The 72,089-nt window shown below is 35.4% G+C and overlaps 1 protein-coding gene across 1 annotated transcript; it reads right to left on the bottom strand.

Annotated features, from left to right (window-relative positions):
- Window positions 1–23,932: 23,932 nt before the first annotated feature.
- Window positions 23,933–49,396, bottom strand: LOC129756199 (O-acyltransferase like protein-like). The gene is made up of 13 exons (XM_055753003.1): window positions 49,160–49,396; window positions 48,223–48,398; window positions 47,843–47,986; window positions 37,378–37,543; window positions 37,190–37,321; window positions 36,904–37,100; window positions 36,511–36,849; window positions 25,795–25,874; window positions 25,390–25,503; window positions 25,089–25,239; window positions 24,669–25,016; window positions 24,467–24,602; window positions 23,933–24,268 (listed from the first exon to the last, which is right to left on the bottom strand). Exons 1-13 carry the CDS (start codon window positions 49,260–49,262, stop codon window positions 24,090–24,092), a joined length of 2,265 nt encoding a protein of 754 aa, XP_055608978.1. The 5' UTR covers window positions 49,263–49,396; the 3' UTR covers window positions 23,933–24,089.
- Between the last annotated feature and the right edge of the window lie 22,693 nt (window positions 49,397–72,089).

Genomic DNA, 72,089 nt, shown 5'->3' with positions numbered 1-72,089 from the left:
AGTATACATTGAACTACTCACATCCAAATGCAACCTGAAAAATGTTTAAAATAAATAGTTTTTCATAATCATAACATTTTCGTTGTTACTTTTCATGATAAGAATTGTTATTCAACAGAACTAATTTTAAATTCCATGATCGCAGGCGTAAAGCGCAATCACAGTGCTCAAAAGTGATGCTCTTTCTTTAATCATCAATACCGACGTGCTAGTAGTCAATTCAATAGATAGTTTAGAAAAGAGAGAAAGGGATGAAGGAACGATGAAAATGTGATTTTTCGATAAAAGGCTCTCCTTATAAGGGTCAGTAGAATGTGTTATTTTGGATTTTATTCTCGAGTAGATAACGCCTATTATAGATTGATATTCGAACTTCACAACGCTGCCTTTGTTCAATTTTTTGTTTTAACCAATATGAGATATGATAGTTTAGCCCTATAACTTACGCAGAGTATTTTAATTATAGGGTACCGTAATCATGCGTGAACGTACCCCCACGCCGGGCTTGATGACGTAGTTGTTTTGAGATTCTTCATACATTCCATAGGAAAAAAAATGAAATCTACGTTTTTCGTCATTTGCATTAAAAAGTTCAGTAATTCGTGTTAAGGAACTAAAGTTAGTGTTGAAACAATTGATTTCAGTATGAAATATATTGAATAAAGAGCTTGGAATCATTCCAAAACTCGAATAAGAAAATAGAAAAGATGATTTATCAATTAAGTATTTTACTGTTAATGAACTCGAAACTTGCCTGTTAAATGATTTATTAGGACTATTAGATGTGTCTTCTTGCAATATTTTCCATTTTTAAGCTTTCAATATGCTTGGAAATAGTTTCCAGTAATTACAATTTCCACCAAAATTCAGATATTTCCGAGGTTAATTCGCATTTTATGCAGAACCACAAACCAAATCGTATTTTTTTAAGAAGCTCATAAATCTGGGAAGTCGAATTTATGCTTTTGAGGACAGTGGCGTACAAATTACTGGCATCAAAAATATTTTTTATGGAAAAACTGTAGAATTCAATACAATGCTCGCTATTTTTCATAACAACTACGTCATCATTCTGGAAATCTGCCAACCAATATGGCGGATGAGGTAACCTGTTATTACAAAGAACTTTGTAACTAACGAATGCTTCAAGATAGACATTTGTCGTCTGAGGCTAAATGGTGAAAAAATCAAAGCGCGCTTTCTTATCGTCATATGAATTTGATATCTTGAACAAAGTTGCTTTAAAAGTTATTGGCTGCAACTTTATAAGAGAAAATTTTACTCCATCACAAAATGACAGGTATTAATATCTGACACTGTATTATTAACCCTCCAAAGCTCATCGCACATTTAGAACATCCTTATTATCATTTCAATATACTGAAAAACTGGAATTTTTGAGAGACCATGTACAGTTGCGTTAAAAAAAATGAAATCGCGTGAAGCTGCGCACCCACTTCCAACTGTGACAAGCTGCCATTTCTCTCTCGGTTGGTATTTTTTCATGAAAATTTCACACTATCTAGTTCAACTATTCAACTAACACTCTACGAAATTTGAAGTCTTTAGAATGACGGGAAACAAAGATAGAGCTAATTCCGCAAAAGGGAGAAATTTGGAGTGGCTTCACTAAACTTGCTGTATCTTCGACAATTTTCAATGAAAAACCTTGAAATTTGATTCAAAGATGTAAAAATGTTTGATCTAATACCAGGCCGAGTTTCGTCTAAATCGATGAACGTGATCAAAAATTGTGCCGGGTAGAAAATCAGGTTCATTATCGCCCAGCAGACGATAAATTTTGATTTTGTTGAAGAAAATACCAAGAATACATGGACTACAATGTTTTCCATACAAACATCCGTCCAAAAAAGAATGAAATCGTCTGTTGGGCGATAATGAACCTGGTTTTCTACCCGGCACAATTTTTGATCACGTTCATCGATTTTGACGAAACTTGACTTGGTATTAGATCAAACATTTTTACATCTTTGGACCAAACTACAAGGTTTGTCAATGAAAGTTGTCGAAGATACAGCAAGTTTAGTGAAGCAACTCCAAATTTCTCTTTTTCACGGAAATAGCTCTATCTTTGTTTCCCGTCATAGTAAAGACTTCAAATTTCGTAGAGTATAAGTTGAATAGTTGAACTAGATTGTGTGAAATTTTCATGAAAAAATATCAACCGAGAGAGAAATGGCACCTTGTCAAAGTTGGAAGTGGGTGCGCAGCTTCACGCGATTTCATTCTTTTTTTAACGCAACTGTATGTTCTATGGAAATTATAATCAAATTGACTACAAAAACAAAAAATTGGAGTTAAGAAAATCGGTTTAATGATAAATAGAATACAGCTAAGCAAAGCCAAATTAGGATGTCTTTTTTAAAGTAAGATTTTTTCCACCGGAAGATCAGAGATAGTGGTCAAAACTTTCATTGGAACCCAACTTATCTATACATCGTCAGATAGATGATCAAGAATACCTTGACGATTCCAAAAATCAATGAAATACTTAAAGACAGCAAAGCTGTCAGAAGTTATGAGTGTTTTAACAATAAAATTGTTTTTTTCCGGATGTGTTCCTTTCTGAACCAGTTCCTGATAACCTGGGGGTTATACTCTATATTTTGACAGGGGTAGTTTTCGGCAGATTTTTATTCAAGGCTTATCTGATTGCTCAAGCTATTAATGTTCATATTTTTCTATTTTTGCTTCTATTTTAAATCTAAAAAAATACTCTTACTTAGTTTTTTAATAGTAATAAATCATTAATTTAAAGTAACATTCTAAATCACCTGTTAAATTCAATGCCATCGACCAAATAAAAATGGTTTTGATTCATGAAAAAAGCTTACCTTTTATTCGAATAAAGGCAACATAAAAGGAATCAATGCACGGATAAGGTTCTGAATGAAGTGTATCCGGTAATTTAATTCATATTTTTGCTAACATTTCAATGAATTTCATCTGGTTTTTTAGCTGTTGAAAACTAGCTCCGGAAATTCACCTTAAAATTCTTCGACACCCAACTCCTTTGTGTATGTTTAAACCGTTTCCATGGTGTAAAAAAGGCGTGAAGTAGAAAAGCAATTCCAATATGCAAATATTGATACTCCTTTTCAAACAAATGATATGGAAATGTTCTTGTCAAAAACTTAAACTTTTGGTGTCGAAAACTAAAATTGAATCTAGAAAACTAAACCCTCGAGAGGTTTTAGTAAATAACAAAATAAAAATATAAAAAATTTGTTTTGAGACTTTTGACCAATAGAAAAGGTAGAGAAAACAGCAAAAAATTCAGAGTTATGAAATAAAACAGATTAGAGATAAAAACAACTTTAGTCAATTAATTGATTTATATGGATTTTGTGACAAAACAAGCAAAAACTTTTGAAAACTTGGTATTTTACCCTAATACACATCGACTTTATTTTGAAAGGTGGAGTAACTAACCTACCTTTTAGTTGTAGGTAATAAATAACCTACACAACGAATTATCAAAATCGGCTAAAATACACGGCCAGGAGACTGCCATCAAACATGTCTCCGAAACGGATATTTTGGCTTTGGAAGTGTTGTGTTTAATTTTGTAGAATAAAATTCCATTATTAGATTCATAACATTCAAGGACCTACGAAAGGGAGGGGGGTTAGAAGTTTAACCAAGGCCGGATTAAAGAGGGGGGGTGGAAAAAAAAGGGGCCATTGCCCGGGCCCCCCTGCTCAGAGGGGGGGGGGGGGCGGGGGAAAAAAGTTTAAACATTACTTTAATCATATTACTACAAATCCATGAAAAGAAATCAAAACTAGAAAATCGAAATGAAAATTTGAAATATAAAAACTAAAGGGTCCTCGTGAAATAATATCTAGATTAGTTTTTTTCTTTAAAAAGTTAAAGAGCCCCCTAGAGTAAGCAGTGAAGGAGTTTTCCCACAATTTGCGGGCTGAAAATATCAAAATTTTCTTAACAAAACCGAATTCTAAAAAAAATAAGAAGAATATGAGGCAAAACACCTCAAATTTTCATTTTTATCGAGTACGATATTCTGTACAGAACAGGTAAAATAAAGAAATAACATCTCCTCATTTTCATTACATTCAAACGTCTTGCACAACAATAATGTATGTTGTTACGTTAAGTTTCCAAGTTATGGTTTACTGCACTAAAATAGCAGCTAATTTCGCTTTATGATAAACATTTAAATTATAATAACTTTTCACCTTTCAATCATTATTATTGAAATTTTCATTGGGTTATAAATTCTAAACCCTATTTTTGAAAAAAAATCTTTAAAAAAACTGTAGTTGCTTAAATTGGACCAATCGACAGTACAGGGTTTTTTTATTAAATTTCCATACCAATTTCTGTCTTAGACTTGAAATTTGTACTGATTTAACCAAAATTTTATCATCTACTGAAGTGAATATCCTGAATTCAGCAAATCATTTTCCAAATTATCATAAAAACGATCTGATAGTTGAATTGCTAGTATCATTGAGCGATTTTCTTAACATGAATATTTTTATGATCTTTTCCAGATTCAATTCATTGGGATTTCCAAGTCTTGTGTTGTTTTTCAGTTTTTGAAGTTCAGTTTCATCATTTTTCTGAATTTTGAATATTCAGGATCTTTGTTTAGAGCACTAAACTCATTTGGATTCCTTATCTGATTTTTTCAATGATAACTGATTCTGTGTTTTAACATTTTATCTTAATTATTAATTTTTTTTTTCAACCGATCATTTTTGCACTAATAACCCTTTGGCTTTGAGGGCATCGAATGAAACTTTCGTCACATTTAAAACAACAACAACAAAAAAATTTATCCGATAAGAATGAACAATTTTTTTGTTGTGTTTCAAAGATATATAATTGAAATTCACATTTGGTGCAATTTCTGATTTTGCTCTGATTGTAATTTTTTTTAAATTTAATTCATATTTTGTTTCTCAAAACTTGATTTGGAATTATGATTTAGATTTGGGACACTGAATTTTGGTTCTGAATATAACGTGATTTATAGTTTTGAATTCTTAAACTCTAATATCTGTATGGAATATGGTTTTAATTATTTTGTTTATTTTGTTTTCTATGTTTCAAATCTTCATGATATTTCCTAATTGTCACTAGGTAAATATTTCTCGATTAAGCACAAACCAAAGATTAATGATGATATGAAAATCATTCAAAATATCTATCCGGTCATATTCAGATTTAGTCTTTAAAAAAAATATAAATTTTAGAAAATTAGAATAATGAACCGAGGAATTACTTTTATTTTTTTTTTAATCTCCTTTGTCGATTCGATCATGATTTGGGAATTCATTTATGAAAAGTAAAAAAAATAATTCGGAGCATAGCAACTTTTGAGCTTCATTTTGATCAGTAATGTTTTCTAAATTCGTTTTTCCAATGTTTGAAAACAAATTTAGAATTATTTATTTCTCACCAGTTTTTTTTTTGCTTATTAAATTAAAGTATTGGTTAAAATCATCATTTAATTTTAACGAATAAGATTTGTTTCGATATTAAATGTAATCATCATAAATTTTATTTTCACGACATGAATGCCACGAAGATGGTAAAGTGTCACTAATAAAACTTAATAATAAATAAATTTTATTTTCTCTTTATTTTAATGTCAGGAAGTCTTCGATGATTGAACACTGTAAGAACAAAATAATCTTTTTTCTCTTCAATCTGAAATTGATTTCACAAGGTAACAAAATTCACATTTTTCCTATGTGCAAAGAGTTTAAGAGCAAATTTTGAATAGCTTCACGGTGCTGATCTATATATATAAAAATGAATTTCTGTCTGTCTGTCTGTCTGTCTGTCTGTCTGTCTGTCTGTCTTTCTGTCTGTTCCCTATAGACTCAGAAACTACTGAACCGATTTACCTGAAACTTGGCAGGTGGGGGTATTGGAGGCCGGGGAAGGTTCCTATTATAGTTTGAGACCCCTCCCCCTAACATGAAGGGGGGGAGGGGCCTCCCAAACAAAAGACAATTTTTTGCATAACTCGAGAACCAATCAAGCAAATGGTATCAAATTTGGCATGGGGTGGTATTTGGGTACGAGGAATATTTCAATGAGTATAAGGTACCCCTCCCTCCTCTCAGTGGGGTGATAGAAAGGGGGGAGGGGGGCTACTTTACAATTTTTCATGTAACTCGAAAACTATTCAAGATATTGGATCCAAATTTAGCATGGGTAGGTATTTTGATACGAAAAATATTTCAATGATTATTTGAGACCCCTCCCTTTTTGAAGTTGAAAGGGGGAGGGGCCTCTTTAATATTTTTTTTACATAACTCAAAAACTTATAAAGCAAATGGAATCAAATTTGTCATGGGAAGGTATTTGGATACGAAAAATATTTCTATGATTATATGAAACTCCTCCCTCTTTTCAGTAGGAAGATATAAAGGGGGGAGGGGCCCTCTTTTTAATTTTTAAATAACTCAAATACTAATCAAGCAAATGGAACCAAATTTGGCATGGGCGGATTTATGGGAACGTGACATGTTCTAATGATTGTTTGAGACCCCTTCCTTCTTCCAGCGGGGAGAAAGAAAAGAGGGAGGGAAGTTCCATACAATTTTTATTGCATAACTCAAGAACTACAACAGCAAATGGAACCAAATTTGGCATGGAACGATATTTGGGTACGAGAAATGCTCCTTTGAATATTTGTTATCCCTTAATCCTTCAAAAAGGTGGATGAAAAGGGGGAGGAGAGGTCTCCCTTACAATTTTCAGTATACCTGGAGATCTGATCGAGTAAATTTGAACCATGTTTGGTATGTGAGGGTAGTTGGATACGAGAAATGTTTCTATTATAAATTGAAGCCCCATCTTTTTTCAGCGGACAGTTATAAAGGGGGAAGGGGGGCTACCATACATTTTTGAGTACAAAACATCCTATATATAAACATGGAAGCGTTTTCTTTGTAATAACATCACGTATAAACGGTTAGTCAGAATGAAGTAAAATTTGGTATCCGCGGGTTTTTGGGTCAGAGATGGTTTGTATAATAGTTTCAAGAATCTCACTTTTTATGGAAGGGGGTCCCCATACTAAATCAACTTTAAATGGGAAAGCCGTACAATTTAGTACGATTTTCAAAAAATTCGATTCACGAGCACGATGAAGTTAAGGACGTGTGGATGAAACAAAACATTTATTACGATTTATTTATTTAAAGGTAAAACGAAGTTTACCGGGTCAGCTAGTCTATATATATAAAAATGAATTTCTGTCTGTCTGTCTGTCTGTCTGTCTGTCTGTCTGTCTGTCTGTTCCCTATAGACTCGGAAACTACTGAACCGATTTGCATGAAACTTGGCAGGTGGGGGTATTGGAGGCAGAGGAAGGTTCCTATTGTGGTTTGAGACCCCTCCCTCTCTCATGAAGGGGGGGAGGGGCCTCCCAAACAAAAGACAATTTTTTGCATAACTCGAGAACCCATCAAGCAAATGGTATCATATTTGGCATGGGGTGGTATTTGGGAACGAGGAATATTTCTATGAATATTTGGTACCCCTCCCTCCTTTAAGTGGCGTGATAGGAAGGGGGGAGGGGGCTACCTTACAATTTTTCATAACTCGAGAACTAATCAAGATATTGGATCCAAATTTGGCATGGGAAGGTATTGGGATACGAAAAATATTTCTATGATTATTTGAGACCCCTCCCTCTTACCAGTTGAAAGGGGGAGGGGCCTCTTTCATATTTTTTATGTAGTTCAAAAACTAATAAAGCAAATGGAACCAAATTTGGCATGGGAGGGTATTTGGATACGAAAAATATTTCTATGATTATTTGAGACCCCTCCCTCTTTCCAGTAGGGAGATATAAAGGGGGAGGGGGCCTCTTTTATAGTTTTCAACATAACTAAGAAAGTAATTAAGCAAATGGAACCAACGTTGGCATGGGCGAGATTTGGGAACGTGACATGTTCTAATGTTTGAGACCCCTTCCTTCTTACAGCGGGGAGGAAGGATAGAGGGAGGGGAGTTTCATACAACTTTTACTGCATAACTCAAGAACTACAACAGCAAATGGAACCAAATTTGGCATGGAACGATATTTGGGTACGAGAAATGCTTCTATGAATATTTGGTATCCCTCACTCTTTCGAAGAGGTGGATGAAAAGGGGGAGGCGAGGTCTCCCTTACAATTTTCAGTATAACTGGAGAGCTGATCAAGCAAATTGAACCATATTTGACATGTGAGTGTATTTGGATACGAGAAATGTTTCTATTATAAATTGAAGCCGTACCTTTTAAGCGGTAAGATATAAAGGAAGAAGGGAGGGTTTCCATTTTTTTTTTTGCATAACTCGAGAATTAATCCAGCAAATGAAACCAAATTTCATCATAATAATCAAAAAAGTATTTGAGTACGAAAAATACTTTTATGAATATTAAGTTATCACCCCTCTATTGAAAGGGGAGAACGGAAAGGGGGATGGTACTCTCTTTCAAGTTTATACATAACTCAAAAATTTACTACTTAAATAAAACCAAATTTGGCATGAAATGGAATATAGGAAGGGAGGAGGGAAGCTTACATTTAACTTTTATTTTACAAAATCCGAGAAATGGACATTACTTAACATGGAAAATCATGTTGGTATGGCTCTATGATTATTTGACACATCATCCTCCTTTCCGTGAGAAGGTACATGGGAGGAGGGAGGTGAGCCCAATACAATTTTGTTAGCATATGTTCTCAATTTATGCTTACGAAGCCAACAAATGGAAACAATTATGGCATGGAAAGGTACTTGGTTACGAGATATGTTTCTACGATTGTTATGTACTCTTATACTTTACAGTGTAGAGAGGGAAAGAAAGAAAGGGGCTCCATACAATTTTTGTTGTAAAGCTTAAATACTTATCAACCAATGGAACTATATTTGATATAAGAGGATTTTTGGGAACGAAAAAAATTTTTATTAAAGATTACAATCTCCATTCAGCAGGGGGTGAAGGGAAGGACAGAGGGGGGGGGGGGGGGCTCTCTAATCAGTTTTTTAGCATAAATCCAGAACATATCAAGCAAAAACAACCATACTTTATAAGTTAGATTATTTGCGAACGATTAATTTGGGACCTTTTTTTTAGGGCGAAACTTAAGGAAACAGATGAAAATTATCAGATCTTTAAAACAAATTTATAAATCAAGATTCAGATTATAAGTTATGGTTTGTGTTGCAATTTGAAACTCCAGCTGAAGCTCTCATTTTAAAGTGGTTGCTTATTAATTTCGTCATAATTTGATTTAAAATAATACCAAAAACAATAAAAATTTGAATGATTTCTGAAAATATCATTTGACTCTGAAAGGTGTAGCAAAGCACACCGGGTCAGCTAGTCCCAAATAAATATGCATTTTTTTCCTATTAGCTCATGTTTCGAGAAAAAAATTTAAAATAGGTAAAATAGTTATTAGAAAAATTGTTGTAAGAAAAATCTTAATCCTTGATAAACTGAAGAAAAGTAAACATTGGACCGCTGCAAGCTTTGCATGGAAATTTCAATTTCTTAAATTTTTACACCTGCCATAACATTTTTGATTGTTTTTGCTGTCAGAAATAGCAATAATTTTGTTTGGAAATTTGTATGGGAAAACAAAATTTTTCATTCAAAAATCGCCTGAGATGTACTGAAAGTTAAAAAAAATTCAAATTGGGATGAAAAATATTTCTTGATTCTTGCAGTACGATTCATATGAACAAAGCACAACCTTTCTTGTACCCGAGAAAAGTTATTCGATGTTATAAAAAAAAAATCATCAATTTTTGCGCTTTTGTCTGCTTATTTGAAAGCTGTGTAACCGTAGGATGGAAATAAAAAATCTCAAAAAACTACATTGCATTACCAGAAAACTTATTGATTTATATAATCTTTGCAAAAACATTTCATGAAATTATTAAAAGCTCTAGCAAGCAAAGTCTATCATTTTTGATCACTTTTCAATGGATTCAGATTTATTATTTTGCAATTGTTATAACTTTTTTCATGAAAATCTTAGCTGCTTATCGTGCAAGCAAAAAACGAAGCTTAAGGAAAGTTAAAACCAAAAATCAAAGACCAATTTCATTTCAAGCTTATTTGAATTTTCTGGATGATTTAATGTGCAAAAATTTCTTCTTCCATACAAATGTCCATACAAAATTGAAGCGCGTTGCACTATCTCAGGAATCTACCAAATCATCTCAAATTTTACACTGGTGCTTGGTGACCCAAAAGGCATCGAAAAAACATGGACGAGCTCTTCGCACGGGCCTGACAAGCTTGAATGATAAAAATTGAAACATTGTAAAGTCTGCTTCATTTAATATTGGAACAAATTCTTTTGCTCATTGTGGCGCTCCTAGTGGACGGATTTGGAAATTTTTTTCACCCACGTATCAGGAAATTCATTACCTTTCACCATGTATTTATGTCATAACACCAAACGATAGCATTTTGTAAACAACCGCCATGGAAGCCGAACGGAGAGATCAAATTGTGCACAGTTTTCTTGAAAATCCATTGTTGTCGGCATCGAAGCTAGCTAAACAGCTTAAAATGCCCAGAAATACCGTATGGCGTGTTATCAAGCAGTACAAGGAAACATTGACGACGGCTCGGAAGCCGCATTCGAAGCGTCGGAGTGGAACTGTCGACCGGAAACTGCGTGGGAAAGTCATCAAGGCCGTCAAGAGGAATCCCAATCTTTCAGACCGCGATTTGGCCAATAAGTTCCAGGCCGCTCACAGTACGGTGCGACGAATTCGTCTCCGGGAAGGAATAAGGTCATTCCGAGCCAGCAAACAGCCAAATCGGACGCTGAAGCAGAACAATGTGGCCAGAATCCGTGCTCGAAAGCTGTACGACCAAGTGATGACCAAGTTCGACGGATGTATTCTGATGGACGATGAGACCTACGTGAAGGCGGACTTTGGGCAAATCCCAGGTCAAAAATTTTATTTGGCGACGGCTCGGGGAGATGTACCTGCAAAATTTAAGTTCGTGTTTGCGGATAAATTCGCCCGCAAGTACATGATTTGGCAGGGGATATGCAGTTGTGGACAGAAAACCAAAGTCTTTCTCACTGACAAGGCAATGACATCAGAAGTCTACAAAAAAGAGTGCCTACAGAAACGGATTCTGCCGTTTATTCGTGCCCACGACCGTCCAGTAATGTTTTGGCCGGACCTCGCAAGCTGCCATTACAGCAAAACGGTTATGGAATGGTACGCAACGAACGGGGTCAGCGTAATACCGAAGGACCTCAACCCCCCAAACTGCCCCCAGTTCCGGCCGATAGAGAAATACTGGGCAATCACGAAGCGGAGGCTTAAGGCAAAGGGAAAACTTGTTAGGAACATGACTCAAATGAAGAACTGGTGGAATCAAATCGCCAAAACGGTGGACGAAAAGGGTGTGCGCCGCCTAATGTGCCGTATTACGGGAAAAGTACGAGAATTTCTTCGAAACAGCAATGAATAATTTTTTTAATTTTTTTTTATGAAAGAGTAAAGAAAATGCTACATTTGTATGAAAAACAAATTATGAATTCGTTAATAAATGACTGAACTACATGCAATTGTTTGTGTTCCAATATTAAATGAAGCAGACTTTATGTCAACAGATATATGGAGGATGATAGGATATGTCGTTATAAAAAATAACAATCGGACAAGCCACGGAAGGCATAGGGATTACCATCCGTAGGACAAAAATCTCAAAATAAAAAAATAAGCAGGGCGTCAGCCTAACAACGAATAACTCTCCAAACAACAAAATTGTACACAATTATCCATTTTCTAGAGTAACTGTTAAGTGGAAAACTTGAAAAAAGAATATCTCGTATTTGGTTTACAATATTTTTACACTTTATTGGAGTCTTCAAGAAAAAAGTTTCTAGAATGTAAATATTGTATTCAAGATTGTCGAACCCGATAGCATAATTTTAATATCAGAATTTGAATTTTAAACAAGAAACTCACCTTGACGTTGATGTCAAACTTCCGCTGATAGTACTGCTCACGCTGTTCAACGGTCATTGAGCCCACCAACTTTTCGCACTCCTCCAAACAAACGCCTCTCGTTAGCACAGAATGATCGTACTGATACGAATATTGTGAATATTTCTAGAAAACACAACACAATTTTAACCTTAGACTTAATTACTATGATTTTTTCGCCATTATTTACTTGAATAATTTTCCACAGATCCGATTGATTATTCGCTTTGATTACACTCTTAACGACACAATAAGTAGCCAGAGGCTGTGCTCGCAGGCATTCTTCCCGATTTTCATATTGATATAAGGCTGGCATCCGCCAGTATTCGGTCACTGAAAAAAAACTCCTAAATTTTTAATTCCATCCCAAATCCAAAAAGGACTTCAATTACTGTTATAGTTGAAAGTCATATTGCCACCGTTAGCTGGTTCAATGTGGAACATCACCACAGCGATTAGCAAGAGGCCAATCAGCCACCATCGTCCAACGGAGGACATCTTCGAGAAGATCTCGCACAACTTGACACGGTAAAATGTGAAGAAAAACTAAAACGTCTTGTGATAAAAATTTGCGGTCACACGTCTGCGGCCCAACGTTGAATCGAACTCTGAATTTCAATGAACCTGATTGCTCAAGGAAGTTCGATGAGCTTGTTTTAATTTAGTGGATGTTCTGTTTCAGTTATTAGTAAAATTTTGATGTCTACGAGCTTCCAGTTCGAAGAAGTCAAAGAACCGGAACCAAATAACGAGAATTGCGGGTGGTAAGAAGAGCATATAATTTTGAAAAATTGACACATCTATGAAGAGCAGAATTGAATGCTTCTCGGACCATGACTGCTAGTGTCATCTTGGATTGTTTTGAAAGACAATAAAAGTTACTGTAAAATAAACAATCGGAAGTTAAACATTAATTTAACGAAATTTTGAAGAACCAATAACAATTTTTTGTGCACATTTCTTAAAAATATCGAAATCTTGCATGGCATTTCATTTGAGATTCATATATCACGTTTTCGAAGATCAGTGAAGCTAGATCTGACGAAAGCAGGATGCTTGAGAAATTGGAGAAAGATTTCCATGGGCCCAGTGAATTGGAGGTATTTTGTTCATCAAGTTATTTATGTCGTGAGGCGGAAAATTATATTTAAACATTTTCATCCTATGAGGGGGAAGGGCAGTGATCGGGGTGATCATCCCCCCCCCCCTCAAGCGGAAAAAATGGTTACAAAACACACGAAAACACAAACTTCTATCAAAATTAAGAGTTTTTCCTAGTCGGTTTACATTTGATTTTTCAAAATTTTCCACTCCATGGGAATCTTAAGCAAACAAAAGAAATTATTGAAATAAAATTTTCTATTATGGAAGTTTATTTTCACCTATCTTTTAACATTGCTACCATTATTTTTTCCGCTGATAATAAACAGAGTTTTACTATAACATAACAATTTAGTTCTTCGAAAAAAGTGTCGTTAAGGAAACATGTTTTACATTTTTTTAAAATGGCATAATTTCATGACATGACTTTTTCAGTTGCAAATATTAAACATATTTGACGATTTATTAGTGTTTTTCTTAATCCCGCATTAGACGGGGTCTATAATTTTTTTTTACTTCCTAACAAAGGATCTTTTTTTTTTCTTTAAAAATCACCAGAATGGTGGTAAATTTTAGACCTAACTGTCAATACAACAGTTTTGTGAATTTATCACTGTTCGATTTTATCAATATTCGCCAAATTCACGCTCGATTTTATCACGGTTATTGTTTCGATTTTATTACGCATTTTTTAATCATTTAAAAACCCTTTCCAGGACCTTAGTTTTCTTTCAAAAGCGTAGAGCATCTTTGTTCATGACATTTTTATGGTTAATGTTATGGTATATAAGTATTCAATGATATGAAAATGCCATTGAACTGCTTACTTTGCTGTATAGTGTTTAAATTCGTCATTAATATTTTAAAACATTTGTAAAATTTACGAGCTTATTGAACTAGCTCATAAATTGTTTGCACCAGGCCCGTGCGAAGGACCCGTCCATGGGGGGGGGGTTTCGAAATTCAAACTTTTCTAGGAATAAGAACAATACCAAAAATACATAATAAATAAAAAATTGACTTATAAAACTATTTTCTTACGCATGACCATTAAACAAACTCGAAACAAAATTTTACTAATCCCGATCAGGAGGGAAAAACTAAATTATATCAAGATGAGATATTTTGATACTAATTTTTTCCTATCTAAATGAGTTATTATTCAGTACTCGTAGGATGTTAAAATATCTCAAATTATATCAAAAAAAACTATACGGGCATAGCTAAATTATATCAATTTTAGATATGCTCCTTTCAAGATTATATCTCGTTCAGATAGCATAGTTTGATATTGGGCAGAACAAAACCTATCAAAATTATAACTTATCAAGATATGAGTGCTTCGAGAAAAATTACTAGTGGAATGTCAATAAACCATCCCGATCAGGAGAGTATATCAAAATAATAACTCAAACGTATCTTACCAAGATATTTACATCTGATTCAGTTATAATTAAGTACTGAAAAATTCAGATTTTAAGTTTCTCCAATCTGAATTATATCTTATTCTGATTGACAGACTTGAATGGGGTTGAGATAATTTTCAATGATAAAGAATTTTTTCGGGTTGTCCCAAAATAAAATGATTGGGGGGGCAGTGGGGCCCCCGGCAGTGATCCTTTGTCGCATATTAATAGTGTACAAAATACAATATTTTTACGTCCAGCTAGTGTCAACGAGGTTCGACTAGTAATTCTATCTCTTAAAAATAAAAAGAGTCGTGGACCTGATGGATTTCCTGTAGATGCGTTAAAAAATAACAACGAAATTTTCTCTGGTATACTCATGCAATATTTTAATCACATGTTAGAGACAGGAGTTTATCCGGATTGTCTTAAAGTTGCAAAAGTTATTCCCATTTTTAAGGCAGGTGATCCACATGACGTAAATAATTACCGTCCAATTTCAACCTTAAGTGTTTTTAGCAAAGTTTTTGAAAAACTTCTAATGAATAGAATTGAAAATTTCTTAAATCAGGAAAATATACTGTACAAATTGCAGTACGGTTTCAGACCTGGATCGAGTACGCTAATTGCTATCACAGAGTTAGTTGATTCTATTATTTCAAAAATTGATTCAAAGAATATCGTTGGTGCTTTGTTCTTGGATCTTAAAAAAGCCTTTGACACACTAAACCACGACATATTATTGTCCAAATTGAATGAATACGGAATAAGAGGTGCTGCTAACAACATCCTTCGCAGTTATTTATCGGAAAGGAAACAATTCGTAGCGATCGAAAATACTAGAAGCGATTTGAGAAACATTGATATTGGTGTACCCCAAGGAAGCAACATTGGTCCGTTACTTTTTCTTTTGTATGTAAACGATCTTTGTAATTTACCACTGAAAGGCACAGCTCGATTATTTGCTGATGATACAGCTATTTTTTATTCAGCTGCATCAACGAATGTTATAACTCAACAAATTGAAAATGATTTGAAGTTACTATCAAAATATTTTAAATGCAACTTGCTTTCTCTAAACTATTCAAAAACCAAATATATGTTGTTTCGTTCTTCACATAAAAAAATACTATCAAATAATGACCCAATTATGGATGGAATTGTTATTGAGAGAGTTCATTACTTCAAGTACTTAGGAATTTTCTTGGATGAAACACTTTCTTGGAGTTGTCACACAGAGAACCTAGTAAAAAAAATTTCTCCTCTTTGCGGTGTTTTGTGGAAATTAAGAAACTTAGTGCCCCAACATGTTCTTTTAAAGTTTTACTATGCATTTATTCAGTCTCATCTAAACTATCTTATTTTGATATGGGGAAGAGCCTCCTTGTCACATCTTCAAAAACTTCAGACCCTACAGAATAGATGTTTGAAAAACATCTTCAGACTACCCCTGCTTTTTCCAACCCAACAGCTATACTCTCTGGGAACGCACAACATTCTTCCAATAACCGAACTCTGTAATTTGCAAACCGTTATATATGTTCATGATAATATACACTCGAGTAGCAATAACCAAAACCTAAATTTTACTACGGGATTAAGAACCCACAATACCCGTCAAAATAATTACTTGCAACGAAGCCGATCCATGACATCTTTAGGGCAAAAAAGAATTTCTTTTATAGGACCTACAATATACAACGCTTTACCTACTGAAATAAAGACCATCAACAACCGTTCCATGTTTAAAGTCAAAGTAGTACAGTTATTAAAAGAAAAATTGAATCGTTAAAAAAGTCGATCAACAACCAGTTTTTTTTAATCAAATTTTGTTTGTTTTTGTAGCATCGTAGTTTTCTTTTGTCGTATTTTTAACTATTAATAAGTAAACTTAAGTAAATCTAGCATAATATTTAATTAGTTAACATTATTAAAAAAAAGAAATGGATCTCTTTAAAGGAAATTTTCTTCCATTGAGATCCTTATCGTAATCTTGTTTAATTATAGCATACATTTCCTCGCAGTAAATAATAAACTTTTGTGTTCTCAGCATGATTAAAATTTTGTTCGCGTTGAAGTTTCTTTGTTTTGCTACCAGACGTGCTGAGAACAGTAGCGTCCATTACCAGGGGGCTCAATTGAGCCTTTTGGTGTGGGGGAGTGTGGTGGGCCGCTACAAAAAATAGAAATAGAATAAGATATAATTCAGATTGGAGAAACTTAAAATCTGAATTTTTCAGTACTTAATTATAACTGAATCAGATGTAAATATCTTGGTGAGATTCGTTTGAGGTATTATTTTGATATGCTCTCCTGATCGGGATACTATTCAAAATAAATAAGGCCGGAACAAATTTTAAATCCTTCTTTTGTCACTCGGAGTTGGAACATCGCGGGGGGGGGGGCAGTAAAAAATAATGCGAAAAACAAATAAATTGGAATAAATTGCACAGAAGCTTGTATGCTACAAAATTGCATACTACATCGTTGCACAAAACCTATAAATCAAGTAATTTTTCATCGAATAATTCAATCAAATCAAGAAAACAAAAAGTGAAATAACTTCCATCTTCTTAAATTTGTTTTTTTGGTCTTTTGATCTTTCAAATATTGGAATTTTTTATCGTAATTTACATAAATTACTTCAAACTTTATTTATTTCTACCTTCGGGATTTTTGAAATTTCAAAGGGGGGATGACAAAAGAAGAAATTGATATTTGTTCCAGCCTAATAATCAAAGTTTCAAATCAGTGTTTTTTTCGGTAAGTTATTAAAAAAATATTTAAATGATAATCCTTATTCTAAACAAAAGTTTAAAGTCAATATTTTCGAAATACCAGAAAACAAATGCAAATCAAAATTTAGAATCAAACCAGAATTAAAAGCTTCGGGCATAAAAAATCATAAAACTTTGAATAAAATGTTACACCTGATTAAAGAATTAAATTAATCCCAATTCTAAAATAAATTTCAGATCAGGTCAGAAATGAACCAGGATTAAAATAATAGGTATTTAATCAAGATTCGAAATGTGAATTTTCGATAAGGAAAAAATCTTTTTGAACTTTAGAGAAATTATTCAAAACACATGGATAATGTTTAAATTTAATCTGATAAAATTTAAAATATCAGCCAGAGGTCAAAGTCAGAGATAAAATCCAATTAAATATTCAAACCTGCATTTTTCGAAATAAATGACTTAAAAAGTTCATGTTTTATTGAAGTTTAGAATAGAAACTTTCTTAATTCAAAATACAACATATTCAATTCATCATCTCTGACAAAATTCAGGTTTAGTAATGAGTGATTTCTTGAATGATCAAATACTAAACTGATTAAAAAATAAAGAGGAATTCCAAGTGGTGTTGTAAATAATGAGAGCACAAAGAATTAATTAAATTAGCTTATGCTTATTGAAATGAACTCTTAAAGTTATTATATAGAAATGTTTTTCAAACTATTCATAGAGAATGATCGATTCTAAAGAGATGATATAAAATAATAAAAATAAAAGAAAAGTTTATTAAAATGATGAACTAACAATTCTACATAAAGTAAAAACTGATTCTGTGATTATTTAATACATTTTTGAAATTATGAAATAATATTTTGATGAAGATGAATGATCTCAAAAAGTTAAATTCTTTAATTTTCTATTGTTTTGAAAAATAAGTATTTTTGACATTTCAGAAGAAAGTTGGAAAAAAAGTTTTATTTCATTTAATAAATTTGTTTCATTTAATAAATCTTGTTTTTTTCGCAGAAGTATAATTTAATTACGGTCTTGCAGAAAGTTAATATATGCCTTATTTTTTTTTGTTATTGATTAAAAGTTTTGTCAGAAAACTGCAGAATTTTCTTAAATAATGTTTACCTATTTTCAATCAAAATTAGCGCTTAAATTCTTCGCATTTCAGAAAAATGTGAATTTTTTGGCCTCGTGTAATTTTGAAAACCATTTTCAATGTGGAGTTGACCATTTAGAAGAACAAAAAAAAAACAAAATAAAATTGACGTAGAAAACGGTTTTCTGAATATTTCATATCAGCATGAAATTTGTAATGAAATGATCCATTTTTATTTTTTCCTAAGTGATTAGTAATAAAGTAATGGATAAACTTGTTAAGAACATCTTCTTAATAAATACCCATTTAAATACGAGGTAGGGTTTTTGTGTGTCAGGATTTAAATTTCAATACAAATGGCTTATTAAATTACCGATCGAATAAGTTTTAGAGTGATATAGAACTAAATACCGCCGGAGGCGAGCCAATTTTCTGAGATGTTTATAAACACTTATTTTTAATCACCTTTTGGTATCAAGTAATTTCACATTGCTACTGTAAATTCATTCCTTGAACAGATAATTTTACTTGGAAAAAATCTCCATGGGTGGGGAGGGGGATTAAACCCCTAAATCCCCCCTCCCGTTCGCAGGGCCTTGGTTTGCACCTTTGGAAAATTGAATTTTGTTGCTGCGTGCTATCAGAAATTGATTCTTCATTTCATGATTTTTTTAAAAATTATTTTTAAATATCGTTTTATAAATTGTAAATAATGTGTCCTTCAAGGAATAAAAAACTATTCAAAAAGAAGGGCTTAATTTTTTTTAATTATTTCCAGGTTTAATAAAATTAAAAATATAGCTAGAGCTTGACATTTAAGAGCTAATTAATCAAACTAAATTTCCATAAGCTACAGAATTCTGATTCATATTTCAATATTTTTTTACAGAATTAAATTTACATTAAGAATTGAAAGTCTTCTAGTAAATTTCACAATGAGAAATGAATTTCAGAGTTGATCAAATTTACACGTTGTGTTAACTTCGCTGATATGATAAAGCTCAGGAAAAAAAGTTATGTAAAGGAAAATATTTATAAAATTTTCTGTCATTCAACATCAATTAAATTATTGTCATTTATGAAATGACATTTTTAGCGAGAAATTCCTTAATGAGCTCAAAAATCGATATTTTTTCTCATTACATATTCAAGTTCTTTTTTCTTTGCCGATTTTTTGAAAATTTGTTTAATCACCACCCCAAGAACGATTTCTAGGGCCACACCTGGTTTAACAAGGCCAATTTTCACAACAAAAATTCTAAAAATTATCCTGATGATTTTCGGTTTCTTTCTGTATGATTTCTTCATTGATTAATCTTGCTTCTTAGCTCTTTCTTAACAGCATTAACGGTATCGAATCAAAATTACTTTGAAAAATTATGGAAATGTGACTTATATTGACTTTATCTGCACAAAGATTTTCAGTTTACCTTGGATTCCTAGTATGTACAATTTGAAGCTGCGCATGCTTTTGCCGCTGAATGTATCCAACATAATTTACATTCTTATTTCAAATATAGGTACCGTAAACTGGGGGAACATTGATTACTTTTTTAGTTCATTATCGAATATTTTGGAAGGGGTTGCCTTTATGTAACACTTAAAAGTTTTAAATTACTTATTGAGGTAAGGAGTATAAAGCACGATCATTGATAGCAGAATATTCAAACGACATTAATGGCTACAACTATATGTTTGTTACAATACCAGATTTCGTGTTTCGGGATAACTTTGATCACTATGGTTTTTACGTATCTCAACATCTTCAAATTATTGTTTTGATGCCATTTAGCACAGAAGGCTTAAAACATCAATATCTTTTTTTTTGTGTGGACTCAATTGAATTGTTCAACGTTTCTTTTTTTTTCAAAAACAAATTTACTCACAAGATGGAAAATGTTGCTGCATACATTTAGGGGCAAAATTATAAACATTTCTCAATATTTTTTTGCCTCAAAAACAAATGAAATTTTATCTTTATGCAATTCCCTAGGTCGTCCTTCTGCTCCCATGTTCATTTTTTCTTCAAACTTATCTATTGGATAGGGGTTTTAGCTATTTTTATGTACAGGCTTTCTCAAAGAAAATGTCCGTTTTTTTAATATTCAAAAATTATCATAGAATGACCATAAAAATAACACTAAAACTATACCTATACAAAAAAAAGTTAAACTTTTACATAAAACAACCCATTTGCTTCTTAATGCTATCATTTTATCAGGAGAGGTGCTGGTTTGTGAATCTTCGAAAAAACCGATATTTCTAAACTTTGAAATAACATTTTAAATACCGTCAAACGGAGCATCATGCAAAAGCAGGATTAGATGCAACATTTGTATACCACAACACTCATTCAATTTTTATTTAAATATACTGTTATAAAGTTATTATTAAATGATAACAAATTGATGATGACATAGTTTTAAACATCGTGAAAGAGTTTTTAAAAGTTTCTGATTCTCAAAAAAAATTTTCAAAATCAAACAATAAATGTACAAATTTTTACATTATTCGATGCCGCAAAAAACTTTGCCCAGTATGACGGATTAGCTTAATGATATCACCTACAAACGTTATATTGCTTTCATTATCTTAAACCAACACTGTTGATGTAAAAATATTTTTCGGACAGTCTCCAAATTTTTTTTATATAAATATTTTTATAATTCAGTTAGCCACCTGGGGCAAAATGCAACAAAATGCAAATCAGAAGTTCAGAACTAAATCTCATAAATCGCGTTCCCAAATGCTGGGATATGCTTGTTTTGCATTATGCGTTTGTTAACATTAAAATTTCATCCATCCTAAGATTTATTTACATAAGATAATAGAATATTTTGTAGTATTTTTTTACCCCTAAATGTATGCAGCAGATCAACACTCTTTTCTTAAAAACATTTTTTACAGGAAATGTAAAATTTGATTCGAACAAAACAAAAAATAACTGCAATTGGTGCTTTATGCGTCATGACATCACAAATGTATGAAAAACTATAAATTTTCAAACGTTTTCATTTGATTTTTCATTAATTACATAGTTTATTGCATTTTACTCCTTTTTCTTAGTAGGGTGAAAATCGCATGTTTTTGTAAATTTAAAAATAACTGGTGAAACCAATAATTTTTCTGATTACGTCGATTTGGTGTCCCATCGACCTTAAAACTTTTGATGTACAAGAGATATGATTTTCTGTAAGCATTAAGAATTTAAAAGCCTTCGAAGTTGAAAATTGTTGCATGTTGCCCCAGTTGACGGAAATCATTTATCGTTTGGTTTGTGCTTATTCGGGAAATATTAACCTAGTGGCAATTAGGAAGTTTCATGAAGATTTGAAACATAGGAAACAAAATTAAAAAAAAAAACAAAATAGTTGAATCCACATTCCATAGAGATACAGATATAAGAGTTTAAGAATTAAAAAATTTATATCACGTTATATTCAGAACCAAAATTCAGTGTTCCAAATCTAAATCATGATTTCAAATCAAGTTTTGAGAAACAAAATATGAATTAAATAAAAAAAAAGATACAAAGTAACAATCAGAGCAAAAGCAGAAATTGCACCAAATGTGATTTCAATTCTATGTTTTTGAAACACAAAAAAAAAACAAATCTTTTCATGTGATGTTCTTGAATATGATTCTCATAAGATATATATAATTTTTTTTTGTCAAATTGTTATTCTGAATGTGAAGAAATTTTCATTCGATGCCTGCAAAACCAAAGGGGTATTAGTGCAAAAATGATCGGTTGAAAAAAAAATTAAAATAAACAATAAATTTTTTAAACACAGAGTCAGTTATCATTGAAAAAAAAAATCAGATAACGAATCCAAATGAGTTTCTTCACTTCAGCAACTTCAGCAACCGAAGAAACAACTCAAGACTTGGAAATCCCAATGAATTGAATCTGGAAAAAAATAAGATTCAGATCATAGAAATATTCATATCAAGAAAATCACTCAATGGTACTAGCAACTCAACTATCAGATAGTTTTTATGGTAATTTGAGAATGATCATTTGGAAAATTATATGCTGAATTCAAGATATTCACTTTAATAGATGATAAAATTTTGGTTAAATCAGTTGAAAATGTTCCAATACAAATTTCAAGTCTAAGACGGAAATTGGGATGGAAATTCAATAAAGAAACCCTGTACGGTCGATTGGTCCAATTTATGCAACTTAAGTTTTTTTTTAAGATTTGAAATAGAGAAAATGGTTTAGAATTTATAAAACAATGAAGATTTCAATAATAATGATTGAAAGGTGAAGAGTTATTATAACACGCGATATTAACCCGGATACTGCCTGGGAAAAAATCTGAAATGTTTATCATAAAGCAAAATTAGCTGCTTGTTTAGTGCAGTAAACCATAACTTGGAAACTTAACGTAACAACAAACATTATTGTTGTGCAAGACGTTTAAATGTAAAGAAAATGAGGAAATGTTTTTTTTCTTCTTTATTTTACCAGTTCTGTATGTTTCGAAAAAAAAATGAAAATTTGAGGTGTTTAGCCTCATATTCTTATTAATTTTTTTTAATTAGGTTTTGTCCAGAAGATTTTGATATTCTCAGCTCGCAAAATGTGGGAAAGCTTCTTTACTGCTCTCTCTAGGGACGCCCCCTTAACTTTTTTAAGACAAAAACTAATCTAGATATTACTTCACGGGGGCCCTTTAGTTTTTAAGTATACTTCAATTTTTCATTCCGATTATCTAGTTTTGATTTCTTTTCATAAATTTTAGTACCTAGTATGATTAAACTAATGTTAAAACCCCTGAGCTGGGGGGGCCGGGGCAATTGCCCCGGCATTACGTCATTACGGAATTTTGAATATCCGCTTCAGATACAACACTTCGGATACTCCTTCTGACTATTCTCATAAAATTTTGAACCATTTTGGAGATGAATGTTCTGAAATGGCTGACGTTACATAGCTTAAAGGTACATTTGCACTTACCGCGGTACTGTCGTTTGCACTTGCCCCTCTGTGTGGGTTGACAAGATTGAACATTATTTTCAAAACATTCAGGGTGTACTAAAAAATTATCATTTATTTTTCAGCTTTCACTAAAATATCAATCTGAAACACTCACCTTCCAACGAAAAATCGGATTTATATGCAATTTTTTTTGTAGCCTGAATATGCAAAATAAAAACACAATTTTCATGTCTAGTACGTTCTTGAATTCGTTTGTAATAAAACAGTGGAGTGTTTTTAGTGAATAATTAAAAAAAAAGTTTAGTTTATTTATGTCGTTTTGTTTGTTTGGGCCTAAGCAACAGTTAATTAAATAAAAATTTTTCAATGTTTTGATACAGAGAAAAAGTTGAACGTTTGCCCTTGCCTCGAGTTTGCACTTGCCTCGGTGTACCTTAACACAATAATTTTCGGCCTAAAACCTATCACAAGTAAAAATGAAGGCGAATTATATGAGAAGATTTTATTAAATAACCGGCTTGAACCTTAACATATCTTAATTAAAAACTAACTTTTATAAATATTCAATAACAATCTATTTTCTATCAATGTGATTCCCAATCGATGGATGAATTTCCAATTTCATTTGATTTCTTAACCTATCTGAAAATTATTTGTTAGCATCTTATTGCACATTTCATACAGTTACAGCCTTTGGTTTTGTCCACCATAACCTTCGTTCTATCAATATCCTACACGCCTCAGCAGAAACCATCATCTCACCGTCACATGCGACTTCGCGTCGTTTGCATTATTGGCGTCGGCATCGCTATAGTCAGCGTCGAGGTTACCCGCTCACCCATCCGTTGCAGTCTTTTGTCATCATTGAGGCTCGTTTCCAATGCAGCAGGCTGAGGCATTTCAGCAGTCTGATTCACCACACCTGGCGGTGCGCGTAAATCGCCTGAAAGTATGCAGCGTTAGAGTCAACTATGAATTCAAATCTAGAGTGGTGTGTTTTAGCAATCGTTTGAACTTGAAAACTATCAAGTGGGCCTTTTGCAACAAACTTGAACTTGCACTAGAGCGTTTGGCAAAATTAGAGGTGTTAAAAATAACGCCTCATTTGTGACATCTGGCAGTGAAAGTTAAGGTCACTTACCGCTAATCGTATCAGCGCGCCTTTTGGCTCCACCAAAAAGCTGTTTGAAGATGATATCACAGGGCTTTTCCACCATCAAGTACGCTAATAAGGAAACGATGTAACTGGCTAGAGTAACGCCACAGAAGATCATCAGCTGCAGAAAAATCCCAACAATTAGAACTACAATGTAAGAAGATTTTTTTCAAGGAATTATACTCACAATCATCCCGGTTGATGCCCGCATCGCTTCTTGATGGTTTCCGTAAACTGTCTTGAGGATGCTCATGTGTACCAAATAAAAGCCGAAACTTAACCTTCCCAGCACCCGGTAGAAGGCATTTTCAAAAAATTTTGAAGAACGCACCCGTCCAAAGAAAGAATCCTTCTCGGCACAGGTCATCAACACCAGACCCAATCCGTCCATGGTGGCCAGCACCAGTCGATGAAGCCCACCGTAAATTGACATCCAAAGGGAAGGTTTGCTGAAGTCGTAATAGTGGAATATCGGTGCCGGAAGACTGAACATCACCGCTAGTGGCAGGATAATTACTTGCAGGAGCTTGTAAATCTTTTCGGGAGAAGAAATCAGAATTCATATGCAACTTATAGGTAAGTGTCTATTTTGTGTACGTGTACTCACTTTCGACTTTGCCAACAGCAAGTCATCCTTTTGCATTTTGTTGTAAATAAAGCCGGCAATCATTCCTCCAAAGTAAAATATGCAATGTCCCTCCGAGGATTGGTAAGTTTTCACAAACCATCTGTCGTACCACAGTTGAAAAGCGTTGCCCCTGTTGGAGAAACAAATGCATTAGACCTTTAAAAATTGAATCCTTACCTTAATAGAATAATCAGGTTAAATTCCATTGGTTTTCAAATTTGGAATTTCTGAAGATCAAAAATCCGATTGCCAATGTTTGATAATTCGTTTAAATTCGCACTTGTTAGTTAGCAGCATCATCGCGTCAACCTCATTGTAATACATGTTCAAAATCGGAAGACTGGCTCCAAGAGTGATCAAAACAATTGAAGCCTTCAATATTTGTTTCGGGAATCTGGAAGATAGGAATTCGTTAGTTTATATTTTCAGCAAGACAAGTTTTATGAGTTAGAACTACTTAAGTTTTATTAATTGATATTATTCACCGTGATTTATGTTTTGAAATTAATTTTTACGGCCTTATTGGTGAATGTTATGTTCTCATAGTGAGAAGATTTCAAGAATTGAAAATTAAAGATGGATAGAAGAAGATAAGAAGGAAATTACAGGTGTTGAAAATGAGCGGGTAGACATTTGAAAATACTTAAGTGGCAACTAAATATTCGAAATACATATACATACTTACTTCCAAAGGAACATCAACACTGTTAGTCCAACAATGAACAACTGAAAATCAGCAGCCAGGTACCAGGTGTGGATAAGACACTAGAATTGAAAGTAAATATTTATTTATATCAATAAATTTAAATGGAGGATTTAAAAATTAGAGAAAATCCTCATTAATGAAGTGTTAATAAAAAATCTACCCTAATATTTTTAAGTTTCCGAAAATGAATATTTCATGTTTAACAATTGACATAACATTTTAAGAGTGAAGTTGGTCACTTCAAAAGTTAGTCGGGAAAATCGCAATTTAAATTTTGTGCAGAATGACTTGAAAATGCATGAAATGTCGAGATCTAGGTTGTTTTTTCAGCAGATTTGTACGGAAAATGAATCAAAACTTGTGAGCCATTTGAATGATTATAAAGTAACTTATTCTATATTTTCACTAAGATGGTTCACAGTTTTTCATCTGAATAGTTTTTAGTCCTGCAAGTATTTAAAAATTCTAGGATAAAACTTGTAAAACAAAAGAGATTAAAAGAGGCTCTCAAAGGGATATAAGTTGTAGTTTTTGTTCGATAAAAAAGTAAGAAAAAAAAATATAAAAATCAACACCAGTTAAAAATTAAGATACGGAGAATCGATTGAAAATCTTAAAATGACAAAAATGACAAAAATGACAAAAATGACAAAAATGACAAAAATGACAAAAATGACAAAAATGACAAAAATGACAAAAATGACAAAAATGACAAAAATGACAAAAATGACAAAAATGACAAAAATGACAAAAATGACAAAAATGACAAAAATGACAAAAATGACAAAAATGACAAAAATGACAAAAATGACAAAAATGACAAAAATGACAAAAATGACAAAAATGACAAAAATGACAAAAATGACAAAAATGACAAAAATGACAAAAATGACAAAAATGACAAAAATGACAAAAATGACAAAAATGACAAAAATGACAAAAATGACAAAAATGACAAAAATGACAAAAATGACAAAAATGACAAAAATGACAAAAATGACAAAAATGACAAAAATGACAAAAATGACAAAAATGACAAAAATGACAAAAATGACAAAAATGACAAAAATGACAAAAATGACAAAAATGACAAAAATGACAAAAATGATAAAAATGACGAAAATGACAAAAATGACAAAAATGACAAAAATGACAAAAATGACAAAAATGACAAAAATGACAAAAATGACAAAAATGACAAAAATGACAAAAATGACAAAAATGACAAAAATGACAAAAATGACAAAAATGACAAAAATGACAAAAATGACAAAAATTTCAAAAATTTCAAAAATGACAAAAATGACAAAAATGACAAAAATGACAAAAATGACAAAAATGACAAAAATGACAAAAATGACAAAATTTGTTGTAAATATTGAAAGCACCAAGCAAATACTAATTTAATTATCGTTGCGCATTAAAATTTAGCTTTATAAGGCTATGATCATTTAGTATCCGGGCAGTTACAAACGTGTGTATTTTAAAAACCAATCGTTTGATCGAAAAACTTTCTATGGAAGAAATGAAGGCATTTTATATAAAAATATAGAAAAAAATATTTATCAATGATTTCATGAAAAACTCTTACTTTTTCAAAAAATCTCTTTTTTATCTTTGCACACTTTTTTCAGTCATGTATTTATTTTTACCACAGAAGCAAAACCTTTGCAAAATCATGATATTTTACTTAAAATCACCTGGAAAAAGATATTGGAATCTGGTTGGAACCTTTTCATGAGTAGGCATCTCGAAGAATTTGATCTCTTAAATCCGATTTTAACATAGATTTTTTTCGCCATCTGAACACATCTGTCACATTACATATAAACCGGATGCACAGATTGCGATCTTTGGAACTGACCATTATTAGTTATTTACTTGGTGTCTACTAGTCAGGCAACACTTTTTGCCTGCCGGAAATGGATTTTTTGCATTATATAAGGAGTCTGCATTCAGTTATCCCCAATAACCAAAGACTTTATACCATATTTAAGATCAAGAGTTGCACTCCGATGGTTGGTTTGAACTTCGTGTGGATCCTAGAGTGGCTCGTAATACTTATTAGCCATTTGGTCCGAAAGAAAATCAGAAAAAATCAACAGTTTATGAGCTTTCAAGTCAACAATGAAGAATTTTCGAGGCGCAAAATGCGTAAAAGGAGCGAATTTGTGCAAAATTATTTTAACCATGTCTTTTTGCATCGTAAATATCTCAAACACACGATAACTAAAAAATCTATCAAAAATAGGGAAGATAGTCCTTTTCATAACCAACACAACGCTACTAAAGTGTCGCATATCCGAGCTTTAGTAACGTAGCTATCACCGAAATAAAGTTCCCGGATACTAAATGATCATAGCCTTAGTTGCTACTTCGAATAAATTTTCGAGCTTTTCATAGGTAAAAAATCATGAACGATTCAAAAAAGATTATTTGAAGTAATAAAATTAGGTTAAACGTTTAAAAAATTTAAAACGCAAGTTTTATGGTTTCAAATTTTAAGCCTTGAATATTTTGTAGCCTTCAATTGAATAATGGGTCCTAAAAATGATTTAAGATTTTTTTTTTAATTTAAAATAGTTGGACTCCAAAATTTGGTAAATCAATTAGAATATTAAAACAAAATAAGAAGATTAAAAAGATACGTTTCTAGTTTTGATAATATGGAGTTGAAAAGATAAAAAATGAATCAGTTTTTTTTATAGAAATCAGTCATTGATAACTGATGCTAAAGCTAACACTTGGAAAATATCCTCTGACTGTACTGATGAAATTTTGAAAAAATATTTTGTTTCACTCATCAAATTTGTTGAAACCTGCGTTTGTTTTTTTTTGCTTCAAAAATATCTTAAATTCCATTTGGTTGAAATGGAGTAACGTGAACAAATAGAAGACTGCTTTAACTTTATTCGCCGAAACCATATCTACTTGCGATCTTGGGGAATGTTGATGATTGCTTAAACAAATTATTAAATGATTTTTACAAATTCTCAAAAGTTGTTTCAAACACAAAAACCATAGACAAAAACCCAATTGCATATTTGGATTCAGGGCACCAACATTTTTCCAAATTAGCTCTTAAATTCTAAGCACCTCAGAAAAATGGTTAACTGAATTTCAAATCGAAATCTACAATAGAAAATTTCAATTCGTGAACGTAATGAACAGCCGTTAAATGATATGCCATACTATGACATTGTCATAGGCCTAAGAAGTGATTTATGACAAAATTCCGCCGGGGGCGAGCCGATTTTATGACATTTTTGTTAACTCTTTTTTTTAAACACATTTCCCGGTAAATTCATTTCTTGTGCTGAAAATTTCCATGAGGGGGGATTTAACCTAGGGTTGCCAAAATTCACTGACCTACACTGAAAAAAATTAAACTTTATTTTCAATTTCAAATCATGGATTCAACACTAAACATCTTTTGAATACGTCTTTTTCTCAAAATAAGCTTCTATTTTTAAGACTTTACTTAAGACAATACTAAATTGCCCCACAGTGCATGTTCAACCAATGCAATGTAAATAACCTTGGCATGAAGAATATATTATTCAAGTTGCTTCCAAATGATTATAGATCTTCACATATATGTAGATCTTAATCGACAGAATCTTAGTTAAATTGCCTTTTATACACAAGCTTTTTAGACTCAGTTGTCCAAAGTATACAATAATGGAAGTTTTCTTGAGTTTTATATTTTTTAAACAAATTTGAAATACATTTCCTATGGCACTAAGGTTTTTTTTTATGCCCTGTACATGTAGGACTTGAAATATTCCTTTCAAATATAGTGTCAATTTGAAAAACCCGTTGAAAATAACTGTATTTATGGCAAAAAACATGTAAATACAAGTCATGTAAGAAACACTGAGCAAAATCAATCCTCGTTATAAAAAAACCTTGGTGTACTTTCTATGAATAACTTTGGCTGATGGTATATGTATAATAGGGATGAATCATCCTACAGGATGAAAATCCCAGGAAAAAAAAAAAAAAAAAAAAAAAAGTATATGTATAAGTTTGACAATACAATTAAGCTTTCTTAAGAGTTTCTAAATGTCCCGCTTTTTTCGGCTGAGTCCCGCTTTTTTGTCATTAAATGTCCCGCTTTTTTCTGAAAGTATCTGGCAAGCCTAGTTTAACCCCTAAACAATCACCCCCCCCCCCCCACCCCCTTATGTTCACACGGCCTTGGTCAGGGTCGACTATTTCATTTCACATATACAAAAAGTCGAACCATGATTTGAACTTAAAGTTCCTGATTTGGTTAAATCATTGGGACACGGGGATTGGGACGGTCAATTGAGTTCTGATTTCAATATTTATATCAAAGGACAAAAAAAGGGGGTCTTCCATATTAACTGTTAAATCAGTTTCTGCAACAATTACGTGAGTTTGTATCGCATCAAAACGAAAATTCATATACGGGGTTTTTTGGCACGGTAAATTTATTCTTGATTTTAAATTTAGTAGCTCATTCGTCTCGTAGCACTCGTCGAGTAGAGTCGTTGTTTTGGGCATCTCGAACTTCGTTAGCAGTGTGTGAGAAAACGTGTCCGTTAATTTCGGGTATAGATACCGTCCGGGCGGTTACCGGTAATATCTGGTGTGTTGTGCCGTGTGGTAACAAAGGACTTTAGTTTTCCTGCCATTTGTTAAGGCAGATGAATTAAAAATCACCCCACTAGGTGAAAAAAGTGTGGTGATCGCGTGGTGAATGCAGTGCTTTTTTTCAATTTTGCCAACAAAGAAGAATATCACCACGAGGCCGACTGCCATTGTTTGGCAAAAAACGGCCTTCCCATCTCTAAACGGGGTCGTTCTTGTCTAATGACGATAACAATCAGAGGTCGAGGCAGCCATCTTCATCCATCGAAGGAAGACCACGTGGCTGGGACAATAGCTGAACACTGGATCAAATAAAAAACTATTAAAGTGCTTGAATAGTTCGTAAGTCTTTTTTTTTCACATTTTCACTTTTTCTTCTTCTCTTTTTTTCCCTTAAATTATTTTAATCGTTCAGCTTCGCTTATATTTTTAACGCGGAGCACATTTATTGTGTCTCTGCTGAGAAAATATGAGCGAAGGCGGGGGGTCAGACCCACCACTTGCAGATGGTAAAAGGACCATCTGCCAAGATAAGGAGCGTATGGAGGATTCAGCTGAAGCTGGTCCTTCGAATGCTCGTGACTCTCCGGCAGTTGATCAATCTTCACCATCTGCAGCTGCAGAGAAGACAACCCGACTCCGAACCTATCCGGAAAACACAACCTCTTCTGGGCCTTGGGTGGTTTTTATCCGGCCCAAAGCGAATGGCAAAAGCCTTAATTTGGTACAGATCACCAAAGATCTGGCGAGGTGGCCCTCCGTTACCAGTGTTGTAAAGGTACGTCCGAACAAATTGCGCGTTGTTGTGGCCGACCGGAAGGCCGCAAACGGAATTCTTGCCAGTAATTTTTTTAATTTAGAGTATCAGCTCTATATTCCATCTCGAGACGTAGAGATCGAGGGTGTGATCACCGAATCGAGTTTGGAGGCTGAATACGTTAAGTCTCACGGCGTAGGTAAGTTCAAGAGCCTTGATTCGACTTCGGTCAGAATCTTGGATTGTCGCCAACTCAAGACTGCCTCTGCGTTGATGGCGTTACAAAGTATTTGCCTTCAGCCTCGATTCGGGTTACATTCGCGGGAACAGCCCTCCCTCATTACATCTTGATTGATGGAATCTTAAGGCTTCCAGTACGCCTTTATGTGCCTCGCCCAATGCAATGCAAGAATTGCATCAAGTTGGGGCACACTGCTTCGCATTGCTGCAACAAGAAGCGATGCTTGCATTGTGGGGAGAATCATGGTGAAGGAGCATGCTCAGCAGTAGAACAGAAATGTGTCTATTGCGGGGGCTCACCCCATGATATCTCTTCTTGCGAGGCATTTCAGGCAAGTTGGGATAAGCAGAGGCGCTCTTTAAAAGAGCGTTCTAAACGTTCTTATGCCGCCATATTAAAGAGCGCCTCTCCGCCGACCCAAGCTCAATCTGGTAACATTTTTTCAGTGCTGCCAGTTGACAATGAAGAATCAGACACGGCTGATGAAGTCCAATCTAGCTTCATTACAGGAGGCTCTCGGAAGCGTGCAAAGGCGCCTTCCATCAAAATACCATCCAAAATTCCTACGATCATCTCTCCAAACAGGATTGAGAAAACTTCGGCTATCTCTGTCAAAGAAAAACAAGTTCCTCCGGGCTTCCGGGGTAGTGTACCACCACAGGAAAAATCAACATCGGCGGAAACATCGCAAACCCAAATCCCTAACGTAATTTTACCAGAATCATCCACCCAATCTGGGCTTTTCAATTTGACCGACATTCTCAATGGAATTTTTAATTGTTTTAATATAGCGGAGTCCATCAGAAGCATTGTCACAACAATGCTTCCTGTAGTAAAGACATTTTTGAAGCAATTGATGCAAACTTGGCCCCTCCTTTCAGTGTTTGTATCTCTCGATGGCTAATTTAAGCCGAGAGGTCGGAGACATCACTGTTCTACAGTGGAATTGTCGTAGTCTTATTCCTAAATTGGATTCATTAAATTATTTACTTCATAAAACTAATTGTGATATTTTTGCGCTGTCCGAAACTTGGCTTTCTTCTCATTCTAACATCTCATTCCACGATTTTAATATTATTCGCCTGGATCGTGACGATTCATATGGAGGGGTGCTTTTGGGGATCAATAAGCACCACCCTTTTTATAGAATTCACCTTCCTTTATCGGGCGGAATTGAAGCTGTTGCTTGTCATACTACTATAAGAGGTAAGGACTTATGTGTTGTCAGTTTGTACTGGCCTCAGAGAGTAGCAGTGGATCGAAATCACCTAGAGAACCTGTGCTCAGTGCTCCCTGAGCCAAGGTTGATCCTGGGTGACTTCAATTCACATGGAACTGTCTGGGGAGAACAAATTGACGATAGTCGTTCTACTCTTATCTATGGCATTTGCGACAGTTTCAATTTAACAGTTTTGAACACGGGTGAAAAAACACGGGTACCTAAACCTCCTGCAAGACAAAGTGCAATTGACCTCTCACTCTGCTCAAATTCACTATCATTTGATTGCCAGTGGAAGGTGGTCCATGATCCTAATGGTAGTGATCATTTGCCTATCGAAATTACTATCACCAATGGGGTCAGCTCTTCAAACACAATAAATATGACATATGACCTTACAAGACACATCGACTGGAAAAAGTACTCGGACGAAATAATAACAGCCATCGATTCTATGAACGTTTTACCTCCATTAGAGGAGTACCACTTTCTTTCACGCTTGATATATGAAAGTGCACTTTGTGCTCAAACAAAGCCCATCCCAGACTCAGCTGTTCCTAGAAGGCCTCCTAATCCATGGTGGGACCAGCAGTGTTCCAAGCTTTATAAGGACAAATCGAAAGCATTCAAAGATTTTCGAAAACATGGAACTCTCGTCCTTTTTGAAGCTTATGTTTCCCTTGAAAATCAATTCAAAAAGTTGATGAAGGGGAAGAAAAAAGCGTATTGGAGGAATTTTGTGGGTGGTTTATCACGGGAAACATCCTTGAGTACCTTGTGGAGAGTGGCACGAAGCATGCGTAATCGATCATCTACGAATGAAAGTGAGGAATATTCACATAGATGGATATTTAACTTCGCACGAAAAGTCTGCCCAGATTCTACACCTGTGCAAAAAATAATCCGGAATGTGCCGCCAGATAGATGTGATCTCGATTCTAGCTTTTCGATGGTCGAATTCTCACTTGCTCTCCTCTCTTGCAACAATTCAGCCCCGGGAATTGATCAAATAAAATTTAACTTGTTGAAAAACCTTCCGGATGCCGCCAAATTTCGCTTGTTAAATTTATTTAATCAATTCTTGGAGTATAACATTGTTCCTCAAGAGTGGAGACAAGTTAGAGTCATAGCTATCCAAAAGCCCGGAAAACCAGCGTCCGATGCGAATTCGTACCGTCCAATAGCGATGTTGTCTTGTATACGCAAATTGATGGAGAAAATGATTTTGTTTCGTTTGGATAAATGGGTAGAAACAAATGGTCTCCTTTCAGATACTCAATTTGGGTTTCGAAGGGGCAAAGGGACAAACGATTGTCTTGCTTTGCTGTCTTCAGAGATTCAAATGGCGTACGCAAAACGTGAGCAAATGGCTTCAGTGTTTCTGGACATAAAGGGAGCTTTTGATGCAGTCTCAATAGAGGTGTTGTCAGACAAGTTGCACTCCCGGGGTCTGCCGCCTCTATTGAACAACATCTTATACAGCTTGCTTTGTGAGAAACATTTGAACTTTGCTCACGGAGATATTGCAGTAAGAAGAACCTCTTACATGGGCCTCCCGCAGGGTTCATGTTTGAGTCCACTTTTGTACAACTTTTACGTAAGTGACATCGACAGTTGTCTCTCTGAAGGCTGCACTCTAAGACAACTTGCAGATGACGGCGTGGTGTCTGTCACAGGATCTACTGAGTCTCATCTTCACAGACCTTTGCAAGATACTTTAGACAGATTGTCTTCCTGGGCTTTGGGACTTGGGATTGAGTTTTCTCCTCAGAAAACGGAGATGGTTGTTTTCTCAAAGAAACATAGACCAGCTCAACCTAAGCTTCAACTCCTAGGCAGAACGATCACTCAATCGAGGTGTTTCAAGTATCTTGGGGTTTGGTTTGATTCCAAGTGTACCTGGAGAGCCCACATTGAGTATCTGAAAGGAAAATGCCAACAAAGAATCAATTTTCTTCGATCAATCACTGGCACCTGGTGGGGAGCCCATCCAGAAGATCTTTTAAAATTGTATCGAACAACCATTCTCTCAGTTATGGAATATGGTAGTTTCTGCTTCCAGTCAGCTGCCAAAACTCACCTCATCAAACTCGAGCGTATCCAATATCGTTGTCTCCGCATTGCTTTGGGTTGTATGCCTTCAACTCATAACATGAGTCTAGAAGTTTTGGCAGGCATTCTCCCTTTAAAAGATCGATTCAATTTGCTATCTCTTCGGTTCCTTATCAGGTGTGAGGTCATGAACCCATTGGTGATTGTAAATTTTGAAAAGCTGCTTGAGCAAAATCTTCAAACCAGATTTATGTCTATATACCACGTTTTCATGTCAATGCAGGTAAACCCTTCTTCGTATTCTCCAACTCGTGTTTGTAGCCCAGACTACGATCATTCTTCTGTCCAGTTTGATTTGTCTATGCAGCAGGAAATTCGTGGAATTCCGGATCCGCATCGTCCACTTTTGATTCCAAGAATTTTCGAAGCTAAATATAGACACGTCGATGCTGATAAAATGTACTTTACCGATGGATCACTTATAGAGGATTCAACAGGATTTGGGGTGTTCAACGAAATGTTTAGCGCCTCTTACAGTCTCCAGTCACCATGTTCTGTGTACATCGCAGAGATAGCTGCAATTCATTGCGCTCTAGATAGCATCGCCACTCGTCCTGTGGAACACTACTATATTATAACTGATAGTCTAAGCTCTATTGAAGCAATCCGCTCCATAAGACCAGGAAAATTCACGCCGTACTTCATCGAAAAGATACGCCTTATATTGACTACTTTATCAAGACGTTGCTATTCCATCACCTTTGTCTGGGTCCCCTCACATTGCTCGATAGTAGGCAATGAGAGGGCAGATTCCCTTGCAAAGGTGGGTGCGATGGAAGGCAACATTTACCAGCGTGAAATCGTATTCAACGAATTTTACTTCCTGGCTCGAAGAAACTCTCTTGTCAACTGGCAGCGCAAATGGTACGAGGATGAGAAGGGTCGGTGGCTCCACTCGATTATCCCAAAGGTAAGCCTTAAGCCCTGGTTTAATAGATTGAACCTGAGTCGGAATTTTATTCGTATATTTTCCCGTCTCATGTCCAATCATTATTCCTTGAATGCGGTACTCTATCGTATAAATATTGCTGGCAGCAATTTATGCGGTTGTGGCCTAGGTTACCATGACATCGAGCATATTGTTTGGTCGTGTGAGGACCACCTTGTCGCCAGAGCGAATTTCATAGATTCCCTTCGGGCCCGAGGAAAGCCACCCAACGTTCCAGTAAGGGATGTGTTAGCTGTGATGGACTTGGACTATATGTTTGAAATATATCTTTTCCTTAAAACTATTGATCTTCGTCTATAATCCTTTTTATTTTCATATTTCCCTATCTATCTTCTTTTACTTCCAAAAGTGAACTAGATATAAGCACACAATTGTAATCAAACACAACGAGTTTGGCTCCTTAAAGCCTAAAGGTATGAGCCGTTTCAAATAAAGAATTTACAAAAAAAAAAAAAAAATTTAGTAGCAAACGACAGAAAAAGTGATCGAACATATAATGTGTCCCACATTTTTGCAATGATTGCTCAACAAGTCATTCGAAAATGCGTCTGGAAAATGCCTGACAATTGACATTCATTCTAACTGTTCATGACATATTCTAAATTGAAAGCGAAACGGAGTTCGTATGGGATCAGCTAGTTACGTTTAAAAAAAGAATGTTCGGTTTCGATTGTTTTGGTAACCATGAAATGAACGTCACAAAAATTTGTGCATAGGCCCTTGTACCGTTACAATTGTGAATGTTTCATAATGTTGCCAATTCGATTTGAACAAGTCTAGAAGAAGTAACAATACTAAACCTGCTCTTCCGGTCGATAGTAGTTGTTGATCAGCAGCATATTTCCCCACCACTTCTCCCGGCAAATCGTCCGCTCCATGGGCATGATCCTGTAGGCCGAGGGACTTTGCTGCACCCGATCATAGATAGACACCGTGTACAACATCAGCAGGGCGTATACCGGAATTGATCTCAGGTACCGATTGAAGATGGCCATCCAAAAGGGCTTCCAATTGAAGCTTTTGCTTTCGATGAATTTTTGAAATTGTACCGCCAGCAGCAAACCACTGAGTGTCAGAAAGACGTCCACCTGGTATGGGATTATGGTGCCGAAAATTTGGAATCCCGGTCTAGAAAGAAGCTGTGGAAATCGGTTAAGAAAAGGTCAATAGGAGGAAGTCATTCTTCAACGAACCCTCTCCAGTATATCCGGTCTTTGGGTGGTGGTCATCCCCAGTCCAATGACCACGTGACTAAGGGTGATTGCGGCCAGGATCCAAACCCGTACCCCGTCCAAAAATCGGAGGTCCTCCTGCAACGGATCTTGTGTCAGCTTGATTGTCAACCGGTTCAAATTTCTTCGCATCGAAAAAGCAGTCAGCAAAGTGGAGCCTTGAAGGTTTTGTGGCAAATAAGAAGTGAGAAGCAAATTAAGATAATCAAATGGAAGTTCCATCGAAGCAAAACTTCTCGTTAGTTACCTTTGTCCCGCAAAGGTGTTCGATAGTGATTTAAAACGTTCTCTTTGGCTAATCTTGAGTCGTACACGGTAGACGCAACGGTTAGGGTGACCAGCACCAGTAGAACCGAATAGAATACAATGTCTAAGGTATCTGAAAGATAAAATTGGTTTTCAGATAATTATTTTCAGATAATCATTTAGACTCACCATTGGGTCGGTTTGGAGATAAACTATCGGTGCAGTGTTCAATCTCGGAGTAAACTGATAGGTTGTGCAAATCGATGGATCGTTTGTTGAGGCACATGTTGACCAAGTTGCCGTACTGAGCCCGGTACTGGTGAATATTTGGTAGCAGCCAATCGTTGATTATATACTGTAAAATTGGTAGGATTAGATAAGTAGTAATAGAATAGTTTTGTCATATTTTTTTGTCTATAACAGTCTCTTAAATTAATTTTTTTTTAGATGTTTGCCTTATTATCTTTAACAAATTACATATTATAATACCTCAGAAGCTTTAAAAATAAACTGAAAATACGAAATTAACGTTAACGTATTTCATTTTTTTTCTAACTTTTACAGTAAGTAGACGAGGAGAGCTCAGTGAAGTGTAGTGACTCTCGTTATCTTTGTTTGTTTTTAAACGAATACAAACACATACAGGATCTCAATGAAACATGATGTTTCCTCGAAGAGATTCCTTTTTTCTTAACTCTAAGCGTACATCTTTCGAGGATATGATTGGCTAGCATCTTACAAATGCTAAAACCACCAACCCACCGAAAGTGTACTATGTATGCCGTGACCGGGATTCGATCTCATACCCCCTGGCTTAGAGAATTGCCCCTGGCGGCGGCAATTAAACAAAATAAAAACGCTTACATGGCATTCAATAGGCAAATGACCGAGTCAAGTTTGACAGGTTCGTCACTTTGTATTGATGTCTTCTGTTTATTAGACTGTGTCAAAAAGAAGTTGGCTTCATGTCATGCTTCGCTCCATTGCACTTTGGACTTTGCACTTTACATTGCACACGTAGCTTAATATCCAGTGAATTTTAAAAGAGTATTGGGGGGAGGGGTTGCTGGCTGAAATTGAAGCGGTAGTCAAGGACATGAAATCCAACAAAGCGCCTGGAATCGATTGCATTCCTTCTGAAATGCTCAAAGCCGACCCTGCCTTGTCAGCACAAATGTTGCACCGTTTTTTCGCTGACATCTGGGATACTGCAACATTCCCGGCCGACTGGATGCAGGGTATCCTTGTAAAGGTCCCGAAGAAAGGAGACCTGACCGAGTGCGGTAGCTGGCGTGGCATAACTTTGATCTGTACAACTCTCAAAGTACTCTGCAAAGTGATCCTGAACAGGATCCAGGAGAAAATCGACGCTACACTCAGACAGCAACAAGCTGGATTCCGATCAGGACGAACATGTGTGGACCACATTACAACGCTACGAATTATACTGGAACAAATCAACGAATTCCAGGACTCTCTTCTGCTGGTGTTCGAAATAGCATTCGACCGACTGAACCACGAAAACATCTGAGCTACTCTAAGGCGACGAGGGGTCCCAGAGAAACAAGTCCATCTCATCTAAGCATAATACCAGGCATTTTCGTGCAAGATCTTGCACGACGGTGTGTTGTCCGAACCAATCCCGGTAACTGCTGGAGTGAGGCAAGGATGTATCTTATCACCGCTACTTTTTCTAATCGTAATGGATGAGATTGTTTATTGTTTATTGTTTATTTCTTAATCGATCGGACCAGAGGTCTAAATGGATGTGATGAGAAAAGCACTCGTTCATTCGTTAAATTAAAATTGAGTTCACTACATGCATTGTTGAACACTGCACACATGGAACGAATAGGCTCATTCTGACCGTAGAGTGTTCGATGAAATCCTAGCCGGAGAAATTCTCGCGTTCTCAGTTGTCTAGGCACCACGTTAAAGTCGACTCTCGCAAGAATGTTTGGCGCATCGATGTCACCGAGCAGACATTTTCCAACAAACGTCGCCTTCATGTAGGGGGAAGTGTTCCTAAATGCGCATGTTGGGTGATATGCGCATACAGCCGATAGACGATATGGCTAGAGATTCATCATATCTAATCAGTGCAGTTTGAGGGTAATACGCTTTTAACACATGGCATTGAAAAAGTAAATTGTTATATAAAGTCGAAAAAATTTAAAAATTCAAACAAGATTTTTGTCAGTTTTGTTATAATATATGGAACTTTAATTATTATGCGTACAGGTTCTGTGAACAAAAATTTTAATGGTTTTTCGTTCTTATTCATCTGGAAATCGAAAATTCAACAAATTGAAGCTTTGGCAATGTTGTAGATGATAAGATATTGGAATAAGAGACAGGTTCTGAATGCCCATATCAAGGCAGGTTAAATGCCTATATCAAGAAAAATAGATTAGTCTTATAAATTTTTTACTTTCTATCATTTAAACATTAAATCTACGCTCAAATTATACTCAAATTATATTATACTTTATACTGACCCGATAAAAATACAATACGAACAAAATATTACCCATATGGCATACTTAACTATGTTTCATGCAAAAGAACTAGTGATGTAAAACATTTCACCAAAATTTCAGCCTTGACGTATGCTTAGCATTCGTTTCTACCATTTTCAATTAAATTATTTCAAAATATTGCAAGTGTAAATGAAATATAGCTTAAAACATAAATATACGTCGGTTTCGGAAATCGGCTATTTTGACTTCTTTTATTATAACATTATTTTCACAAAAACTGTTAGAGATTTTAACAGAAAAATTGCTCTTACGTATAGAAAACAGATGTCCGCTCATGCGCATATAGTTTTCAGACTCCTATCTATTGGAATATGGGAGAAAATGAGTGCTTTCCTTAATATGCGCATATAGCCCGCCTCTCCCCTATTCACGTCGGTTAGCGAGGGTATCCAGATCCAACCAGGAGCATCGCTGTGAATACGTAGGAGATTCTTCTGGGACTGGCCAGGGGCAAATACGGAGTGCTGAGCGAGTAAACTTGGATTGTACGGATTCGATTCTTCTGACCCAGGTGTCACGGCTAGGGCACCAGACGACTGCTGCAGATTCCAGATGCGAGCGAATTAATGCACAATATAGAGTTCCTAGACACTGTGGATTTGTGAATTCCCTAGTGCATGGTTCGCAAAATAAATCCCAAAGTCCTATTCCCTTTGGCAACGACGTAATTCAGTTGATTTTCAAATGTTATTTTGGAATCCAACAGTACACCTAGATCCTTCACAACAGAAACTCGTTCAAGAGTGGAATCTTGGAGAGTGTTATTCCAAGACAGCGGATTCTTTTTCCGAGTAAAACTGTTTACCTTGCATTTCGCCACACTGATCGTTAAGCAATTCAAATTACACCACTCCAGAAATTTACTCAACATTTGCTGTAATTCCAAACAGTCGCTGTAGCTTTCAATTTTCCGATAAATTTTCAAGTCATCAGCATACAACATCCTACACTCGGATGGAAGAGCGTATGTTACATCGTTGTAATAAGTGCTGAAAAGAAGAGGTCCGACGTTGCTGCCTTGTGGTACTCCTGAGTTATTCTGGAACACATAAGACTCAGCATTTACTAGCCGAGATTCTGACTAGATCGATCGACTGTGCACCGAACCTAGGATTGCTGTGGAATCCTTCAACAATGGAGCAACTAAACGACCTTGACCTGGCAGACGATATTGTTTTGCTCGCCCAAAAACAACAAAACATGCAGAGCAAACTCGACGACCTCACCGAAAGCTCCAAGGCAGCATGTCTCAAAATCAATGTTGGAAAGATCAAGTCGATGGAAGTCAACCCAGAAAATCGTTTCAATTTCGTGGTAGCTGGACAACAGGTTGAGAAAGTGGAGGGCTTCCAGTATCTTGGTAGCCAGATAACGCCTGATGGTTGTACCAGGAAAGACATCGAAAGCCGGATCAGAAAAGCCTGGTTTGCGTTTGCGAGTCTCCGAAACATCTGGCGCTTCACCAGATTTCTCTACGCACTAAAATCCGAATCTTCAACTCAAATGTCAAATCCGTATTGTTGTACGAGTGTGAAACTTGGTGCACATATGCGGTGACAAAGCGAAAACCGCAAGTTTTTGTGAATCGCTGCCTGCGGAACATCATCCGCGCTTGGTGGCCTAGCAATTGGATCTCAAACGTGGAACTTCATCGTCGGTGTCATCAAAAGACGCTAGATGGATTTGGCACACGCTGCGAAAAGATGAAAACGAGATTTGCAGAGAGGCGCTTGATTGGAATCCAGATGGGCATCGAAGAAGAGGCAGGCCCAAAAGCTCGTGGCGGCGAAGTCTAGCCGCTGAAATCCGCACAGTTGACGAGAACCTTGGCTGGCAGCAAGTGAAGACGCTGGCTCCGGATCGCCAGCAGTGGAGATCTTTTATCTCAGCCCTATGCGTTGGTCAATCGGCGGCGGACCCTTAGGTAGGTAAGTCTCGAACAAAATGTCTCAAAATACCATACAAACTTCAGGCCCGTTGAGTGACCCCTTCCCGTGATCCGATCTGGCCCAAATTTGGCATGAGATCTTGTACTAGGCCAAGGATCAATTTTAGCCTGCAGCGCATAACTTTTTCAAAAGTCGGTCATTTGGGGCACTCCATTACACATTATTTATCAAGTTTCACCTTCATTGAAGTTTTCATTTTTCCACTATCATCAATTTAAAATGCGTTTTTAGTTTAACATGCTGACTCGGGATGCACAGACCTCTGAAACCCCAAAACGTCGCATAAGATTTCCGTAGGTACTAAGATGCTATTTTCCTAACTTTGTGACTTAAGTGACGCTTTTTGGCATTCTTTTGGGGTAATTGAGTAACTTGATAGACTGCAAGTGACAGTGCTATACTGCAAGTGACATCTCCAGGGTAACAGCAAAACAACTAGCAAACCACGTGTAGAAGAGTTTATTCGTTCCCTACAAAAACAAACAAATTCTTTTTCCGCAAACGATCAACTGATACTAATAGCGTTTTCGCTTTCTCCACTGGCACGGGGGAGAATTTTTTCTTAATAAACATACAAAATCGTCACCCGGAACGATGCGTATATATATGGTTTCTACATTCACCTTCATGCTCACCTCCAACACTGACAACTTATAAGGGTCGCAACCGCCTGCTTGAGGGTTAAAACTTTCAGCACGTATCTGGGCCGGACCAATGAGGGTTATTTTATCTAAAAACCTGGCAAAATCCGGACTTTTGATTAAAAATTGTCGACCAAAAATCCGAGCAATATTCGGGAAAATTTGGTTAAGACCCAGGAAATACTCAACATAAATCAAGAAAAAAAAACTTGAAAAAAATATTATTCAAACTTGGACAACACCGGGCAGCCTGGAAACCTTATATTACATGCATAGATACATGTACCTACATAGATCTGATACGATATGAAAAATTTTAACCAAACTCATCACTATTTGATAGTTTATGATTTAAAAAGAAAATACCTCAATTTTTAAATTAAAAATTAACACAAAACAACAGTTATTTTGGTTGCTGACAGGTATTGCAGACTTCCCATTTTATTTGTTGATTTAAATCATGAGTCAATGAGTCTGTAAATTGAAATTTCATAAAATTGATTAGATGAAAATTAATGTTGAAAAACATGAGAAAAACCTTGTCAGCCGGTAAGAATTGAACCTACATCTTGCGCCTCTCCAAGGTCCATGTATTTACATTCTACTACAGGAGACAACCCTGACTTATGAAAGTTATACTGGTCGCGATTCTTAGGGTTACATTTTTTGCATATCTTGAGAACTTATCAAGCAAATCGAACCAAATGTGGCATAGAATGATATTTGAAAACGAGAAATGTTTTTCGAGAGAAATATGATTACTTGAGTCACACCCCTTCTTTCAGAGAGTAGAAATTAAAAGGGAAGGGGCTCCTGTGCAAATTGGTGGTATAGCTTTAGAACATTCGAAAAAATGAAATCAAATTTGGGAGAAGGTATTTGGGAACCAGGTGGAGGTGGATTTATCGGTACAAGATTCTATGCCGGACCGGCATTAACAAGCTTTCTAATAACTGGCATTGTCCTCCCAGCGCAACCGCATTGCATATGTCTGAAAGAAACCAATAAAACACATCCCATATCCTATCAGAAGATAAAGCTGGAAAGAATCAATCAGCCAGCAAGGATATTGTCGAATGATGTACCGAGCACTGTATGTGTATGAAAACCGGCATTAGAAAACCGACGACAAAAAACAACCAGCCAGGATGAGCTGTACGTGCGTAGGGAAGAGGAAGGCTAAATGCGCATATTAAGAAAAGTACTCATTTTCTCCAATATTGCAACAGATAGGAGTCTAAAAACTATATACATATGAGCGGATATCTGTTCATATACGTTAGAGCCATTTTTCTGTTGAAATCTCTTACAGTTTTTGTAAAAATAATATTGTGATAAAAATAGTCAACATAGCCGATTTCCGAAACCGGCGGACTAAATGCGCATATTTATATTTCGAGCTGTATTTCATTTAAACTTGCAATTTTTTGATATTATTTAATCGAAAATGGTAGAAACGGATGTTAAGCATACGTCAAGGCTGAGATTTTGGTGCAATCTTAGACATCACTAGATATTTTGCATGAAACATAGTTAGGTATGCCGTATGGCTATATTTTATGGTAATATTTTGATTATTCATATCATATTTTTATAGGATCAGTATTAGGCTCTTCTTTTTTCACTGTAAGCATGGTTGGTCCGCACTTCTCAAATCAGACAGTGTGCTGTGTAAATCGGACCGTTATCTTTTACGATTTGTAGAGCACCACACTTTCTTCCGAAATGCTCTACACTCGTTTCCGAGTACAACCGAAGCCGAGTGCCGAGCAAAACCGGTGCCCCAATAGCAACGCCACTGTGTGAGAAGGAGAAATCCCGAAACACACAACTGAAGTGCAATTTTTTCCTTCTCTTCCTACCACAGTAGGCAAACAAACAGCACGAAACGATATTGCTTCTTCTTCTTTCCTTTCTTGTTGGGAACGAACCAAACCTACTGAGTTGCTTTAGCGCTGCTCCCCTACACTTAATGTGATGATTTTTTCTCTTGCTCTCACCCTGGCGAAGCCTTCTCTGCTCCTAGATTGGGTGTGCGCCTGGCGTCTTAACAGAGCAGGGCAAGTGTTTCAGAACGAAAAGTTGGAATGGACAACCATGACTGTAAGATTGTGATTTTAGCGTAGATTTAATGTTTCAATGATTAAAAGTAAAAAATTTATAAGACTATTCTATTTTTTTCTTGATATAGGCATTTAACCTGCCTGATATGGGCATTAAAAACGTGTCTCTTATTCCAATATCTCATCATTTACAACTTTGCCAAAAGCTTCAATTTGTTGAATTTCCGATTTCCAGACGAATAAGAAAGAAAAACCATTACCATTTTTGTTTTCAGATTCTGTAAGCACGATAATTAAAGTTGAATATATTCTAACAAAACTGACAAAATCTTGTTTGAATATTTTTTTTTACTTTATATCAATGCATCTTTTTCAAGCCATGTGTCAAAAGCGTATTACCCTCAAACTACACTGATTAGGTATGTTGAATCATCATTTATAACTTTGTCAAAAGCTTCAATTTGTTGAATTTCCAATTTTCAAACAAATAAGAAAGAAAACCCATTAAAATTTTTGTTTTCAGATTCTGTAAGCACGATAAGTAAAGTTGAATATATTTTAACCAAACTGACAAAATCTTGTTTGAATTTTTAATTTTTTCTAATCGACTTTATATCAGAATGCATTTTTCATGCCATGTGTCAAACGCGTATTACCCTCAAACAGGGCCGTAGGAAGAACCGACTCATGGGAGGGAGGGGTGGGTTTTGGTGACTGATTTTTACCAATGATTTTTTGATCAACAATGCACGAATACAAACAAATTTTAAATATATTATGTTTGTAGCTATATGATTAATGATTTTGAAGTACTTTTACATTAACAGTTTTCGTATAAAATCGTGACATAAGAAAATTGGTCCTTCAACAAAAAGGTGAACTTGATTCGCTTTCATAGATGGTTAAAATTTTTGAATTTGTTTATGAGTCTTTTAGGACATACTTTATCGATATGAGCATAAAATGAGTTTTTAGGAGAGCCTTCCATTTAAAACAAAAAACTTATACTCAAATCAAACAAGCCCGATCTTCCAAACTATTTTACAAATTCAAAGATTTTGAACTTCGATGAAAATAAATCTTATTAAAAAAAAGTGAAAGATAAAAATCATCAGATTTTCGGATCAAATTTGCTTGGGGAAAACTTCAACCAAATTGATGATTTTAGTTTGAAATTTGGCTTTAAAAAAAAACTTGAATAACAGCAAATATTTTTCATAAAGAATAAATTCTCTTATAAAAATCCTGTTGATGATTTTTTTTTATATTTGTATTCTTCGCTTAAAACAAAAAAGTGAAATTCTACATTTTATTTGTGATTTTCAGCTGAATTGTGTTTAGATCTAATTTTGATTAAAAATTTGAAATCTGGAAATTGAATTGACAAGCAATTTTAAGTTCATGATCTCTTGAATTCCTCAACCTTTTATGTTGATTATAAAATTTATTTACAAGCTTAAACTTTTTCTGAATTTGAATCTGAATTCTGAATCTGATTTCTGAATCTGAGTTCAAAAATTGCGCTTTAAATCTGTATCTGAATTTCCATACGATTTCTGAAATGTACAAAAAATACAATTTCCGAATCTTATACCAGATCAGAATTTTATGGCCAAGAGCCCTAATTCATGAATCTATTAATTAAATTCTGTTGTTCAGGTTTGATCTAAATTCACTATTTCAATTATTTATTTTAAATCTGTATTGTGAATCTGAATTGAAATATGAATTTCAAATGATCTGAATCTAAGTTATCAATTTTGGATTGTCATATCCAAGCTTTCAATGTTTTAATTTTGTGTAGAATAAAGTTTAAGAACTCTTTTTTTCATATTCGGAATTGCATATGATCTCGAAAAACATGATTCAAATTTGATATGAAATGCAAAACAAAATTTAAACCAGGACTTCGAAGCAGCTTTTCATTTCTTATGATTATTCGAATTCGAAAATCAAAAATCCTGAACTGGATACAGAATCCGAAATTTCAAAATATGAATACAATTTTGGTGATGGGATTTATGGAATCAAAACCTCCGAAATAGGTTTTATTAAATTTAAAATTTAATATTCAGACCTGAATTTCTATTAACATATTAGAAAATTTTTAAAAAGGGTAGCAGAATTTTGAACTTGGGATGGGTTTTTAAGGTTTGGGCATAAGTTTTTAGTCTGGATTGTTACTCTTGATTAACCCTTTTATCATTATTTGATTCTGAATTTAAAATTTTGAGTGTAGAGTATAATACCTTGCTTGCTTTTTTGGATCTTCATGGGGGGTTTTAACCCCCAAACCACCCCCCCCCCCGTTCCTACGGCCATGCCCTCAAACTACATTGATTAGGTATGTTGAATCTCCAGCAGCCATATCTTCAATGGGCTGTACGCGCATATTACCCAATATGCGCACTCCCCCCTATGTAAACCGGCCGGCAATAGAAAACAGATTCTAGTTTACCATTAGCCACCTCCCAACTCCCCACCCCCGAAACGACAGCCAATGCAGTGAGTTTTTTTTGGTAATCGGCGGTGGCAGAGAGACTATGACCATGAACTTTCGTTTGCTGAACGACTCAGATGGTGCACTGGGTACGATATCGGGCTGGCAAGCCGAGATGAGATGTTGCAGTGAGTTCGATTCTTGCTATATATTTTTTGGGATGAATTATCCAATAGAATCCTATTAAATGTTTGTCTTGTATCGCTTGAATGTTGTTTTCAAGCACCATTTAGCTTGGGAGCTCGAGTCTTTACGCCGGTAGTGTTTTTGTTATCATATTATCTTTGGTTAAGATTGCCAGAGTGCCCGGCTTTGTGAGAGTTTGCCCGGATATTCAATACAAAATTTTGGTACAGTCCAGCCCGGCCCGGTTTCCTAGATTTCATTGAAAGAAGTCCGGATTTTGCCTGGATTTATTCACTTTATTTGGCAAATCAAACAACAACAAAAATTCTGTAGTAATTTTTTGAGTAACTGTTATAAAAATAATCATTGGAATTTTTTGGAATTCTAAAATATGATTAAAAATCTGCCGTTAAGTTTTGATGAAATTTTTTAGCAATATTTTCTAGATTTTTTCTTGAAATAATTTTTGATCAAATTTGCTCGTATATTGCCTGGATACTTGGTCGTATATTTTGAAATCAAATACCCGGATTGTGCCAGGTTTATATATAAAAGTGTCCTGATTTGTCCGAACTGGTAACGTGCTGAAAAAGTTCTTACAACCTTATCTTTGGTACAGTACACTTTTCAGCGCATTTTCGACACAGAGTTTTCCTAAGTTAGCATTTAATTTTTGCTACTTCTTCTATGGGTGTATATTTTAAATGCACAAAACTTCGTCTTTTTAACGGTTATTATTGAATAGCAGTTCTCTCAGTTTACCGTATTAATCATTATTTATGTCTCAAAAGTCTTAAAAACTAACGGTTGAATTTCAGTATGAATTCATACTTACCCTATGACTTATATTAAACTTTGGTTGTAGATAAAGCTGTTGTTGCTTACTGGTGAGCATTTCAATTTCTTCTTTACACCGATCCAAACAAATTCCCCGTGTCAACACATCATGATGATATTGGAACGCATGACGAGAATATTGCTGAAAAAATAATTTACAAACATCACTGCCGAATCAAAACAAATCACTCAACCGCAGATTTCACTTTCATAACACCGTTCGGTTTTCCTATTTTCCAAAGCAGCGCAAGGAAAACCGAAAAACCGGCGTCATTCACGGAACTTATTAGATTGGTTCTAGCTTTTGAGAGATCTTCTTCTAGACCAAAAGTGCCGAAATCGAGAACCTCGAAGTCGGATTTATGCTAGTTAATTTACTTGAATTAGGCGCCATTTCTGTGATCGCTCGTCAGGCTTGACTACACTTTTGACCACACAGAACAACCTCTGGGGGGCTCCGGACTGGATCGGATCCGAAGGTTTCCGCGCGGGCCTCAGACAATCTTCGATGCTCTCGTACTGATAAAGCGCCGGCATCAGCCAATATTCACTCACTGGAGCAATTCACATCACGGAAGCCCAACGACACCCAAATTAAGCCGGGAAAGGGACGAGAGAGAGAGAGAAAAAAAAGACGTAACACAAATCGATTAGAAACTATAAGAAGAGCACTGAATTTGAATCAGAAGCCGGAAACTTTATAATTGAAACTATATCTAATTTGAGCTGGCACTTTGAAGCTCATTAGGAATTAATAAGCTCATTTCAAAACTACAACAGCTGAGCTGGGTTTCAGTAGGTAATTGGAACAATGTAAACAGATTTGTATTTTGAATCACAATTTTTGGTATTATATTAGTTTTCAAATTTTAACTCTATGATTTTCTAGATAATTTACTACTCAATTCAATATATTACTTTATTTTGCACTTGAATTTTTTAGTTCCGGTTTTTCGTTCTGTGTTGGATTTTCAAATAGAAATTCAAACAAAAATTTTTAAATTTTAATAACCAACTGTGTAATTGTGGCGTCAAATTTTGAAAACTGAAATCTGCGATTTGAATCATCTATATAGTTCAGTTCTATTTCCTTTGTGCGAATTTCAAATTCTATATTATTTCCCTTATTCATGGAGTTGTATTTTTATTAGCTGATATGAGGTTAATATTGTTTCCAAGAATTCCTTGCTATTGTTGAAATTGCGTGCAGCTAGAATTATAACTTCTGATTTTTTACGACAGTTTTTTTTCTGAATTAACACTGTTCCGGCTTCAGATTAATATTCTTTTCACAGATTTTTATCAAATCACGCACTGTTATAGCGAGCAGGAATATCCAGGCTGGAAACATTGCTGCCGAAGCTGAAAACCACAACAAACGCCACCAAAACTGTCAGCTGGAAGATTTTCGATTCCATGGTGACAAAGTTGTTACATTTCAAGATCAGCACGCCACGCACCACGCGAACGAACGACCGAATCAACCGTGTTGTGATTTAGCAAATCACGCGAGAACTTGTACCCGTGCGCGCAAACTGTTTTGGCGCACTTTTTCGAGCAACGGTCAAACGAATACTGAACCTAGCCCTGGCCGGCAGACTGAGAGAAGTTGCTGCAATCGTGATCTCGAGCATCCGGGGAGACCCGCGCAACTGGACAGCAGCATATTGGGCGGGATTAAAATCGAAAAACCCATTCAGCGACCGAACAATCGGCAGGTGAGTCAATCGATTAGATGCACTCGGTTAATTAAATGCACTACTCGAAAACTTTTGGAGGCTCGTTTGTTTATCAGGCAGATTATTCAATTCGAGCAGTTGAAACGCGTTTTCTCTCGTTTGCTTACTATTTTTACTATAATGTGATTTTCAGGAAGCTACTCAGAGCATTAAGTTAAAGTCAGTATTACATAGAATGTATTCATAGAATGATAGGTATTTAATAGGTATAATCCGTTATGAAGGCATGGTACAAAATCTCCAACAGAATTATTTATTTGACTAAATAGAAGAAAATAAACGCATCAATCAGAATGTCAACTACACATATCTCTATATGATAATATGCTAAAGAAACAATGTGAACTAGCAGGTTTTGTAAGCGTTGTGGCGGTGTTATATATCACGCTTACGTACAGAATACGGAATGATTGGCAGCGCACTTTAATAAATGAAATTGTATCGTGGTCCATCAAAGCTTTTGCAAAACATTGATATAATCAAATTTAAAATTCACAATTTGATAAATTGCTTCGATGGCGCGATCAGTATATTCAAAAAGGATAAAAAAAGCAGTTTAGAAATACTGTCTTGAAATTTTTTAAAACCTGAAAAATATGATCAAAACGAGCCATTGATTCCGGCAGAGAGTGAAAAGCCATGAAAGTTGTAAAATTATGCTGGAGTGATTTGTCTATCATTATCCTTTGCCCCAACGTTGCACAGGATGGACAAAAAAAAAACCTTATCACTTTACGGACCATTTAAAAAAACATAGCCGAGAAACACCGAAATTCGGCAATCTATATCTTTATAGTTTTTCGTCGTTTGTTGATCATTTATTTACAAATGACAACAGTCCTATAATCTTAGGCAGAAATGAACATCAAGTGATTGAAAGTAAATTTATCACCTTCAAGACGATAAAAAAAGATTTAAAATTTATCTTATTCAGCCGAAAATGAACAGGTAAGTACTCTTACATTTAACTATTTTTTATATTTTGAATTTTATTTAAACACTGTTTGTTCAATTTGAGTCTTTGGGTAACAAAATTCAAAACAGCCGTATTCGAGTGGTATAATAAAAAATTGAATTTTTTTCTGAAGTGCATATCCATATGCATCTGAGCATAGAAATATTGTAATATTATTTAAAAAAAAAATTGGAAAATATATTTTAAATATTTTACTGAACACCAATCAAGGGATATTTATCTTAAAATGTAATTAAATAAAAAAAAACTTTTCACGGTATACCTACACATATGAATATAAAATAAAGTTATATATGGACAACACCAATTACACTAGTTTACAAAATTTGAAAAAATCGTGAACATGATTGACTGCCCAAGCAACCAAAAGTCTCGTTAAAAAGGTCGAACACAGCTTAATCAGCATAATCAATGTGCTGAAGTTCCTTTTATTCAGCCCAAAATTTAAGTTCTTATTGAAACTTTGAAGTTCCATTACAGATTTGAACGGCCTTCTAATCAGCCCACATGTAAACGTTAAATCAGTGTAAACCAAAAAATAAATAAAACCAGCCCATGTGGTGGTGCTGCCGGTTTCTCGACATCCATCTTTATTCCTACCTACCACCTCCCTCAATACTTAATTGCTTTATTTTTAACTTGTTTTAACTGTTCGATACATGCCAGCACGCACGCCAGTTCTGCTGCACAATTATTTGATTCGCTTACTCAAGCAATCAAACAACCTAATGGAAAAAATTTGCTCATGATTTTAATTTAAACGTTGTTAGTCCAATTGATGCTCAAATTTCCCTTGAATTTGATGATATTTTTTCTAAGCAAAATGTATTTGAAAGTTCCTGTGAGACAAATATTGATGAACTTAAATTGATTTTCAAAAAATTTAAAAATATGAAAGCTCCGGGGGAAGATGGGATTTTCTATATTCTTATTAAAAAGTTGCCTGAAAGCATTTTAAATTTTTTAGTTAAAATCTTCAATAAATGTTTTCACTTGGCTTATTTTCCCAATAAATGGAAAAATGCCAAAGTAACTCCAATTTTGAAACCTGGAAAAAGTGCTTCAGAGCCTTCAAGTTATCGACCAATTAGTTTGCTTCCTTCTTTAAGTAAACTATTTGAGAGAGTTATTTTGAATAGAATGATGATTCACATTAATCAGAATTCTATTTTCCCTGATGAACAATTTGGTTTTCGTCATGGACATTCTACTACACATCAACTCTTGAGTGTAACTAATATGATTAACGCTAGCAAATCTGAAGGTTATTCAACTGGTGTTGCTCTTCTAGATATTGAAAAAGCTTTTGACAGTGTTTGGCACAAAGGTTTAGTAGCTAAATTAGCTCGATTTGATTTTCCTGTATATTTCACCAAAATTATTCAAAATTATTTGACTAGCCGAACCTTACAAGTAAGCTATCAAAATTCATGCTCTGAAAGGACACCCATTAGAGCTGGGGTCCCTCAGGGCAGTATACTTGGGCCAATCTTATACAATATTTTTACTTCTGATCTTCCTGATGTACCAGAAGGAAAAGGTAGAAGATTATTTGCTGATGATACTTTGCTTTCAGCCAAAGGTCGAAATTTACGGGTGGTACGCAGTAGATTGCAACAAAATTTAAATTCCTTTTTGAATTACTTGAAAATGTGGAAAATTTCTCCTAACGCTTCCAAAACTCAACTTATTTTATTTCCCCATAAGCCAAGAGCTCAATTTTTAAAACCTAATGAAAATCATTCCATAACTTTTAATGGGGTTTCATTAGAATGGTCTGATCACGTGAAGTACTTGGGACTCACACTTGATCGGAATCTTACTTTTAAAAATCACATTGAAGATATTCAATCTAAATGTAATAAATACACTAAATCTCTTTATTCTCTCATCAACAGGAAATCCCGACTGTGCCTGAAGAATAAGATGCTTATTTATAAGCAGGTTTTCCGACCAGCGATAATGTATGCAGTTCCGATTTGGTCTAGCTGCTGCACGACGAGGAAAAAAGCCATCCAGAGGATTCAGAACAAGGTTCTGAAAATGATTTTGCGGCTTCCACCTTGGCACAGCACCGAAGATCTTCATCGGATTGCGGGCATTGAATCGATCGAAGAGATGGCCAACAAAATCATCTCCAACTTCAGAGGCAAATCGATGCAGTCTTCCATCGCAGAGATTCGTTCTCTCTATAATTAGTTTTAATTTAGGATAGTTTTGGTTTTTAGTAGTAAGTTTAAAATATTTTTTGACATTACAGGATGTTCTCCTACATAAAAATACTTGATTGCACTCAGCAAAATTAATTCAAATAAATAAATTATAGTGATTAATAAACTATAGGGCTCTGGACAGTTCATCATTGAACTGAACACCTAATTTAATGTAATAATGTAATATAAATGTAATGATGAATTGGTACAAATAAAGACATATTTAAAAAAAAAATGGAAAAATTAGTCCTTGTACTAGATTTGAACCCGATCCTCCGAGATGATAGCCGAACACGCTGCCACGACGCCACGACTAGATGTTGCCTTACCGGCAGCTAAAATTCGAAGTGGTTATAAGCTTCCTAGAATACCCGCAAGGGCAGCCAGCGGCCAGCAGCAAAGACGCATGTTTATTATTACTAAGAAACATTACGAAACGGCGTATAAATAAATCATCCGATAAAATAATATCAGTTTAAAAATAAATGAAATTCCATGTTTATAACTGTTAACCGCAATAACTTTTCTGTTTCAAAACCAATCGAGTTACAGTTTTCGAGTGAAATATTTGTCTCAATTTAGGCTTTAAGAAAATCAACCATAAAAAAACAATCGGCTACTGATGAAAAAAGTTATTGATGAAAAACCAGCATTTTTCGTTCCTCCCGGGCAAAATACCTTGAAATGTGATTCACGTTTGAGGCCCAAGCAACCCCTCCCTTTGATCAGATAATCCTGAATTTTGGCATGTGACCTTCTGGCAGACCCATGTAACTTATCGAAAATTCTTTCTATACGCTCAGTGCTGCTCCCTTCTGAGAAGGGGTATCATAACAGGCGACTAAAATAGCTTGTACACCCTCCATGGGGGTCAATGGTTTGAGTATTCAACAACTTCAACGTCAAATAACATACAAAATTATCAAAGCAACCGTTGTTCGTATTCGCACTGTTAGTATCAATTTCAACATACTTGTTTTTATGAACAAAAAGATTCCCAATTGAGCATTCAATAGATGATTTTCTTCTCGAACAGAGTAAAATTAGAAAAGCAGAGTTTCGGTTCAATTCAAATTCAAATCAATTTTTTCCGAATGGCAATATATGATTAATAATACGTCCAAATGGTCAACCAAAATATATTTTTACCATTTAAACCATTGTAGATGTCTCTGAAGTACTCACTTCCAACAGATATGCTTTTAAAGCAGATTTGTTTTTCCAAGACACACATTGGTTACCATGGCTAGATGCATGAATCTTGTTGCCCCAACTCTTAAGGTGGCGTTGCGAACATCGAAAGTCCGTATAGAAGAATTAATGTTCGCGGCAAAGCCCACTTCTTTATCTTGAAGTGACGGTATCTTTGCTTCTGGCAAGCTTATAAATAATTTTGACTTGGAGCGAGTGAGATTTATCATGTTTCATTCTTCCTATATTGCTCTTTCAGACTTATTTTGGATTTTCTCAACTCTTCGTGAAGAAGAAGAAGCACTACCGCAAACGTCAAACATGGAAACCGAACTTTGAAACTGGAATAAATCATCAGAACACTTTCATGCGTTTTTTACTAAGACAAACATCATGTTTCAGAATCAATCATGATTTTTCAGCAACATTTCAAACCATTTAAAATGATTACTGCACATGGTAACGTTCTGATTGGAACATTGTTTACCTATTTAAAAAACTTTGGTAAACTTGATTTGAAACTTCAATCAGAAGGTAAAAAAAGAAAGAATGTAGAGCTTATTTCGAATGGTTTTTCTCCGCATCTTTATACATAAAATCGAAGGATTAACATACAATATAAGAAATTATTCTTTCAAACTTTGAATCTTTTGCGAAATTTTGTGTTCGGAACAAATTGTCGAAAACTTCTTCCAGAGTTTGTTTCAGTAAAAATACCAAAAAGTAGTTAAATTACATTTGCCAGCTTTCTCTAAGTTGCTGTTTTTTTTGTGATTTTCATCCGCAAATAGCGATTTAAATAACGATTGAAAATCTTGAGCGATAAATTATCCTTGAGGATGAAAATCTCAAAAAGAAACGACTGAAAAATGATGCTGGCATGCAACCTTAAAGATTGCGTAGTATTTTTATCATGTTTATTCAAAAATTGTTTGATGATAAAACATCCTGAAACCGTGATTAGTTATTTAAATATTAAGTAAAAGCCAATAACTTCAAACAGCTTTGTTGCAAATCGCCATTCGACTCAATCAAACAAATATTGTGCATTGCTTGAGAACTGACAACACAAATACTTCCAATAATCTAGTACAAGCATATTTTTTCTTCGTTGGAAGTCCAACATCTGAAGTTAAATTTAGTGCTGACGCGATAGAAATATTGAATAGAAACTAAACTTGAAATCCTAAAATTGAATGAATTGAATCAACACAAACATTCAACATTATCACATAATATACAGTGCAACGAATGTTTCAAATAAGTCATAGATGTTTTAAAGTAACCGACTCTTATCGATATCTAATAATTTTCAAAACTCGCCGAGAAGTCGATGTATTCATTCAAATAATAATTTAGTGCATCTTCAAAAAACGATTTACATATTGTATGATGATTTGCTTTAGTGTTTCTCGGCTACACTAACGAAAATGCAACCCATCAGCAGAGCTGTCAAATTACGGTTGTCAAATTTCGGGTCTAACTACCGTTGCGAGAATCCAATTTTTCTCTGAATACACAATACTATGATAAGTGTACTGCGGTTCGTTAAATTATTAAAAACTACAAAAAAATACTGTTTTGGTAAAGTAGCCATAACTTCTTTAATTTTCAACCGATTTTGATAAATAACCTCTTGAAATCTTTGTTTTGAAGTGACATTTAGGAGCAGAAGAAAATCAGATTTTTTTAATGCTACCATCGAGTCTACAACTTTCGCTGAAACCAAATTTTCTCTAAAAAAATGCGTTTTTTATAATTTTTTCTATCATAAAGTCACTAATATCAACAATACTGTTTATCATACGCAAAAATAGTGTTCAGATGATCGATAGAAAATTTACTCACCTTCAATTTGCAAAAAAGTGATTTAAAATTACTGTTATGCCGTCCGAGATATTTTAGTCTTTGTACAGGAACTTTTTTTTTATTTTTTCGAAATTTCATAATTGAAGCATAACTCAAAAACGGTTCTATTGAGATTTTTTTGAATTTGATTTTCGGATTTAGCGCCCGATTTCACATTAAAAATGTTCTTTAGTTTACTAAGTTCAAAAATGCTGTAAACTAGTGTTATTACAATGAATTTCAAATAATAAATTTCAAATAAACATAAACTACATTTCATATAAATATAATGGTTTATGGAAAATCTAAACCTCTAATTTCATCAAGTATTGTAATTTTTTTATGTTTGAGAACAATTTAAATTAGAATAAAATTTATAATTAAAGGGTTATTTGTTTGCACTGAAATAATTTTGAGCTTGAGATTAGATAAACCGTACATTTCAGTAGATGCTACTCCGTGATTGACAAGAACCATCAAAATTGTACATAGATCCAAATAAATGGGGTTTGGGATTAGCTTACCATTTTCTGTATACACGTTTCGAAGGTTCCTTATCTTATATGGTCAATAACGGCGCCGGCCACGTCCTTACGGTTCATCGGGGAAAGGGAAGGATTGTGAGTTCGACTTCCGTTGCTACTAGAGACCGAATACACCTCTAAAACTACACGGTCGTCACAGGAAGGGTGATTTGTTAGTGGGGAAGGTAAATAAGATCTGGATTCCCTTTGGAAAGGGATGTAATCAAAAAAAAGTTAAATATTTGATGATCGTCGCATCGCACACTTTCGAGTACATCGCGTTTTTATTTAGAGCAAATACCCCAAGCCAAACCAAAAGTCTCATATCTACTTAAACTCGTGCTTCCAAAGTTCGAATTTCTCTGAACAAAGGTTCCAAAGGGAATTGGTACCGAATTTTCTCGAATGTGAGCATGAAAGCTACAAAAAGTTCCTCAAATAGCCTTCTATGGACTTGCAGTTCCAAAAAGTTCCTCAAATAGCTTTTTTGTGACATGTCAATCGCACCCACACAGTGTAAAAGTTACAAATTAGGTCTCAAATAGCATTCTGTGAATTTCAAGTTCCAAGAAGTGCCTCAAATAGCCTTTTTTGTGACATGTCAATCGTATCATTCATAATAAAAGTTACAAATTGGGTCTCAAATAGCCTTCTATGGACTCAAAGTTCCAAAATGTTCCTCCAATAGCCTTTTTTGAGACATGTCCGCCATTTCATGAACATGAAATGAGAACGAACATCACAAAAGGGCATATAATAAATAAATAATTTTTTGGAGCTTGGAAACTGTTGAAATGTATAATTTATATTGAAAAATTAAACTCAGAACAACTTAAAGCTAACTCGTTAATGATTTTTTTTTAAAGGAGTAAATATTTTGACTTTATAAAATTTCGTTAAATTGTATTTACTTACCACGAAATTCTCAACAGTTGAAGCAATTCATTAATTAAATTTCAAGATTATCTCAAGAATTTGTATAGTTTTATGCTTAACAGTGATAAACATGGAATTCCATTTTTTAAACCGATATTATTTTAACCGATGATTGATTTATATGCCGTTTCGTAATGTTTCTTAGTAATAATCAACATGCGTCTTTGCTGCTGGCCGCTGGCTGCCCTTGCGGGTATTCTAGAAAGCTTATAACCACTTCGAATTTTAGCTGCCGGTAAGGCAACATCTAGGTGTGGCGTCGTGGCAGCGTGTTTGGCTATCATCTAGGAGAATCGGGTTCAAATCTGGTACCAGGACTAATTTTTCCATTAGGTTGTTTGCTTGAATAAGCGAATCAAATAATTGTGTAGCAGAACTGGCGTGCGTGCTGGCATGTATCGAACAACGTTAAAAAAAAGCAAATTAAGTAAGATCAATTGAGGGAGATGATGGGAGGAATAAAGGTGGATGCCGAGAAACCAGCAGCAGAGCACCACATGGGCTGGTGGTGACCAAAGTAAAAAGAGGAGAGGAGAATTATTTTTTTGTTTTCGCTGATTAAACGTTTACTTGAGGGCTGAATAGAATGCCGTTCAAATCTGTAATTGAACTTCAAAGTTTCAATAAGAACTTAAATTTTGGGCTGAATAAAAGGAACTTCAGCACATTGATTATGCTGAATAAGCTGTGTTCGACCTATTTAACGAGGATTTTGGTTGCTTGGGACGTCCTAACGTGACATTGTCATACACGTACAATGCATTTAGCCCCGGTGCACCTCACCAAATTCTACCGCGCGCTTATAACGAGAAGAGCAAAACGTCCTAACGTGGCATTGTCATACACGTACAATGCACAATTTTATCGCGCGCTTAAAATGAGAAGAGCAAAACGTCCTAACGTGGCATTGTCATCAAGGTTGCCAAAAAAAATTCTGTGTTTTTGAGAAAAAAAAATCTGAATTTCTGTGATTTTACCCAAAAATTCTGTGATTGTTTTCTGTGATGCATTTTCTTTTATTTTCATAGAAAATTCATGATTTATCGGGTCTTTTTTACATTAAAGTTTGGCAAAATCAATTAAAATCACATATCCCATCATACTTTTTTAATTCAATGTAAAAAACTCTAAATTTTGTATTGGCTAAAAAATCATAATTTTGAAAATCGATTCAAAATTCAAAAATTCTGTGAAATCTGTGAATTTTTCAAAATTTTGTGTTCTGTGACACAGATTCTGTGACGAAAATTTGCTCAAAATTCTGTGAAATTATAGATTTTTCTGTGATTTCGGCAACCTTGATTGTCATACGTTACTTTAAAATTTTGCAAAAAATCATGGATGAGTTTTGGACCAAGACGAAGCTTTTTAGACCCCAGGGTTTGAGGAATTCCAAAATGACCCCAAATCGACTCAGTCTACAGGCTCAGAGCTTACATGAAATCAAAATAAATCCACAATTTGAGCCTGCGTTAATCTTGTTCGTCACCAAAATCACTTGGATATGGAACTTCAGAAATTACTTCTTTTTAATTCTTATTTCCGAATCCAAAAATGGTAGTTTCAAAAAAGAAAAACAGTCCTATAAACGAATGAAATTCATCCTGAAATTAGTCAACACATTTGAATTTGTCACATCTCCAGGCATTTAAATATATGAACGAATGTCATTTAAATGATCTACTTGAACATTTTCATATGGATAACCACTTACTATCTATCTAAGCAACGTTTTAAGACATTTAACTGTTAACTTTAACTTCAATGGCTGGTAAACGGTGGATAATGTGCAACTCGAGACCCCATAGTGGTCATATCATCTCTTATTCACAACTCCTATCTCTACCTCCCCGCGGTGCCGGCTGGGGTGCGAGTAGCCTAAGCGGAGATCGGGTACCCAACCCCGGTGGATGCTTTGGTCGCATGCAGACTGAGAAGGTGGCCGCACGCGTCTGTTCCCCAGGTCAGGGGCGGCATGCAACAACAACCGAGCGTCTGTTCTCCAGGTCAGGGGCGGCTCAAGCAGCGTCTGTCTCGCAGCGAGCGGCTGAATTTATGAAATGCGGCTCCCGCCAGCTAAGTCCAAGATGGCAGCCCCATCGCGGGATAGGGACTTTAGGCTAACAACCTACTGCTCCTGATATCTTGTATTGTTACAGAAACTGAGAGAAGAAATAACCGAATTGGAACTTTGGCAACGACTTTTAGCATGAAAAAACGGACTAGAATTGGAACTTGGAATGTTTTGACCCTTGCCCAGCCAGGTAAGCTGGCTCAACTTGCTAGAGAAGCTAGCCGCCTCAAGCTAGAGATATTGGGACTGAGCGAAGTCCGTTGGCCTAACACTGGAGAACACAAGACACAGTCCGGGCAAGTACTGCTTTACTCTGGCATACGAGGAGAACATGCTACTCGGGAACGAGGAGTTGGTTTCCTGTTAAGCCCGCAGGCCCATGCGGCCCTCATAAGATGGGAACCGATAAACGAAAGAATAATCGTAGCCAGATTCAGAACACGGGTTAGAAACCTTACAATGGTCCAGTGTTACAGTGTTTCCAGTTTTACAGTCAATTGAACAGCGTGGTTGAGAGAATTCCGAAGGGTGACATTCATATCCACTTAGGCGACTTCAACGCAAAGATTGGCTCCGATAATCAGGACTTTGAGCGCATCATGGGGCGCCATGGCCTAGGACAGATGAGCGAAAACGGAGAGCTGTTTGTAGAATTTTGTGGCAACAACAACATGGTGATCGATGGATCGCTCTTCCCCCATCGACCAGCACATAAGGTCACTTGGGTATCCCGAGATGGCCGAACAGAAAATCAAATTGACCACATCTGCATCAGTCGAAAATGGAGAAGGAGCCTTCTTGATGTCCGCAACAAACGAAGCGCAGACATTGCATCTGATCATCACCTCGTCCTTGGCGAGATACGACTGAGAGTTACGCGTGTCCAACGGCGCGAGGAGAAAGTCGGGTGTCGATACGACGTCCGCCGGTTGGAGAATCCAGAGGTGAAAAGGGCATACGTTGAACAGCTAGAATCCCGAGCCTTGGAGTTGCCGACAGACGGAACAGTCGAAGAACAGTGGTGTGGAATCAAGAATGCCTTTATCACGACGAGCCATGGTACTCTCGGTAAAGTTCGTGGAAGAAGAAGTGAATGGATGTCGGATGAAACCTGGAGGATGATCGATGATCGGAGAAAGGCGAAAGTCGGAATTGAGCAGGCATGTACCGGGTCAGCCAAAGCAGCCGCCCGCTTACGATATGCGGAGCTGGAAAAGGCAGTTAAACGAGCTTGTAGACGAGACAAGAGAGCCTGGACAAACTCCCTAGCCGAAGAGGGAGAAAGAGCCGCCGCCAATGGAGATATCCGATTACTTTATGACATTTCTCGCCGCCTCAGTGGTGCAAGGACTAATGCAAGAATGCCGCTGAAAGACCGAGCAGGTCAGCTGCTGACAGATCGAACAGATCAGCTCAAGCGTTGGACTGAGCATTTTGAACAACTTTTCCGAGTTACAAATAGCAATGGCCAACAGAACCCGCAGCTCGAGGCGCCCACAGTAAGTCGCATAAATGGCGTCAACTCGGAAGCGCCCTCGCTGGCTGAAATAGAAGCGGCAATCAAAAACATGAAATCCAACAAAGCGCCTGGAATCGATTGCATTCCTGCTGAAATGCTCAAAGCCGACCCTGCCTTGTCAGCACAAATGTTGCACCGTCTTTTCGCTGACATTTGGGATACTGCAACATTTCCGGCCGACTGGATGCAGGGTATCCTCGTAAAGGTCCCAAAGAAAGGAGACCTAACAGAGTGTGGTAACTGGCGTGGCATAACTTTGATCTGTACAACCCTCAAAGTACTCTGCAAAGTGATCCTGAACAGGATCCAGGAGAAAATCGACGCTACACTCCGACGGCAACAAGCTGGATTCCGATCCGAAAGATCATGTGTGGACCACATCACAACGCTACGAATAATACTGGAACAAATCAACGAATTCCAGGACTCTCTTCTGCTGGTGTTCGTTGATTTCGAAAAAGCATTTGACCGACTGAACCACGAAAACATCTGGGCTGCTCTTAGACGACGAGGGGTCCCAGAGAAACTAGTCCATCTCATCGAAGCACAGTACGAGGCATTTTCGTGCAAAGTCTTGCACGACGGTGTCTTGTCCGAACCAATCCCGGTAACTGCTGGAGTGAGACAAGGATGTATTTTGTCACCGCTGCTTTTTCTCATCGTAATGGATGAGATCTTGACTGGATCGATTGACTGTAGACCAAACCGAGGATTGCCGTGGAATCCTTCAACCATGGAGCAACTGAACGACCTTGACCTGGCAGACGATATTGTTTTGCTCGCCCAAACACAACAAGACATGCAGAGCAAACTCGACGACCTCACCGAAAGCTCCAAGGCAGCAGGTCTCAAAATCAATGTCGGAAAGACCAAATCGATGGAAATCAATACAGAAAATCGTTCCAATTTCGTGGTAGCTGGACAACAGGTTGAGACAGTGGAGTGCTTCCAGTATCTTGGTAGCCAGATTACACCTGATGGTGGTACCAAGAAGGACATCGAAACCCGGATCAGAAAAGCCCGATTTGCGTTTGCGAGTCTCCGAAACATCTGGCGGTCACGCCAGATCTCTCTACGAACTAAGATCCGAATCTTCAACTCAAACGTCAAATCCGTATTGCTGTACGGGTGTGAAACTTGGTGCACATATGCGGTGACGACGCGAAAACTGCAAGTTTTTGTGAATCGCTGCCTGCGGAACATCATCCGCGCTTGGTGGCCTGGCAACTGGATCTCAAACGTTGAACTTCATCGCCGGTGTCATCAAAAGGCGCTAGAAATCGAGATTCGGGAACGTAAGTGGAGATGGATTGGGCACACGCTGTGAATAGATGAAAACGAGATTTGCAGAGAGGCGCTTGACTGGAATCCAGATGGGCATCGAAGAAGAGGCAGGCCCAAAAGCTCTTGGCGGCGAAGTCTAGCCGCTGAAATCCGCACAGTTGACGAGAACCTTGGCTGGCAGCAAGTGAAGACGCTGGCTCCGGATCGCCAGCAGTGGAGATCAAGGACTAAAAAAATCGTATTCAAATCGGAGCAGCCAAGAAACAAAACCGCGCGTAGTTCACAAAAGTTCTGACCACAGTAGGTTCGCGACTCAGCAAACACGTGATTGTAGGGGATTTTTTTCAAGGAGAATCCGATCGCCAGAAAATCGTGAGCGAGCCGTGGCAGAAAACCTCGCGAACCTCGCGATTCTGGTTCGTGAATCAAATTGGAAAACGCATTGCACACTTGATGGTCGTGTTTTCCGTTTCGTTATTTTGTCTCCACATGGTTGTTGATTGCGCCAAATGCAGCGCGTGAACAGATGAAATAAATCGATTTTTCAAAGTTTTCATAACAATTTCTTGAAAATAATTTACAATGTTGTAAATTTAAACGATGTATATAATTTGTGAATTGAAGTTTGTCCTTCCTGATGTTAAACAACGTCAAATTTGGCAAATTTGTATATAGAGTTTCGAAAGGATGCAATCTGGCCCAGTAACAGATAGAAAAAATATTGATTTAATTATCCGAAAGATAAAAAGTTCCCCCGCATCCTAAAAAGATGTATGGGGTGGGGGAAGGATAAAAAAAAATACAAGTCCAATCTAGAAATGTGCTACTTCGGCATCTTAATTGTATCCCCTTTGTTATTTTCAAGTTTCTTCCGAAGTTCAAATTGAGGAAGTTATATAAGTTTGGAATTCCAAATTTCATGTCATGGCAGAAAAAAGGAGGCATTAACCGTGCGATGAAGTTTTGAAAGCGAGGGAAAACCATTAAGATAATTAAGAATTTCAATGTTAACTCATTGCGTACCAAATACAAGATATCTAGTTTTTTCGCTTGACGCCTCTCCGAGCCGGACAAACCGGGCAATTTTAAATAAAAACCTAGCAAAATCCGGGCAATTAATTTTAAAAATGTCCATAAATCCGAGCATTATCTGGGCAAAAAAACTTTTTTGTTCATCAGAACTTATCGGCAAGTTTTGAATCGTACTTTAAGATCCAAAACACCTTTCATGATTATTTTTTCTCAAAAAATTCCGTTTTGGAGGAGTTTGTTATTTTGATTTTCCAAATAAAGTGAATATAACCGGCCAAAATCCGGGCATTTTTCAATGATATTCAGGCAACCGGGCCGTCCCGGACTGTTTCAAAACTTTGTATTGAATGTCCATGCAAACCCGAATAAAACCGGGTAATCGGACAACATTAGATAAGAAAGAAACGCTATTACTCTAATATCATTTTCAGTTTATGAGCAGATAATAATGACGAATTAAAAATAGCAGGAAAAAAATTCAACAAGCTCAATCAAAGGAAATCCAGGCAATAAACGTAGATTTAAAATCCATGAGTTTAATCAAGATCAAGTTCAAAATTAATGTTAAAGATAACTGTAATTGAAAAATTATATCATACCCATGTTTTTATTTAAAAAGATTTGAATTGAGAATAACATGAATTTATTGTAATATTTAAAAACTACCGTCCCGTTATTGTGGTCAAAGTCCGTTTTCGCTTTGACAAAATAAAGTACGCACTCTTATAATTCGGGTTTTTTCTCTTCTTGGAAAATTGTTTCGTCTTCTTATAAGTTAAAAAGAATTCAATTCTCTGCCAAACCCGTTGGAACTAAGGGTTTCATTATTTCTTCATCCTTTTAGGGGCATGTGAATAAGGTGATGAAAAAGCAAGTTTCCGTAGATATTTGTATCCCTCAAGCCAAAACCCCTCAAGAAAGTTTTTTTTTAAGAAAAATTACTTGAAAACTCTTCTTTGATTATTGAATTAATTTATCAATTTTTTATGATATTCACTTTAATCCAAAATAATCATTGATACGTTTGCATGTGTTTTCTTATTGAAACTTTACATATGGAATCGTGGTTGTCTTTTCCAAATTTAAAAAACAGTTATGGAATTTTACACTCAACCTCTACTACAGAAATGTAGTGATTTGGATGAAATTGTAAGGCTCTAAGATTTGATTTGATTATTTATTCCTTAAACGGTTGTTAAAGATCATTATTAGGGCCTTCTTGTGTCCATTCTAATCCACAATTTTGTCAGAAAGCTTTGTTTAATTCAATTGACCACCCAGGAGTTGACATGGCAGAATGAATTTGATTTAATATTTAGAGTTTCGTTAATCTTAAAACGCTTTATTTATCAAAAAAAAATTTTTATAAACTTAAAAAAAAACAGAAATATTCCATACAATAATTGAAAGAACGGTGGAAAATGAAGAACTTCCTGTTGCTGCTTGAAGCACAATTTATTACCCGTACACGTACCTCAAGAGACGCACAGCCTGCCTACGGAAGAAAATCGAATAACCACGCGTTCCCTTCCAAAAAAAAGTTCATGAACCTTTTCGCTAAATGGTTTGTGAGCCAAAATCGCGGGGAAAATTTTCATGTATGTTACGATTTCCACGAGCGAGACAGGATTCAAAATCCAAAAGAATCGTCTGTTGGTTGGACTGCCTCGCTCGTGTTTCCTATGGTTCGCGAACCTAAGGGATTTTTTTTCACAGCCTGCTCGCGCTTTGGCGAACCTTTACGGGTAAAAATCGTAGACGAGCGGGAATCGCCACTCGTGTACACGATTTTATTAGTCCTTGGTGGAGATCTTTTATCTCAGCCCTAAACGCCGGTCAATCGGCGCTGGACCCTTAGCGTAGCGTTTAACTTCAATAAAAACATTTCGTGTAACTGAAAATTCCAACGGTTTATCGTTATGTTCCGACGTAACAATCCATCCAAAAATCCCCATATGGTAAAATGAAGGTCGCCACTGGTGCTGGTCGTCACTTTTGCAACCATTAATTGTCAAAACACAAGCAACCACACAGCAGCGAAATTGTTCTTTCGTTCTTTATTTTTTCTTAAAAGCTTCCCAATGACACCCGGGCACAACGAGACATGAAAGCGTGCTTTCATGTGCTCATGGCTAAATATGTATGTATCATATCTTCGCTGCCCCCTAAGCAGAAACGAGCAATTTATGCTAATCTCCGAAGGAGGAGATGAATCACAGCATCCGCACGCCTACCAAAGTTGAGGTGGAAGTTCATTGAACAAAGTGTGTACCTACTCGTATATTCGCCGGCCCTCATCTGTCATCGTTGTAGCCTGTTTGTGTCAGAAACCGAGTCAATTGTCGATGGTTCAAATGATTTATTCATCAAAACTGTTGATGGGGTAACTCTTATTGATCTATTGGGTTTTTAAACCTGAATAACAAAATCATTGATAGTTTACCTATGTATCGAGAAAACGTGGGCATGATTATAGCTGAAGATTTTATCAAAACAATTAGTCTTTTAATACGTGTTTATACGGCGATGGTTCTTATTTTTGGAGATAATAGTTGCATCCTGTCTTGGGTACTATGTACTACAGAATGTTCTTAAACGTATTTAGGAGCAGTCACCTTAAAGCTAATAATAGCTAAGAGGGTATTGCCTATCGCTATATTGCAATTCGTCACACCACAAGTAAGACGTTTTCTAACTACACGATTCATTAAACTCAATTAACGGAATTAAATGATAATCGTCACTGAGGTAAACAAATTGACCTATAATTATTGTTTTTCTCAACACACGCTGTATAAAATTTTAAATCACTTAATTTTAAATGTGAACAGATATATTTTTATTCATTTCTCATGATCGAAGTTGCAAATCAAACATTGTTGAAACTCAATACAAACATTTGTTTGCAATACAAAATTTCATATATGCTTACATAAAAAAGGAGAGATTATAATGACAAGACGTGATTATTCTAAATTAAATATTTACCTTCATCTACTAAAACTGGATTTGATTTTCTCACGCGATGACGCCTAGCTTAGATTGATTGCTATCATTTTATTTTACTCCAATTTTTATTGTTGAAAGATCCGACCCGTTACTTTTAGATGGTGTGTTAGACAGAGGCCAATCAGCTTTATCAGGGACATTCATCGATAGTTTGGCTAGGACTTGTCTTAAAGTCGAACCTGTTTCCTCTCTCTCGCTCTCTCTGAAATCTATTCTAGACGTTCATACATACGTTTAGTAGATCGCGGAATCCAACGACCCCGACTACTTAAGGTAGTGCTTCCGTAAACCTATCGTTTTCCGGTGGTTGACACCCCAATTAGGGCGGGTTTGGATCGAGTAGCGGTTCTTGTCTAGGTTGATTTGCATCTATGCAAAATGCTTCCATTCAATAGTCGAGACCGGTAAGCTCTCTGGGTGGGCGGAATCCGTTGATTGAAACCGGAACCAGTTTTGATATGATAGAATTCGAATCTAATTGGTAGCCAAATTATCATTTGGCTCCACAAATAGTTTTGATTGGAATGTAAAAGGCTAAAATATGTAAGTTGAAGATAGATTATTTTAAGTAGAGCTGTACCAAAGCTTAAATTTTAAATTTGCCGATTATTGGGCTCACCAAATAGCTGCACTTGGCAAACTTAAAAGGAAATTTTAACATCGACAATGAAGATTTTTTTGGAATAAACATAAAAATACTGCAAACCATTGCACTGTTTCTTTTTAAGAACAAGTACATGAATAAAATCGACAACTCTTAAAATTTGCTACATTCGAGAGGAGCTCCCCTATCCTGCGCACTATTCAGAAAAAAACAATCGATCGGGATCCCTTTAAATTTTTTTTGGGATTTGCGAACAAAATTCCCGAGCAAAATGTTCATGTTTTCGCTAATGACACATTCAACGCGCTTGTACCGCTCACAAGTGATTTTTATACGTTAGCGTATAAAAAAATCTCAAACTTGTCAATAATTTTGATAATTCAAATCACACAAAACCAACGAAAGAAGAGAGAAAAATTTTTTTTTAGATGTTTTATATAACTTTGAGAATTATTTTTTTTGTTGGAAAAAGTATAAATGTTGACAACTTTTACAAAATAATCAATTAAAATATATGGATTGATTGTTTTTGATTTTTTTTAATACGTTTCGAACTTAACAAATACTGTTTCATTGCGGGGAAAAAGGATTTTTTTATATCCAATGGGATTATTTTAAAAAGCGAACAAAAACAGTCGCAAATGAGTGAATTCACGTCACAATCAAAGGGAACTTTTTAATTTCACGAGAAAACTTTAACATTGTAATTCAATAAAGCGAGGAATAATTACCTTAATGGGTTAAATTCCTATAAAAAAAAAGGAAAAATAGGAAGTAATTCAATAAAAAAAAACAAGATCTTCTCTGAAAACGATGAGAGGATTCTGAAACACTAAATTTTATAGGAATCGGTTGGAATCCAGCTGAGTTACAACAGCGTGAATGGGTGAATTTACGTAACAAAATTTTATTTTTTGTAAAATTTTATAAAAGAAATATGCTCTGAAAGCTGCTTTGACCCTCCAGATGGTCGGATTTTTACAAATCGAACATATTTTAGTTGATATTTTAATTTGTTCGCTATTTTCAATTAAAAAACGATAATATTGAAAAACAAAATTAAAAATATATATATTTTTTTTATTAATCTTCAAATAAAGACTGTGAGAAACAGTAATTTTAACGTATGATTCCTCAATTTGTTGCTATTCAAGTGCTAGTCAAAATAAGGAAAAGTTAGAAAAGGAAACTGAAAATTTATGATTCCACAAGTCGAAATATCGAAATATCAATTTGAAAATCAAAAAATAAAAAATTAAAAAATATCAATTTGAAAAGTGTACATAAAATTTGAAGGCTCTAAAAAATTTTTCAGAATAAATTGAAACTCCGTGACGTGAATTCAGTACACTACCCTGTTCTGATTTAACTGAGTAAATTCACGTCACAATTTTAAAGAGGCATAACTTTGTTCGGTATTGTTCAATTGAAAAGCTATGAACATCAAATTGCAGGAAATTGTTTTTTTTTACAACTCATTTCAAGACATCAATATTCTATTTCCACAGAGAGAACAGAAAATCGAAGTAATATGTACAACTTGATCTTTTTAATGACCAAATTATATTCATTTTAAAGGAAGTTCAATATGCGACCGTTTGCTACTATTTTTAATTTATTTAAAAAAAAAAATGGTTTACTTCTAGAATGATAACAGTTCCGAAAAGTCTGGAAAAGCGATTTTACGTCACGGTGGAATGTGTCTAATTGATTTTCCTAAGAACTTCAAATTTTACAATTTTGAGCCTAGATGATGTGTTAAGATTCCTTTAAAATAAATAATTACTTCAAATTTTTTAATAAAATTGAAAATTGTATTTAATTTTTGACAACGATATAAAATTTAGAAGAAAATTTCAAAATAAACAGTAAAAATTATCTTGAATTAACCTCAAAATTAACTGGCAACGCTGAAGTAAATGGGTCGATAGATAGACGCACTGCCTGACCTGACTGTTTTTGACACTATTGCTCTTTCAGACTTATTTTGGATTTTCTCAACTCTTCGTGAAGAAGAAGAAGCACTACCGCAAACGTCAAACATGGAAACCGAACTTTGAAACTGGAATAAATCATCAGAACACTTTCATGCGTTTTTTACTAAGACAAACATCATGTTTCAGAATCAATCATGATTTTTCAGCAACATTTCAAACCATTTAAAATGATTACTGCACATGGTAACGTTCTGATTGGAACATTGTTTACCTATTTAAAAAACTTTGGTAAACTTGATTTGAAACTTCAATCAGAAGGTAAAAAAAGAAAGAATGTAGAGCTTATTTCGAATGGTTTTTCTCCGCATCTTTATACATAAAATCGAAGGATTAACATACTATATAAGAAATTGTTCTTTCAAACTTTGAATCTTTTGCGAATTTTTGTGTTCGGAACAAATTGTCGAAAACTTCTTCCAGAGTTTAGTTTCAGTAAAAATGCCAAAATGTAGTTAAATTACATTTGCCAGCTTTCTCTAAGTTGCTGTTTTTTGTGATTTTCATCCGCAAATAGCGATTTAAATAACGATTGAAAATCTTGAGCGATAAATTATCCTTGAGGATGAAAATCCCAAAAAGAAACGACTGAAAAATGATGCTGGCATGCAACCTTAAAGATTGCGTAGTATTTTTATCATGTTTATTCAAAAATTGTTTGATGATAAAAAATCCTGAAACCGTGATTAGTTATTTAAATATTAAGTAAAAGCCAATAACTTCAAACAGCTTTGTTGCAAATCGCCATTCGACTCAATCAAACAAATATTGTGCATTGCTTGAGAACTGACAACACAAATACTTCCAATAATCTAGTACAAGCATATTTTTTCTTCGTTGGAAGTCCAACATCTGAAGTTAAATTTAGTGCTGACGCGATAGAAATATTGAATAGAAACTAAACTTGAAATCCTAAAATTGAATGAATTGAATCAACACAAACATTCAACATTAGGCGGCATCCATAAATTACGTAACGCAAAAATGCCCTTTTTTGACCCCCTCCCCCCCGTATGTCACAAATCGTAACGCTTCGATGTACCCCCCTATAAAAATTACGTAACGCTGACAATTACCCCCCCCCCCCCCTATCTTCTCATGTTTTTAAATAGTGATTTTCGAAGTTGAAACAAGATTTTAACATACATTTTTTTAACGTTCTTAAAAAAGAAATTAATATCTATCCAAATCACTTCTAGTACTTATTGATGATAACACTCTGATAAAAAAAATTATTTGTCTTATTACTAGTTACTCTGCGCTTGATAACTGATGATCTACCTTGCTTTGTTCCAGGAGCATAACTTGTTATGCAAAATTACTCCACTTAGTAATATTCGAGGGAATAACCGAAATTGCATTTTTTTAATCAATTCAGAAAAAATAGTTAAATTTCCGTTTAAAGATTTGATTGAGTTCTTGGGGGTAAATGCACCTAATATTCGGCGTTCCAACGATTGTTTCACAGATATCCAATGCATATTTTATGGAGTCTATCTCATAATCTTTAAATAGGAAAGTTCATAAACCTTTTTCAATCTAGTTGAAGCTTCAAATTTTAAGCTGATTTTAGTCTGCTATTATTCTGCAAAAATTGCATGACATCTAAAAAGCTGCAGTTAAACTAATATTTTTAAGGAAAAAATCGTTACGTAACGATGAGCATACCTCCCCCCCTCCCCTATGTCACAGTTCGTAACGCTCGAGCTTACTCCCTCCCCCCCTAGGAGCGTTACGTAATTTATGGATGCCCCCTTATCACATAATATACAGTGCAACGAATGTTTCAAATAAGTCATAGATGTTTTAAAGTAACCGACTCTTATCGATATCTAATAATTTTCAAAACTCGCCGAGAAGTCGATTTATTCATTCAAATAATAATTTAGTGCATCTTCAAAAAACGATTTACATATTGTATGATGATTTGCTTTAGTGTTTCTCGGCTACACTGACGAAAATGCAACCCATCAGCAGAGCTGTCAAATTACGGTTGTCAAATTTCGGGTCTAACTACCGTTGCGAGAATCCATTTTTTCTCTGAATACGCAATATGCGACTCCTGTTTTGATTCCTTATTTTGTAATTCTACACGCTGAGAAAGCAAAGCAAACATTTGGGTCCTCATTTAATTCTCATTCACGCGTTTTTAGCAATTGAACAGAAGTATTGAAATAAATATGGATTCAAACTTAAAAGTTAAACTGTCCGACGTCATTTATATTGCTCGAAAATATTATATCGTAAAAATTTAGAATAGTTCAGCCTTTTCTTTCTGTATGTTAACAGGAGAATTCTCCTATATAAGATTCTTCTGTCCCTGAATAGTGATGTCGTGCAAGTATATGCATTTGTTTACAGCTACGGTAAAAATTACACAAGAAGTTTTCGGACAATCAATTCGCTACATTCGAATTCTTTAGAAGCTCCACACTTGGAGATTCGATGAGATTTTCTGTTTCAAGTAGAAGCGCTGCCTCGGAATATTTAATGCAAGGTGGTTTGGTTCAGAAAAAATGTGTTGGAAAAAGGGTTTTTAAAACATGTTGATACATTTTAATGAACAAACTTCCTTTTAGAAATTTTAAAGAACTTTCAACTTTCTGTTCATGCCCGGAAAAATAACCGCTAAGAAACCAAAAATGCCACAAATTTAATTCACAAAATGGGACTTGGATTTTTGCTATCCTTAAACTAAGGTTTGAGTTCCATTTCTTGGTCGTGCAGCTACACAGTTTTGTACACAGGACCTCCGAACTGTCACCTCTAAAGCAAATTACGTCATCGTGAATCGACCCATTAACAAGAGTACGGTAACAGGCAAAGAACATTGAAATAAAGTTGTGCCGAGAACCCTATTGTCTTTTTCTGTGACGTCGCAAAAACGATCGTTTCGAGAATGTATATGAGAATGGCAGAAATTTCAAAGAAAAACACGTTTTGGAACAAAAATAAATTCCAATTTAATTTTGTATGTGTTGTAAACCATCTTAAATAAATCTAGCATACCTAATTTACTAGCTAGGCGAAGTGTATGTGGCATTAGGGTGTCCCAAAATTGCATAACTTCTGGGAATCTGGGGGCTCACACTCAATATGGTAGATTAGGATGTGCAGAACAAACTTTTGTATGGGGCCGACTGAAAAAAAATATGTTTAGAGGTTCCGCAAGCGCGATCTTTGAAAAAAGTCCACTTTTAAAAGATTTGATTTTAAATAAATTCTGAGTCCAAAAATTTTCATATAATTTATATATTTTATTTTTTTTAATTTTGTGCGAGTTAAATACTACACGTTAAAAA

This window comes from Uranotaenia lowii, chromosome 3 (genome assembly GCF_029784155.1).
Source record: "Uranotaenia lowii strain MFRU-FL chromosome 3, ASM2978415v1, whole genome shotgun sequence".
Lineage (NCBI taxonomy): Eukaryota > Metazoa > Arthropoda > Insecta > Diptera > Culicidae > Uranotaenia > Uranotaenia lowii.
Note: the sequence above shows the minus strand (reverse complement) of the source record. Positions and strands in the feature narration are given on the sequence as shown.

Bases quoted from the DNA above. Each gene is read 5' to 3' on its own strand.
- LOC129756199 (XM_055753003.1), bottom strand. From the start codon at position 49,262: ATGGAATCGAAAATCTTCCAGCTGACAGTTTTGGTGGCGTTTGTTGTG. The intron at 25,240-25,389 runs GTGCGAATTTAA...TTTCTCCAACAG, and splicing joins ATGATGCTGCTAACTAACAA to GGGCAACGCTTTTCAACTGT. The intron at 24,269-24,466 runs GTAAGTGACCTT...GCATACTTTCAG, and splicing joins GCGCGCTGATACGATTAGCG to GCGATTTACGCGCACCGCCA.